We start from the raw sequence: 72,089 nt of genomic DNA, 5'->3' as shown, positions 1-72,089 counted from the left end.
TTAAATCAGTAATGTTTTTTTTAGTTTACATGTTACTAAATCCAGCTTTAAAGTGAGGGGGATGAAACACTAAAATTGCACACTTAATGTGGTTGGAGATTGTCTCTTAACTCTATTAAAAAGTTAGGTATGTTGCGTCCAACGTCACCGTCAACAGTGAAAATACCACCTTACTGCATTGAATGTATTTTCAGTATTGTTAGTCAGTACGTGTCTTTTTTTACGTTTATATTGTTACCAATAAGACTCCACAATATTTGCTTTGTTTTACAAATTGTATAAAGTTATTGAGTGATTATTGCCTAAATACGTACATGAGATGACTTTTTTGCACAGTGTCAGCTAGGGTTGGGCAATATATGGATTTTACACTGATATCATGATACAAGGCTAGACATCATCTTGGATTTTGGACACTGTAACATTGTAAATGTTGTCCTTCTCTGGATTTAAAGGCAGCTTTAAGTGATGTAAATTTCTAAATTAACCAGACTGTTCTAGCTGTTTTATCGTTTGTCATTACCCACTTAGTCGTTATATTTACATCACTAATGGTTATTTATCAAAAATATCATATGTGAAAGCGTCAGCAGTTAACCGTACAATATCACTGCAATATTGATATTGAGGTATTTGGTCAAAAATATTGTGATATTTGATTTTCTCCACATGACCCAGTTCTAATATCAGCAAGGGGTGGGGAAAAAATCAATACAGCATAGTTTTGTGATATTTTTTTGTGTGGAAATATCATATCGTCACATAGTGCCAGGTATCGATTTTTTAATTATATAAATTATTAATATTACAAATACAAATTAAACTTCAGGTAGCCTACTAGAATGATATTATCACTTGCTTTTTCAGTCCACTAGATACATTTTACTGCAAAAAATGGCTGAAGTGAGATGAACTGACTAAAAAAAACTTTATCTTATTAAATTAAACAGCTATTGACAAAGATTTCCTTTGTGGACATAATTTACAGTTGAAAAAAAGGCAATAAATTGCAATATATTTTATCACAATACTCAGCATATTATAACATTTAAAATCCCAATAATATTTTATCATGCCTTAAGTATTGTGATAATATCGTATCATGGATCTTCTGGTGATTCCCACCCCTAATGTCAGCTATGCTGCAGGATTTTATTAACCACATAGAAGAGTTCACCTCTGTGCCTGGTTGAATAGTCATTTGCTTGTTATCTCTACAGCTTTCTTTGAATACAAAGAAGATGGAGGACGATTTCCAAATCCTCCATCCTACAGCGTTGCCACCACTCTGCCCTCCTATGATGAAGCAGAGAGGAGCAAAGAAGAGGCAGCCATCCCCCTGGTCACTGGAAGAGTCATGGTACACTGATTTAATTTTCAAACAGCATGTAGAAATATTCCTCGTCATGCCGTAGTATTAAACAAAACAACAAAGCAAATTGGAGGTAAGCACAAGTAATTGTAATGTATTTGCATATGTCTTGCTGTTGGCGCAGGAGGACGACTTTGTAGCCAGGGATGACTTTGAAGATGCTGACCAGCTGCGAATAGGAAACGACGGCATCTTCATGCTCACTTTCTTCAGTAAGAACTCATTTCAACGGTCGACATGTTTACTGTGGTTCTTTCTAAAAGAGTAAACTGTCCTTCACTTCAAAGCTGGCTTGTAATCAGACCATTATTCATTATTTATGTATCTGTAGAACTCTGGACAGTGATCATGCACTCTCTTTTAACATTTGTCGTGCAGTAAGTCTTAAATTAGGGCTCTGCCAACGATTTTCTGAATTGAATTTGGCATATTCACAAGGGCTGTTAGATAACGTACTGGGTGCAAATGCCAGCACACTCACTGCACAAGTTTGCTTTCCAGCAAAAGATGGAGGAGGAGAGTGTGTGGCAGCCAGTTTCATGACTTCAAAAACACCTCACATTAAAAATCTTCTACTGCCTATTGGTCATGTTTTAAAAGTGACATATATGTTTGTTTGTTTTTCGTCACCAGTGGCATTCCTCTTCAACTGGATCGGCTTCTTCTTGTCGTTTTGTTTGACCACATCAGCCGCCGGTCGATATGGGGCCATCTCTGGTTTCGGCCTGTCCCTCATCAAATGGGTCCTCATTGTCAGGGTAAGAACTGTTCACTGTATATTCATTAAAACCAGTTTGTATATCAGTATTTCATATCAGTATTTATTGGTATTACTGTAAAGAAAGACTTAAACTACAGCTCTTAACAGATACTACTTTTTTTATTGCTTCCAGTTTTCTACCTACTTCCCCGGTTACTTTGATGGACAGTACTGGTTGTGGTGGGTGTTCCTGGCCCTGGGTAAGTGAGAGATATTATTTTATAAACAAACAGCATTTCCTGCTATTACCCATGATTACATTAAGGTAAATCTCCGATGTTGCATTATTTATCTTTTCTTTGCCCTGCAGGCTTCATGCTGTTCATCAGAGGCTTTGTTAACTACTCCAGAGTGCGTAAACTGGCAGATCCCACCTACGCCACTCTTCCCCGAACAAGGGTACTCTTCATCTATTAGAGGTGAGGTGTTATTAGTGTGGTCACACTCATCGTGGTTTGTCATTGGAGACATGTACATGCACACAGGACTCCAGTCACAGTGAGGGATGAGATTAAGGCAATGATTAAAAAACAAACCAAACCAGAAATATCTGGCATTACTCATCACCCTGCAAGTGTCAAATGCCATTCAAATCTTAAGTAAATAAAGAAGTCAGGGCATAACTCACCTAAATACCTGTTGGAACCGTAGGGAGTTGCGCTGTGGGTAATAGAAGCACCGTGGTTTTTGATGGAAGAAGAATGAATGGAAGCAAAAAGACGATGGTTTGCTTTGCACAGTTTTAGTGAGACCATAGTAGATAACAGCCACGGCAAAACCACATATTGATGCCTACTGGAATGTTTTTCAGTGCAGCTTGTGTTGTCGTAAGTTGTATGTATCCTTTATTCACCAGGTAAAAGTCTCACTGAGATTTAGGGTGCTTTCAGACCTCGAGGTGCTTGCTTTGGTCTGAATCAGGGACTTATTTTGTTACAAATTTTCATTATTGCCTAGAGTTGGTTTGTGTTCTCATGGCAGCATTTACAAGTGGACCAAGTAAAATGTCTTGCGTGAGAAAGCTGCTCTTGATTGGTCAGAATTTCTTTGCTGGAAAAATCCAGGAAGTAAACAAAACATTGAAGAAGAGTACACTTGCAAGATAAATGTGACACTTTCTAATGTCACAATGGAGGGACAACTACGCAGGCTGATTTTAGCGCTGGTCATCGTGGACTATATTGCTGTCATTGTTCATTTTAGGCAAACCATACAGTTTGAAAACGAGGTGCGGCTCCAACTAGAAAACAATGTTTTGATGCATTGGATGTGCTGAATGTGCATATTAAGGCAGTACAGGAGGAGGTGCACATTAATAATCCTCCAGGACTGTAACATGCTCATGTTTAACCCAAACAATGTGTCATGTGACTGCAGTTGGTTCGGATCGAGGTCGGAACACGTTCTCACCACAAACGAACCACACTTGGGGGGGCGAACAAACTTGAGTTTGATTGAACCGAATCAAACGAGGCAGGTTTGAAAGCACCCTTAAAATCTCATTTTTCAAAAGCAACCTGGCGGAGAGGTAGCATAAACATCATTACAAGAATTAACACAAACAGATGAGTACAACTGTCACACATCACACATGAGCAGGCATAAAAGTTAAAATGCAACACAGTTAAATACATAAACATGTACAATTTTCTAAAAACTAACCTAAAGATATGTATTGCTAAAAAGCCAACGTTAGATGTTACCAGTCTAAAAGTTGCAAGTTCAGCATCAATCCTCATCTTTTTACTGTCCGAGAGCCGCCTCCAGCAGTGAAAAGCCACGCCAGTGTTAACTCTTGTTTTGCTTCATTTTAAATCACTTCTTTTCTTTGCCGCCGAACGCAGTTTCTTGCCAGGAGCAAGATGTGGGGTAGTATTAGATGCCACTCAGCTCAGTTTCGGCCATCTTTTGCTTTATGTTGTTGATGTAGCTTTTGTGTTTACTGTCCTACTTCAGGCAGCTGTACTTGTCTCATGTTGGACTGAGTGCAGACTGGGTGCTATAGTAGCCCTTTTACACTGCCTGTTCCAGGCGGGAATGTTGCGCCGTTATTCCGCTTTGCTCTTTTGTATAAAAAGTACGATCGCGGAATGTTGGGGAAAGATTTGACTCACCTTTTAAAGGGGAATACCACCTAAATTAATACTTCCGATATGTTATTTATATGGCCTTGGAAAGTTCATTCAATATTTGTGAACATGAGCTAGTCTGTTAAATCCAGAAACCAGAGAAGTAAACATGTGATTTCATCAAGTATAAAGTGTGGAGCTGCTCCATAGACAATGAATGGGAGTGGACCCACAGACTGTTTGTTTTCTTAACAGGTCTGACCGGCCCCGTTTGGTCATGTATCGTGATGTAGCTTCGAGCAATCAGAGGCTTGAGTTGAACTATTTATAGGCAGCTGACAGACAGAGCCATGATCTGTTTAGAGACCAGTAACAAGGAAAATGAATGGACACATTTAGATAAAAAATGTCGGGCAACATCAGGTAATGTGTGTTTTTAATCTGCTGGAAGGATTTTTCAGTCAAAGGTGAAACAACAAGGTTATGGTGTGATTTGCTGTGCCTCACTCATTAACTTAAACAGAACTGGCATCAAAGCAAAATTCAATCACTGTCAGTGACATCACGACTTTGCTTCTTTTATATTTTCCTCAGATAAATGCGGGGTATTAAAAATGACTTAAGTTAAAATGTTGCCTTAATCTTGTCAGCCGGAGTTATTGATGTGCATGGAAACAGCCACTGACAAACCACAGACATCACCATCACAGCACACGTACATGAATATTAATTATTTGTACATCTTCCTTCAACCTAAACCCAGGACGTTGGATTTGGCAGAAGCGGACATGACCAACACGAACAGTAACTCTGCGAGGAGTTTCAAATTTCGAAGTGAAGACACTTAACCCCAAATCGGCCAGACGAGTTATAGATGAAGACGACTCTCAATAAAATATTCAGGAATTATATCACTTTGTTTTATTTTGTTTTGAGACTTTATTAATGGAAAATGGTTAACAGTAATAGTCCCTCGATGTACTCATTAGTGGCGAATGTTAAGTGCTATTTACATCTGTCTGTAATGTATAAGTAATGCCTTATATCATTTGATGGTAGCGTACGAGCATGCATCTGCCCTTAAGGTCAATAAATAGGGAGTGTCTCATGTTGGTGACACTTGAAGCCAACAGGTATTAATGAATACAACACTCGTTAGACTTGCCACAGCATGCGACACACTTTGTAATCTGCACTAATCATGGTTTTATTGTGACTGTTAGAGGCTGTTTGTTTTTTTAGACCACACATACACTTAGAAAGCAAAGCTGTCATTAGGCTGTAAATGCTGATATAACACATACTTCACTCACCTGTTGGCTTTAAGTAGTGTTGCCCTTTTGTTTAGCCAGGAGGGGGCAGTGTTGTCTGCTGCTTTAGAAACTGTTCATTCACGGCATTGTCATGATGGAACATACATGCTTGCGATTCAAACGCAGTGTCAGCAGAGCACATTAAAATGACATCCATGTATCAGAAGTTATGATTTTGCCTGTTAGATATTTTGTTGTACGTTAAATCAGGTGAATCTATCCACCTGGAAATAGAATTTAGGTTATGGTTTTAATTTAGACAATCCAGTTTGAGCCAGAAACTAGACGGCCACAAATGTCAAGGCGACAAACCCCAGAGCAACTCGGGGATGACAGTGAAGAGATTTTGTGACAGCAACCAAGATTTTTTGTTATGGGCGTTTGAGCACATTTTCTGGTTCACATCCTTAAAAATCTCATGGAGATGTCACAGCCTGACCTTTCCGTGACTCCTCAGTGAGTCAGCAGAGTCAGCATCTCCTTCATTGTGAGTGGAAAAGCTCTGTGATTACAGAAAAGAGTCTGGGCTGTTAATGATCTCGCTCAGACGTTTGGATCGAATTATCTAAGAGCATAAAAATTCCATTTTCAGGTGGGTTTTTGCCTTAAGATTTAATTGACATATGGGGAAGGGAAATCTGTTTTTCTTACTCTTCTTTTATTTGTTTTTTCTTTGAAACTGAGGTGTAAGATGTTAGTTATCTTGTAGGTATAAAGACTATATCAACGAATGTTGTATGCAGGTGCACTTTTAGAAACACAACCAGTAAAACCCAGAGGATGTTCCCATCGTTATTTTAAGTCCCAGACATATAAAAACAAGGAATGACTGACGCTGTGGTTTCTGTTTTATATATTGGTGGGAACGGCATGTTCATGATCTCACCACTGTTGTCATTGGAAGGAGTTCATATGGATTTGAGTCTGATCCAGCAAACTGAAACTGTTTGCCTCATCGGTTAACTTCATATTTCTGCCATTGCTTTGATACAGACCCATTATGCTTATTTCTATGTGATTTAGAGCTGCAACCTTGGGGTTTTGTTGTTATGAAACTGTACAGAAAACGTTTAGTGTTAAATAAATGTCACTTTTAATGCGTCATTTCTGAGTTGTCTGGATTGTGTTACATCAAAGATTGTTACTTACAGGCTGGCATTATGAAACTGAGTTACTGGTGGAAAGTGCATGAAAATAAAAATGTGGCTCAAGCCTGGGGCAGCTTTTATGTGTGTGGAAGGGTGCACTAGGTAATTTTACACATTGGCGACACCAAGTGGCAGTGACGTGTAACTGCTGGAGATATGAAATAACAGTTTTTCAGCTTGACACATTGTTAATTACAGAGAAGTTTAGTGGCTCAGTGGCCCATCTCAAGCTGTTAATTGACACTCTTCTAATCTGCTGAGGCGTTACCCCTCGAGAGCAAAGCGTCAGATGCAGAAAATTCGAACAAGAAAGAACTGGAAGCACATGTCCCCAAGCCAACATTTTCAATCAGTAGGTTACAATGTTGTAAGTGTAGTAGTTTATGACAAATACGAGTTAGTTGCTGCATCTGGTCTAACTGTCCACCAAATTTCACTGACATCTGGAGACAGTTTTTAAGATAATTAAAGGGACAGTTCACCCCCAAATCAAATGTAAATTTGTAATGTAATGTATTTCCTTCTTACTTGTACTGCTTTTTTATTCATCTAGATTGTTTTGGTGTGAGATACTGAGTGTTGGAGATATTGGCTGGATGGCACTCTGCTTGTGGTGCTGAGAGCACCAAAGAAAATACATTTGAAAAACTCAACAGCAGTGGCTCTTCACAGAAACCATGACCCCGTTACTCAAGATAATCCAGAGACTACACGTAGGAACTATGTTCTTTCTGCTAAACTACACCCACCAACCGTATCACCGCACAGAAGGAAGCGTGCATCTACTGCTGGCTCACGTAGCACCACTGAACTAGCTAACATTACAGCTCAGCTTAGGAGGACGCCTTTTTTTTTTTTTTTTACATCTTGCACTGCCACGAGCACGAGCCTCTCGTCCATGAGTAGATGCACACTTCCTTCTGTGCACTGATATGGTTTGTAAGTGTAGTTTAGCAGAAAGGGTTCCTACATGAAACTGCTCACAACAAGGTCTGTGGATTATCTTGAGTAAACATGTCATGATTTCTGGAAAGAGACATTGCTGTTGAGTTTTTACAAATATATTTTTTGGCACTTTGAGCACCTCAAGCCGAGTGCCATCTCGTTCCATTATATTGGAGAGAAGGCAGACATCTCTACAGCTGATATCTCCAACACTCTGCAGCTCACAGCAACACAATCTAGACTGACAAACAGCACTACGGGTAAGAAGAAAATGTTTGAATTTGGGGTGAACTGTCCCTTTAAAAGTTTAGGTAACTAAAAATAATCATACTCCTGGTACTATACAACTTTTTAGTAATAATAGAATGTGTTTTATGGATTATACTGTTTTCTTGTTTGTTCTTTTCATCTGTGCAGTCAGGACATCTGCTACCAACTAAAACAGGATGTTGTTAGTGGACACAAAGATGCTGACACACAGTCTTTTCTCTGGTGCAAAGCTGGCCCTCCAATAATTACGCCTCAGATTAACATTAAAAAGACTTAGCCTCCTTTTGATCTTGACCGATTTGTTTTTGCAAGCCACTGTGTCATCACCTATTTTCGCACCACTTCTTCAAGTCTTGTTCTGGCCCAGTTCATGAGCTAAAACGGTAAAGTAGGTGTATCTGAACAAAACTTCCTCCTGGTGCATTCTGTCTGAGGTATCTCTGTGTTCTTCACTCATCAGACTCACTCAGCTGTCGGGGCAGAAAGAAGACGGCCTTCTGTCCGATGTGAGTCCTTGGACCCAGTTTAGGTTTCCCGTTCTTTTTCAGGCCTACGTACCAGTTCCTCTCCTGATATTTCTGAGGCATATATGTGTTGTAGTGGTTCTCCTCCAGCTTTTCCAGGAAGTAACACTCATCAGTCACTGTGGGCTGAGATGTAAACACAAACAAGAACCAACAGCTGACAGAACTTTAATTTGTTTGGTTTGAGATTGAAAGCGAAAAAATCCAGTCACCACAGAGCGATTAATCATTTACAGCAGATATCACGGAATATTTATCTATATACGTCTGCATCGCTAAGTTTAATTTACTGATTTACTATCACATATCATCATGAGGTCTGTTGTAGATACTCACTGAACTGTACAGTCGCCCCTCGTCGCTCATGGCCAAATATCGCCCGGCTTCTGTTCCACGGATCACCACTACGCCTCTGTCCACAGCTTTGAGCTTTAAAACAACTGCAAGGAGAACACGTGTAATATAACATGAAAATAAATACCATAGCAACAAATGAAACCTGTAAACACGTCTCCTCAAAGATGGGTCGCTTTCTTTTCTGGTAAGAGAAAAATGGCTCTGAGATTCCTCGTCCAAACTTTCAGGCTGTTTGCTCTCAGCTTTAGTCAGCGCACAGATGAATGGGACAGGGGATGTTAAACAATTTTAACTCGTTTAAGTCTACACTGTCAGTCAGTCTCTTCTGCATTTCAACTGGATGTACTCAAGTATAAAACACAGAGCCTTTCGCAACAGAAACAAAATTAATAGATGGCAAATGTGCATTTTATTCGTCTAGTTTCATTAGTTGTATTTACGATGACAGTGCTCACTGATCAACAGAAAGAACTGTAAATGAGATAACCTGACCAGATGTTCTAAATTATAAACATAAATGACACGTCTTATAGGATTTATATACAAATTAATACTTTGCACAAAATATCACAGTACATATGGCAGTTTATAATATTTTCATTATGTCTCTGTAGCCTATTTATCATTTACAAAAAGGCCATACCTCTGAAAACACCATATGTGTCCTGGTCATGTGTGTGTTATACCATTTCACATTTTATTTACATTGATGGTTCAGCTTTCAGTCCCAACGTCTCTGCTGTTTAGTGTTATTTTGCATTTTAGTCCTCATTCAGTTAAGTTCATTAAATGCATTTAAAATTAACTTTAAAGTCAAACAGGGGAGACCTGGGGTAGTTAACACTAGTTTCAACTTATTGAATATTTCTTATTTCCAGTCCCTTTTACTAGCCCGGTGTGGCTGCACATTTTGACAAATACATGTGTCAATTGGCTGTCTGGAAAGAAGCCTAGAAGGACCATTGTTGAACAGAGGAGGTGGCCTTCGACACCACTTATCACCCATCTACAATGCAGTCTTGGGATGACTTCACACCCATTCACACCTGGTCCCATCTAACCCTAACGACACACATGATGGCCAGGTGGGTCAACGACTCACGCGTGACCTTAACAACTCAGAAACTAAGGGCCCACATGTGACCCCAACATCTTTGTAAGGGTTCACACCCACACAGGGTTTAAAGCCTGTGACTCCGCACGGACCCCTTAGAACTGCAGAGGCCTCTGGGATGAGAGGTGAAATGTCTTCAAGAAACGCAAGCAAGTCCAGTTGCCTACGATACAGCAAATGTTTACCATGACCAGGATGACTAAGAATCTTCACCGACGAGACGCCTGGTCTGGTTGACAAGTCTGTTTTTTGTTTTTTGTTTTTTTACAGAAGGTCTTCGGATGTATAAAACCGGGTTGGTGGCTTCTTCAAATTATGTGTCCATTCCTCCTTTACTCTGTAAGTCTTCAGATTTGAAAGGATCAGAAGGGTTTTAATCCAATTTTTGAGTATTGTTTTTACAGGATAAAGTGGTGTTGTGTCGGTGGGCATATTCATACTGGTTTCATTAAACAATTTGATTATGTTTCCCATTGTTGCTGAGCAACAGTTTTGTGTGAGTGGAATTAAAGGCCTGTCCCAAATATAGGCCTGTTTATTTCAGGGATTGAACCAAATATTAGCCTGTGCTATTAATTGAAGTTGTACGGTAATTTATGTTAGACAATGCACACAAATGTTTTCTTTTTAATTAGTTGTGATTAGTCATTATGTGCATTTATGCCAGTGGCTTACATTATGGGGCTGATTGGCACAGTGTTAAAATGCTATAGTTGCAAAAAAAAAAAAGAAACAATTTGAGCATTTAATTCAGACAAGAAACCAAAAACAATAGTATAATAGAATAATAGAATATCTGGCCCATTTTAAAAACCAAACAACTTTTTTGAGCGATTTATCAATAGGTATGTCTAATTACTTTTGCCATTAACCATCTAAAGTAATAATAATAAAAAATAAACAATATAAACAGTGTGTTTAATCTCACAGGATAGTTTTAAACTCTACAAATACAGTTGCTAATTTTACAATTAGCTGCCAGAGTCAGTGGGTCGACCAACCCCGCTTACATTTGACCCAACTTCGTGAAATGATGTTAACCAGCTACCATCACTCATCGCAGACTTTCAGATCTTATATGAACACATAGCTGATTCCTTTGTCTATTAACCAGAAGTAATACATTTATAATACATCTACTCCACAGACCACTTTTTTTTACTTAAGATACTATAAAACTGAAATGTTACCCTCATCAATGAAGTTAGTGACTTTCATATGTTTAAACCTGGTAGAAGAGTACAGGTGAAGAAAGCATTTTGACCTTCAAATGACCAGAAATTAGCTGTGTGCCAACCATCCCCAGTCTCCCCTTCACCTGTGCAACGCACACCTACTTGGGATGCTCTACAGGCAGCTTCCTAATCCCCTTTTAAATGTCAGGAAATGGCTTCCACGTTTTCACCTAAAAGGAGTTTCTTGAGTGCACATTTTTTCCCCTGCTCTTTGAACCTGACACACCTGCAGCAAAGGAAGTGAACGCATCATGTTGTAGGCATGACCTGGATGTAAAGTGCGCTGTGTCGTGCTGCGGTCTCTTACTGTGAGCGTCCCCGTCATCCCTCTGGCCCTGCACCGTCCCATCGGGGAGGATCTGGAGGTGATGTCCGCCATTCATGCAGTACAGCCGAGTCAGCCGCCTGGAGTCCCGCAGCGGGCCGCTCTCCACCGTCTGCTCCTCCGACACTAGCACCTCCTCATCCGTCATCCCGCTCGGAGGACACACAGATGTGTCACCAGCAGGGAGCTTTGTGGGGGAGCTTGGTTTTTGTGAGAAGGAAATCAGCGGAATCAGTCCCCTGCAGTGGTCAGGTGTTTACATGCTCGTGAACGCGCGCAGAGATCAGAGACAGCTGGGCGCGCGTGCCCGACTCCTGGCCTCAGCCTCCAACGGGGATAATGAAGTGTGATCAGTGACCTCAGCCCTGACTACTGCACCTGTGGGAGATAGTGTGGCAATAATAGTGTAGTAATGATAATAAATAAGTTCAGTAATGTTGTATTTTTGTTTATTTTGTTTACCAGCTATCAAACAATTAGGTAATTCATCACCATTCAACACCAGGTCTATATGATGAATATATGAATTATAATTGTTAGCAGTGGTAAAAGACGTGCTCCTTTGCTTCAGTAAAGGTAGCAATACCACAGGGACAAAGATTTTGTTACAAGTTAAAGTCCTGCTTTAAAATAGTCCAATACCTGAATAATAATACACAGAAATTACCAGCAAATTGTACTTGAAATAAAATAAGTACAAGAACTCATTGTGCAAAATGGCTCCATTCAAAGTATTTCATTTATTATCTTATCTTACTATATAATGATGAAAACTGTCTGTTCCACGTTTTTCTCCTCACTGACTTGGTCAATCCATGTGAAATTTGGCACAGTGGTAGAGGGTCATGAGATGATGCGAATGAAGCAATATTACATCAGTTGGCCAAAGGGGGGCGCTATAGCAACCGATTGAAATCGCAAACTTTGAACCCATAACTTCCGGTTCTATAGATTTTCCACCTTTGAACCCATAACTTCCGGTTCTATAGATTTTCCACCATTTTGGATTTTTTAAAAAACACTTCAAATCGATCTCTTCCTAGGAAGTTTGACCGATCTGCATGAAACTCCGTGAACATAATCTAGGGACCAATATCTAAAGTTCCCTCTTGGCAAAAGTTGGAAAACTTACTAAAACTGAGCTTCTATAAGGCAATGAATATTGCGGAGGGCGTGGCTCATCACATAAAGGTGTATAACATCTCAAGGGTTTCACCGATCACCACGCAACTTTGTAGGCATATGACCACACATAATCTGAGGGGACCCCTCCATTATTGACCCCATCAAACAAAATGGGGGCGCTAGAGAGCTCATTTCTTATCTAGGCCTAACCGCCATATGGATTTTTACTAAACTTGGTAGATATGTAGAACAGGACGCCTCAAGGTGACTGGAGAAATTTAACTCTAATTGGCAACTGGGTGGCGCTATAACAACAGAAAAATGCTTCAAAATGGCTAAAATGCGACCGATCGCTGTGGCTCCCCCTGTGGACCAATGTTGGTGTTTTCTAATGTTTGGTATGACTAAGTCATGGTATGGTATGCTGTACATAATCACGGAAACTGTCAGTGTGTCATTCTGTCAGTCAGTCATTCTGTCTGTCCCACGTTTTTCTACTCACTGACGTGGTCAATGTATGTGAAACTGCACATAGGCATTGAGGATTGGCATAGGTAGAAGGTGACAAAGCTACCAATGGGTATGGACTAGTTTAGTTTATTATTGTAATTTTATCCCTGGTTTATTATAGCACTGATGATAGCCAAGGACTGAAACTTACGGATGTCCTAAATAATTTTCTTTTTGCATTGATCTCAGCCTGTGAACCTTTTCGTGGCTTTCCAGCCCAGTTGCATTGGTGTGCAGGTATCTCCTCTGCCGTCCTTTCTTGGTTGTCCATTGTACTGACGCACCCAAGATAAACCTTTTTATTATTGCCCTAAGTAGGTGCAGTTTCACAGCAGCCCTAAGACTTTGCTATTCCTGATTTATTGCCCTCTAAGCAGCATCTGGATGGTGTCAGTGTAGAGCTGTTAGGTAGTTTCATCTATAACAATGCAGATTTTTATGAACTGAAATGGTTTCACAAATAAAATCTTGATTTGAAAAGTAACTTAAGCTACAGGGGAGTAGAAAGTACAATATTTACCTCTGAAATACGGTGGGGTCGTAGTGAAGAGTAGCACAAAATGAAAATGCTCAGATAAAGTACAGGTGCCCCCAATTATATACTTAAAGGGACAGTTCACCCCACATAGAAAGTACATATTTTTCCTCTGCCGTATGGGATGATGGAAAGGCGGCATTTGGCTTGATAAGATTTTAACATTTCCTTATGCAGCTCCTTTTATGTGGAATCCTCTGCAGAAGAACTCAAAGTTGCACTCTTTGGTTCCTCTCGGCCGTTTCAAAGCACTCTTGTGCTGTCATAGTCAATGTCATAGTGTGTCTTAGCTGGCCATTGTAACCATGTGTAGTTGCCCGTTTTTGCGTTTGTATGGTTCACTTCGGGTATACATTAACATACTCTTTGGTTTTTCTTTGTAGTGATCTTATTTGTGTTTTATATTGCTTGTTTTAGAGCTGTACATTTTTATTCTGTGTTCTTGAAAAAGAGATTTTGTATCTCGAGGTTTTTATGGTTACATAAAGGTTAAATACATAAAAAAACAACTCAACAGCAATGTCTCTTTCCAGAAATCATGTCTCAGTTATACTCAAGATAATCCACAGGTCTTGTTATGAGCAGTTTCATGTAGGAACTATTTTCTTTCTACCGAACTACACCTGCCAACCGTATCACTGCTCAGAAGGAAGAATGCATCTACTGCTAGCCCACCTAGCACCACTGAGCTAGCTAACGTTACAGCTTAGTTGATGAGGATGCCTTTAATGTTTAAATCTACAAGCCTCTGGTCCATGAGTAGATGTACACTTCCTTCTGTGCATTGATGCGGTTGGAGAGTGTAGTTTGGTAGAAAGAAAATAGTTCCTACATTAAACCGCTCACAACAAGGTCTGTGGATATCTGGGTCATGACTTCTGCACAGAGACACTGCTGTGGAGTTTTTCGAATATATTTTTTGGCACTTTGAGCAACACAAGCTGAGTGCCATGTTCCATTATATTGGCGTGAAAGCAGACATCTCTACGGCCGATCTCTCCAACACTCAACAACTGATTTTAGGGTGAACTGTTCCTCAAGTACAATACTTAAGTAAATGTACATAGTTACAATCACCAACTGAATCTTAGTAGTTGATTTTAATTCACTGGATGACGACTAAAATGTGGTTAAGACAGTTTAGATAAGAGAAAGGTCTTGATCGTGGTTAAATAAGGAAAAAGTCAGCACTGACTTCTGAAGTAGTGCTGGGACTGGAGGCTGGATCCAACCCCGGGATACAGGTGTCGACGCCAGTTGTTTGTCCTTCAACAAAACCAGAATTCCAGTAAACTCCAACAGCCTTCATCAACAGTCAATAAACCAGGTGTCAGAATGGAGAAGCGTATTTATTTGATGAACAAGTGCTTGCTGTGATAATGAGAGGTGTCTTACAATGAGCTTACCGTTTCCATAGTTCAGTATCATCGAGTTAATATCATGGCAAACATCAGCATACAGTTCCTTGTTTTGGGAAGTACCACACAAAGACATACAGTTCGACCTTTAATCAATGGAGGAAAAGATCAACAGGAGTCACACTACAGAGGAGAAATAATACAGCAGGGGTAGGTATAGAAAAACTATTATTTGGAGACAAATACACCACATTTTCTTTACAATGGATTATATGTACATATTCAAATTTGTAAGCAAAACAAATGTTTTTTTTTCTTCGTTTTTTAGAGAAAGCATATACCAGTGAAACATGATCTGCCCTTGATAATTCTGAAAAGTTAATGTCTGCATATGTTTTATACAAAATAGATTTTCAAACAATATTTGGGTAGTGCAAATCTTTTTTTGTTTTGTTTTTTTTTAGATTCAAGCTGGTTGATTACTTTCACAAACAGTTTGTGTGTGAAATAGACTGACTCCTATCCTATTCACAGTATTACACAATTTGACCAAAGCTGTCATGTTAGAGTAAAAAAAGAAAGAAAGAAAGAAAGAAAATGTGTTTAATACATAAAACAAAGAACTGTACATTTGTCCTCTAGGAGCTACGTAGTTGACACGGACACGTGTTGAATTTGTCTGTGCTTGCTTTGGTCACCTTGTAGTCAAACATCAAATAGGCTTATTGTGTGCAGTCTGTTGACTGTGTACTGAAGAAGTGTATCTTTTCCTGAAAATCTGGCCTGCAGAGATAATGTTAACTGTGAATCTCCTGTATGCAAATAGCTTATACTGGAAAAAAGACTAAATTAAAACAAAAAAAGAAAAGGAAGCAACATCCTGTTATGTGATGTTGACAGTTAATGTCATTTCTATTGCATATTTAGTTGTCCTCCTCAAAAATGCACAAGAAAGTAAGCAAGGATACATTTTTGAGTGAGAAGAGGCAAGTGTGCGATTTATAATGAAGAGCAGCAGCAGCAGAGATATGGATACACTGAATGTGAAAGTAACCCATGAGTAACCCCTATGCAATTAATGAAGATGTTTTTGACTATTTTGAATAAACATCAGAAAGAAAAAAATAGTAAATATGTCTTCTGAGTCGGGGTGTGAAAGACAACAGTGGCAGCACATTCCTACAACTTTCCTAATCCTGACATTGAAAAGGAGAAACACCATAAATCACAGAGGCAGACACATTTTGGGAAACTGACTGTTTTTGGTTCTGAAAGTCCAGACATAAAGCGACTAAACATGGACAACCACATACTGTGTGAATTTCAACAACCTGAGCGCGGGAGCAAAATTCCTAACGAGTGCTTTTAAATTTGTTGGGATAGCAAAACAATTTTCCGTATTTAAATTGTGATTTGTGATATTGGGCTTTAAAAATAAAATTGATTGATTGATTGATTGAAATGAGCACTTTGTAGTCGCTCACTTGACATATTTATCCAATTATTTCAAATTGGCAGGGCGTCACTTAAATAAATTCCTCTTTAAGGTTAACATTCATTTCAAAACCTGGATTATTTTGTGCTTTGAACACAAACAACAAGACAAACTGAGCTGACAACTGGTGAAAATGTCACAGCACATTTCAAATTTACTCACACAACACGCAGATACTGACAGACCTACGTTACTCTGTGTGATCACAGCTGTAAGTGCCTTGTGTTACGAATACAGCTCGGTTATCGCTCATTAATAATGACCTCAATATGGCGGACAGAAGCTCAGATAACTCAGGAAAATCGATTTCCTCCTTCTGATAAAAAACACTGACCAACTCTGAGCATCACTGAAAACAGACAAAACTGGAGTTTGGCACTGAAATAGTTCCCAGAGAATTAAAAAGGATCCATTTTGCCCGCCTCCCCAGTCAGTGACGCTACGCTTTCACTACGACATGACTCAGTGAGGTGACTGATGCTAAGTGCTTTCGAACACTGGGGCTCGACTAACTAACGGACAGACAAATAAACGTGTAAATGTACTAAACACACAGACATAAAGACAAGCTGCCTACGGGGCATTAAAGGAGCAGAAGGCTTCAACAGGAGGGGTCGTAGGTTATCAGCAGCTGTGGGAGGTTTACAGGGTAATGAATCTGCCTGATCCAAAAAGCTGTATACACAAGCTGTCTATTATACAAACCGTTCATTTTAAAAAGGAAGAGTTCAACACTTTGGGACATGCACTCATTCACTCACTTGTCAAGAGTTATGAAAAGACTGATAGTACTCTCATGCCTGTATAGAGACTATGAAGCCACGGCCAGGAGCCAGTTAGCTCATACAGACTGGAAGCAGGCGGGGAAACAGCTTGCCTGGCTCTGTCGAAAGGCAACAGAATATACTTGCTAGCTCTGCAGCTCAGCAATACATGTTTCATCTCATTTGTTTAATCACTACCAAAACTGAAGAACACTTAAAGAAAAATCTGTTTTACTGGGAATTATGTGCCGGACTATTTCATCTAGTGGAGACTCCAGGAAGTAACTAGTCCTGGCAAAGACACAGGCTGCTTTTCATTATGCTAACATATGCTTCCTCATGTCCTTTCTCCTCATCATCTTCCCATACCTTAAATGGACTTCACAGGGGTGGAGAGAGGAGGCTTTTGGAGAAACTTAAAGCAAGGAAACATGAGTGTATCCTAAGCAACGTAAGTGACGTGATGTATAAATGCTGCACCTCTACATTTGGCACAGCAACTGACGCAGCCTTAGACTGACACTATGGAACCAAGCATTTCTCATTTGGCAGCTTTGGATCCACCGCCCTCGCGTCTTTTACTCGCATCTCTCTCTCTCATCCTTGCTGGGAGGAGCTAAGACGCGAGCAAGAGACGCCAGTTAGGGAAACGAGGTGACATATAAGCGTAATGTAACGCACAAATAGTTCAGCACATAACCCCAGAAAAACTGCAAATTGTTGTTTGTATTCTTTGTTTTATGTGGGGCTGTACCAAATATCTTTTTTTTTGTTCCGTTTCAAACATTCAAATGTTCTCCTTATGTTTTCACATATTTGGTTTACATGCATTTTAAACAATCCTATGCAGCCTCCACTGAAATCTAATTCTACAAATTGTATAAAACTATTAATGAAGCCTATCTGCTTATACACAACTGGGCAGGATGAATAGAAATGCAAGGAAAAAAAAGCCATTACTCGTACAGATTAAACAAATGACATATAGCATGAGTATAACCGAGCTTTAGAGGTGCTGGTAGGCAGATTTTGTTCCCTTCTGACAGAGCGAGGTCAGCCATTTTCCTCATTTCCCGTGTTAATGCTACACTAAAGCTAACAAGCTGTTGGCTCCAGCTACATATTTACCCTACAAACATACACGTGGTGTTAGTCTTCTCATCTATCTCAGCATGAAAGCAAATAAATGCATCTCCCGGGACATTAAACTATTCCTTTAACAAATATAGCAACGCGACAATGCAAAGGCTTTCAGTAAGTTACTATCCAAAGTACTCCAACACACTGTCAGAGAAGGATCATGACTCCATGTTTGTCAGTTTTACAAAACAGACCGTAAAAAGAATTAAAAAATGAAGGACGGTTATTTTCCAACCAGTTTGACCATGTTAGAACCACAGAAATCTGTTTTCCTGATGAAACAAAAAAGACATAATCTTGCAAACACAATAAAATATGCCCTCTCTTCTCTGATTGGTAGACGCAGGTATCTAACACATTCCATTATTAGACTATCGGGACAGGATCGGGGGCTAAAATAAACATCAAAGTCGACTACGTCCTATAGAAAAGTTTTTCAAACTTCCATCTAAAGTCATATAGCAAAGACTGGTACAGCATAACAGTCTTTCTTCACAGTCTTTTAAAGCCTTTATCAGGGTACAAAGTGCTTGAATCGCACTTAAGGAGTTGAGTGTGCGGGAGATTGCGTGAAAGGAAGCAGGCTTCGAATATTCTGTCTTATAGGTGAGGATCGTTTTCTACACGCAGAGGATGGGCCGAGCTGCCACTTCTAAAGATAAACACAGCCATTGCGAAAAAACAGGAAAACTTGCGACTGCATGTAACATAAAGAGTACAATCAAGATACGATGAAGGTAGACCATGGTGGGTTAAAGAGACCACACCTTTAACAGGAAGGAAGAGATGGCTAAGATGATATTTGAAGCAAAAAAGGCACATATTTTTTTCCCTTTTATAATAGACGTGTGTAAACCTGGAAGAGGTCGGCTCTTGGGAGAAATCATCCTTTTAACGATGGACGTCGAGTAACAATCCAACAGAATTTTTTTCTTATGTCCAATCAAAGCAATGAAATACGCTTTTTAAATGACTGGAAAACAGAGTTTTCTCCCCATATGACTGATAAACATTTTTTTTTACAACCTATAAAAACTAAAAGAGGAACATACAGTCTAAAAGCCTACATAAGAGCATGTTATTAATTAAGCTTTGTTACCTTTCCAGGTAACAATGACCTGGAAAATTGTATAAACTGTTACCATTTGAAAACGTAGAAAATACTATCAGAACCTGTACATAGATATTTGTTTTATCTACCTTAGATATCGTTCTGTATTTGAAGGTAAGAAACCTGAGACAACGTGGATGTTAGCCTATATCTCTTTGTGATTATCTTTTATCTTACAAACATTTCCTACTTGTTATACACAACATCTTAGACTGCTCGACAAAACAAACCTCTGTGCTCGCTGTCTGGTTTCTACACAAACGTCTCCAGTCTCTCTCCCTCCAGACTTGTAAGCCACTACACAAAGTTGCATACTCGCTCCCAGGAACATTGCTCGCTCCTCGCCTTGGATCCTCGTTTCTTTTATCATCGCTCTTTGGGGGGTGGGTTGGGAGTGGGGGTGGGGGTGGGGGAGAAATTGGTGAGGTGATGTGGTGGGATTTTAAGGCATTGTGTCTGTTATGGGGCACAGTCATCTCTGGTGGAAGAGGAGAGGTTTGACGCTTCCTGCCTTGAATTTTGGTAACTGGTTGCTGATGATCTCGGCGAGCATCTCCGGGAACTCCACACTCAGGGATTTATTCACAAAGGTGTAGAAGCAGAAGCTGAGCAGTCCACCGACCAGCTGCAGACACACAGAGAGAATGTATTAGTGGGTAATTGACACAAAAGCACACAGTGAGTGTTTGGTGATGTGAGAAAAACAGGTATCTTGATACTGGCGTACATTATATCTGACGTTGATCTGATGGTACATACATTTCAACTGCAGTCATCATTTAGAGACATTAATTGGTCATTATCATCACATACGCAAATACCAGGGAGAGACACATTTCTCTGTTAGAGCATTCTGTATTAATGAAGGCCTGGTTCCACAAAATAAGCACAAGGAAGAGAAGTTACATCCCATTTGTTATAACCGTATCAAATACTACAAATCAAGGTAACTTTGCATTATAGGAAAAACTTTTCTCTGAACTGCTCAAATGTTTTAAACTAACAACATCAGCTTGATCACAGATCAGAATCATCTCTTAAGGATAAAAGGGAAAGCTAGATTCTTTGAAGTGGGGTTGTATGAGGTACTTCTCCATAGTCAGTATAGTACCTACAACAGATGGCAGTCAGTACGGCCCCAGTTTAGAGAAGCACGCAGGAGTACCACCACAGAAGCTAAGCTATAATGCTATGGACAGCAGCCGCAGCAAAACACATTTTATCCAAACCTTCGAGGCTGAAAAATGAAGCCAATGTGGAAGTGCCAAAAACTGCAATTTATCGAATGGCTACTTGAGGGTGGTTCCAAAACAGTAAATTCCCATAGACCCTCATGTTAAGATGCCAAACTTTACAGCAGAAATAAACATGTTTACAGCCTGGTACAAAAATCGGTTTAGGTCTCTTTGGCTTATTTCAACATTCATGACAACTGTAAGGGGCAGAATTTTTCTATAACTAATACGTTTACATTTTACTATGGCCCAAAGTTGCGCATATTTAAGAGTGGGGCCACTAGAGTGACTGAGTGAGAGACTGAGCTAGAGTGAGCTGTCCTGATAGGGTGACTTATGGCTCCAAAAAACCAAGATGGCCACAGCCGAAATGCCAAATTCAAGGCTTCAAAATAGCTGCCCACAAACCAATGGGTAGTGTCTATTATTTATTCAGTCTAAGATTTTATCCACCTAAAACAAAATCAGTATCAGTTAAGGTGTGCACCATATTTAGAATATTTATCTGCTCCACCTTTCCGTCAGACAGCCCTTTCCGCCAGGGAACTGAACTGAAACTTTACTATGTTCTCTACAACGCCACCAGACTCCTTTGAGGAAAACTGTAAATTTACCTCACAGAACACGCAAGTTGCTTGTCTACCATTGCCTCAATCAGTTAGTTTGTGTTATTGTGTGACTTTGGTAAATCCATACGAACCCTTTAAAACACCAGAGTCACACAATAACACTAACTAACTGATTGAGGCAGCGGCAGACCAGCACCTCCTGTGTTTTGTAAGGTAAAATTACTCTTTTTGTTAAAGGAGTCTAGTGCTTTGAAGAGAGCAGAGATAACAGCTTCAGGTGCCTGTTGGAAGGAGCTGTCAGCAAGGTAAAGCAGTGAAAATGATCTAAATATAGCGCACACGTCAACTGATATCAAATTTCTTTAGGTGGCTAAAATATGGCTTCCATCGTGGTAATCCTACCTGCTTGTCCAAACTGGGTCACCTGCCAAATGACATCCACTGTACACTATAGATAAGTATCTCATACAACCCCACTTCATAAGATCCAAACTATCCCTTCAAGAAAACTACTGAATGCAGCTGGTCAATGACCGCCTGCTGATATCATGTACTGCTGATGTCGGAGGATGTGTTTTGTCTTTGTGTGCTGGATCTCTGTACCTCATGCATGGAGTCCAGCAGCTTGGTGAGCTGATAGAAACGCTGCCAGTTCTGGCTGGAGTTCTCCTCGCGCTTCACGATGGCTTTCCCCAGCTCCTTAATGTACGTCATCCGAATATCATCGAACACCGCCTGGCTCTTCAGACCGTCCTTTGGCACTGCAGCAGAGGAGAAACAAGAAGTCAACATCTGGGACAGAGATAAGGATAATGTACTGTCAACTGCAAAGGAGGGGGGACGTTCTTTACATTTTAAATGATCATGTCCAGGCAGTGAAGGGCGTAAAAAGGGCGACTGATTAATATACATCAGGGTTTTTTTTTTTCAGGGTGCACATCCAGTAATATTTAGTAGCACAGAGTACTTCCAGGAGCCAGAACAAAAGCAGCACACCCCCAGGAGCTGTGTTAAAGCTACCTGCAATTATCGTTTCAAATAGGATTTTAATCTGTTTAATTATTGAGTCTTTGTTTATGTCTTTAATTCTCCTGCACTAGATTACCTTAGAGATACGATATGAAGATTTAGTTCTTATTTGTGATAACTGCATGTCAGTTAATGAGTTGGTAAAGTGCTGTGATGTGATGTTTTGTCCTGTGCATATATCAACATTATCATTCAGCCACTACAGACGGTATTGGATTGGAGTTAATAGCTTTTGTAATGATTGCATTAACACAGCACCACGTTGGACATGAGATAATGAAAGACGGTGGTTCAACTGCTCTAGGGTAAAAAGTCTGACCTGTGCTGAGCAGCAGCAGGACCTTCATGCACAGATACTCATCGTGGGAAACCTGCAGCCGGACAAACTCGCTGGAAATCTTCAGCATCTGCTCACACTGGTCGGCCATGTAGGGCAGCTTCATCCTCTCCCTGGTGGAATCAGACAAAAAACGGTTTAACAGCACAGCTCTTTAAGTCATAGTTGACTGATAGGGCCGCTTGTGCAATCAGGGAGATGAAGCAGCTCCCTGTAATATCTCTGTAGATTAAATGTTCAAGGTCTTGCTGCAAACAATTTGTGGATCCTATTTTAAATCATTCTTCCAGGAGGCTGAGAATGCATATTTCAGATGACTAAGTGTCATCTCGGTGATGAAGTAATATTGTGGGTGAAAGTGGGGACAAACTCCTGCAAAAAGTCTTGGAATTTATGGTAAGGGGTTGATTTTTCATTTCTTAAAGCAGCAGTGAAAAGAACCCTTTTCTATCACAAAGTAAGCTGACGACCCCCAACTAAGCGACATATCTTATGGATGTTTCAAATTATATTTATTGTATAATAATAGCGGTACAGACCAACTGATGAACTGTACAGGAAATTTGAGTTAAACGAGCGATTTGAATGAATTTTAAGCTGATTATGTCCCCTGAATATTGCATGATCACGTTTTACACGACTCTCGGTCTGTATAATTATTATTATCTTTAATTTTTAACAATCATACATACAAAATAGGCTTCACTTTTCAAAAATTCGAAGTCTTCTTCTCCCTAATGATTGGCCATTGTTCTACTGGCTTTTTGATTGTTTTAACTGCGTACTTTTCTAATGCAGGAGACTGTTGAGCGGAGAAAGATCCTTTGTGATTATATCTTATGTTCAGGTCTTTACTGTGCCCTTATCCGGTGAGATTTAAGTTCATATATAAACTTTAAAATTAACAATTTCACAGTTTTCTTCGAAGAAATGCATGCAATTATGAGGTAAAGGCCTACTGTATATTTTTTTAAAAAGTTTTCTCACAACCCTTAAAGTCAAGAAGGCCTCGCGACCCCCTGTGAAGCTACTCGACCACGAGTAAGGGTTGGGCCACACCACTGTCTTAAAGGGTGGGTGGGTGAAATTCTGGGGTGATACTGATGTTTAAAATAATATTTTGGCCAATGGCTGACAGTCGGTGCTGATGATTTTTGTTGTTTATTTTGTGTTTGATGTTATTTATCCTCCTAAACAGTAAGAAAATGTTTCAAAAGCCTGTTTACCATATATCCCCTCTTTAATATCTATTTTATATTGTTGTGAAACATCTACAAACTTCTCATTCAAAGACTGTATTTATTCAAGTTTCTCATCAAAACTGCATTTTACAAGATTGCATCTGAATGCATCTTGAGAACATTATAGATTACATTTGCCCAATACACATTTTTACTAAACAGAAGAATAAATCAAAACTCAACCTTTTAGTTATCATTATTAACAACATCCCAAAACACCAGGGCCACATATTTAGCGATAATTTGTAAAACATCCTTGAAAACAAAATTGCAAAAAGCTTTTACCAAACTGAGATTGTCTGAAGGCTGTTAAAATCAAAGGCAAAGGCCTCGGTTGAGTTTTGTTTGGAGGCTGACTGACAAATAGAGAGCATCATCAGATATTAATTATGATCATATTAACTTGCAGCTTGTGATTATGAAAAAAAAGAGGAAACAAATCAAAAGGCCTATTACAGCCCTAAGCATGGTCGCTTTGCTGACTGCTCACCACACTCAGAGCGCTGTTTACAAACGGAGTCATCAAGTCTATACGAGGGATGAAACGCTGATTACTGATGACAGCTGACAGACATGGTTTGATTCTCGGGAGATACGACACATTTAGCACAGAGCAGAGAGCTGCACTGATATATGTAAACAAACAGATGTATGTGTTGGCTGACTGATGGAAAAAGAAAAATATCATAGGCTAGAAAATATCACTTCAGCGCTAGATTTATATGAGGTGCAAAGACTCCATTAACCAGGCCGTGGTATGTTCTAACTTTCACTATTAATCATCACAAAATACTGGCAACACTGACACACATAATCTGGAGGATTTCAAACACATTACTGTGGTACTACTTTCTGTATCACATTACACAACATGGATTAGACGTAGACTGAAAATGGTTTGATACATACTCGTTGATGACGAGGTCTGGTGCAAAGCAAAGCATGTTGCCGTTGCACTGCTGGTAAGATCTCCAGCCCAGACCGAAAGACATGAGGAAGAGCCAGGAGCACTGTAGCAGAGTCATCTGGTCGTCCAGATGCAGGTTCCTGAAACCTGAGTGAAGGACATGGAAGTATCTCAAATGACTCCTGATGCGGAGAGTGTGGTGGTGACAGTGACAACGAAAATCAACCAAATATAAATACAGTATAACATTTTGATGTGCACTAAAATATGATCTTTATCAGTTGCATCATAATGTTGACTGTTTGGTGTGAGGTGGTCATAAAACTCTGTCTGCATTGTCTTAAAGGTCCAGTGTGTAGGATTTAGTGGCATCTAGAATTAAGGTTGCAGACCTGAAATTTCTCCTGTGTGTCAAGCTATAGGAGAACTACAGTGGCTACAAGACAATGTGAAAATGCTAATGACCCTGTCTAGAGCCAGTGTTTGATTTGTCTGTTCTTGGCTACTGTAGAAGAACATGATGACCTCAATGTACCTGCTCTGTATGTAGATAACAACGGCTCATTCTGAGGTTACAAAAAACACAATTCTTATTTTTTGGTGATTATAAACTAATGAAAACATTCGTTATGAATATTTACAAAATTTCTGCCAACAGTTGCCCCTAAATCCTAAACACAGGATCTTTAAGTCTGTCTTTTTCTTGTCTTGAATTCTGATAAAATCAGACATGTTCAATATTATTATAAGTTTTTAGTCTTGGCTCATGCAAATAGTGAAGTTCAATGACCTGCACACTATCAACAACCAATAGCTGCACTCTCTCTAGCACCAAATGGGGAGCGGAACATCACATAGACAGAAAACATGTGTCTCAGTTCTCTTGCTCCCCTTCCCCACTGCACAAAAAACCCACTTACACCCACTATTACTTTTGATGTAAAGGGAAAGGTTACAATTGGCATTCAAACCAAGGGCAAATGACTATGCAGTGGTCACTGATATTTATTCCCTCTGGCTGTGATCGGCACCAATGGAAACACAACATCCGGGTGAACGCGCTAATTTTAGCACCTTTACCAGTGAGATGCAATAATGTGCCACCACAAAATACCACCCTCTCCACCCAAGCAGCACTCAAACATCAATCCAAGTCAGCCTGCACTGAGTTTGAAAGAAAGACTGAATGAGTGAGAGGTAAATAAAAAGAAGTAACCACAGTGAAGTTTTCACAGGGCTCCATGCAGCTTTCTAGCCTGTCCATGACACCAAACGTGACACACCAAAGAAAACCCAACACACACAGAAAGAGATACTCTTTCAGCGCTCTTGTGTACTGGCAATGGGAAAGGGAGTCCATAGCCTATTTTTAGTGGGTTTACCCATGTTTAAAAAACCTGCCTACATGTGCTAATTTTGATGGAAAGGGGGGTGTGGACTGGAAAAGAGGGAGAAACTGGTGGAGTTGTGGAGTGGACAAGAGTTTGTGTTTAATTTGGTGTGTATCTAATCCAACTAACAGCAGTTACTTAAGTGAGAAACCTTAATTTTTGAAATGGTTCACCTCTCACTCACGGTCTCCCCACTAAAGTAGCGCGGCTAACAGACAGAGGCTGTTAGCCAGCTGAGGTGACAAAATCCAAAATGTAAATTTTGTATGCAAATTCTCTTTATGGAATTATTCCACATTGACAAGAATACTGTCAATATATGATACCTTTTATCTTGAGTTTCTAGAGTTATTTGTTTTTGAGGACATGTAAGGAATGGTTAATTTGTCACATCTGTTTTAGGGAGTCTGGCGAAATATTTTCCACCAGAAGCAGGATCGGAAATAATTTCGAAAGGAATCTAGCTGTAGTCTTGCAAATAGTGACCCTGCAGGATCCCCAGTGTTTGCAAAATCTTACAGTGTCTCACAAAAAAACTCACATTGTCTTCAGATGTGAGAGGGCGTCAAACTTTATTCTTTTAAAAGTATGTCAGAGGTCTTTCAGTGTATGGTAGTCATTAATCAGACTTCACTCTGTTTAGCAAATGTGCCTACGTGTCAAGCTAGCCCCAGATGAAGCAGATCCAGATGTAGTGCCAGTGTTTGTTTACACAGAGCAGACACCTGTTTGCGCTGCACCAATACATGACAACATCTCCTGCTTTTTCTAACACTTGTAAAATACTCATGCTTGCAATTTTCTGTGCGTAGTTAAAATAAAATGTGTTTGCACATACTGGCTATATTTTGAGTTGTGTGTGTGGTGTCACACAACGCCAGATACCAAACACTGAAGACAGCACTCATCATTAACTTGTCTTTGTGCAGGTTTGACTTTTTTTCTGGGATATCAAGTGCAACAATTAAATACTGGAGTTTACATAAACACAGATGTCACTGCAGACAGAGGAGCAATGGCAGTATCGCACATCTATGTTCAATGTTACGACAAAGAAATGTTAAGTTTTCTTTTGAAACCTGTTGCACCTGCAGATCAACCTCAATATGTCACATCCTTCTCCTTGCAAACTCACCAATATAAACCATCTTAATCTAAATATACACAGTCTACACCCACTCCAAAGGACAAGTTTACACTCCTACTGGCAGAGTGCACCACTAACCTGGCAGAGCCTTGGCCCACTTCACAGCAGAGATGACCTGTCGGCCACCCAGCCTGTTGAGGGTGGTCATGAGGCGGGTGGAGGTGTCGGGCAGGGTGCTGTCATAGCCGGCGTAGATGGTGTCCGGCTCGATGGCCTTCAGCAGGGACAGCATCGTGGGAACAAGTTGAGGCATGCACTTGGGTAAAAGGGACCTTGCCTCAATTGGCGGAGAAGGAATGAGCTCGGGCGGGTTGCTCGGCTGGGTGCCCTTTAAGCGGTTCAACTTCTTGGTTTTGCGCGCTGCAGAGGAGAATACAAGGATGAACGTTCAGGGAAGTGAAATAAAGAGGAAAGGTGAGGATGAAGAGGTTAATGTGTACCTTCCAGGTTCATGCCTGCCATCAGACACTTGCGGAAGCGGCAAGCCGGGCAGTTCTTCCTCCTGATCTTGTCTATTATGCAGTCGTTCCTCCCAGCACACAGGTAATTATGCTGCCCTGAGGCACACAGAAGAGGAAGATTAATCTGTTATTTACCTTCACTGCTGTGGCAAACACTCCAGGGGGAAAAACTAATTAGCTGTATCACAGTCCTTTACTTTGTAATGATAGCGCCTCCAACTTCAAATCATAATGACTCCCACATTTGGGCAAACTGAAGTGACACAGGTTAGTGATGAATGAGTGTATCACAGGCGATGAATAAATCAGTGAGGAAATAATGATGTCTTATGGCTTTGTACCTTCCACTGCTCTCTTGAAGAAGACCTTGCAGCTGCCACAGGTGAGAACGCCGTAGTGGCAGCCTGAGGCCTCATCAGAGCACACCAGGCAGATTTTATGAGTCCCGCTCTTTCCCTGTGGCGAGGATATAGCCGCACTGACTTCTTGTCTGGAGGCAGAAGAGGAGGGAGAGGGTGGAGACAGAGCAGAGGAATGTAAGGAATATTCAGTCATTCCTCTAGTAGCGCTATGGAGCTGTTTTTCTATGAGTGGGTTCCCATGTGCATAAGAACACACATGAGCATGCACGTGTGGGTGGTGACGAGTACAAATTCCTGATCTACTGGTGGCTGTAATGCCAAGATATGCAGTAATGTGCAGTAAACGCAGGAAAGAAGAAAACTGCTCCTTCTAAACGCGGCTGTGTAAGATGCCAGTTTCACAATTTGAGAGAAAAACGGCTTTCCAAGTGAGGAATGTGCACAATTAGCTAGTCAACTCAATGAAAATGTAGTTGTAATATATGCTGTAATAATCCAGCATGTTTCCTAAAGATTTATTTTTCTAGAGAGCGAGTTGTTGTCATGTTTTGTAGGATAATGTGCACTGTTTATACAAGAAGTGCTGCTCATTTCAGCAGCATTTAAAACACAGTTTGGTTACTGAAAAATGTAATTATCAATTTCAAATTGTTCCTATATGCAGTACTTTGTCAGACAATGTTTAAGCTTACACAATAAATTGCCCTCAATTGTGAATGTTTTCTGAGTGTTGTCTAACTTTTGGACGAGTCTACCAGTCTAAGTTTAAACTTCCGTTTCAGCATCATGGGAATTAATTGTTAGGAACATCCGTATTGTAAGTGTTTTATTAGGAGGGAAATGTTTTCATATTTGTTGGACTGCATGGATACACACAAATGCACTTTGGTAACACTGAATCTAAACACAACTTTTGTTTGTTTGCAGGAAAACTCCAAACTTCAACTATAAAAACATAAGTACATTTTACCCACAGAGACAAAACACTGAATTGACTTCTACTGTCAATGAGGAAGTGCATTAAATGATCTTAGGTATCACATAGGGCTGCGATAGTGAGTGTGATGTGAGTCATGATTTTAGCAGGAATGGTAATTTTTGCATTTCATTTTCACTGAAAAAAAAGAAAGAAAAAAAGATGTGATTTTTGCAGGGGTCTGCACCAAATTAACTGTGCAGCCCTCATATTACAAAATAGCTGCACATACATATCAGTCAAATTCATGTCAGACATATACTGTATGTCTACAGTATGCCATTTATACAGCCTGTCCCGGCTCCTGAAAGCATCCTGTGTTTTGAGAGTTCAGCTGCAGTTCATATTTGCAACTGTGCGCCAAAACCTGAAATAAACTGCACAGATACACTACACAGATACACTACACACACTCCCATAATACTCAATGTGCTCCTTGTGCTTGCTTTACCTCAACTTTACCTTGGTTCTCCACATCATGAGTGAAGGAAAGTGAGACCCACTGTGCCTGTTTGGGCCTTTAAAGCCTAAATTATCGGACTATCTGTGGTCACATCCTAAATCCAGTGGTTGTCATAAAACTGCCCTTCTTCCTTTGATTGAACCACAAATGTTTCCAGACCCAGTCAACAGTGGTAGGTGATGCACGTCTTCAAAACGACCACTAGAGGGTGTCAGGCTTTGCATCATCCATGCACCAGAGGTCCACACCCCCCTTCTAACCCAGTGGCCACAGCAACAACAACGCCCACACTGAGAGGATATTGAGCCTGAGACATGCAACAACTGTGTCTGTCTATCCATGTGTCCAACAGTCTGCCTCTGCAATGACAACAAACTGTTTTATCTGATAGGCACTGCCCCGAACCGTCACTGCACGCTAACACTCTTATGCAGATTTGAACCAGGGAGCCAAGTTCACTCTTAAGTTACACAACACAAGGGTATGAGCATGAAAGCAGGCCAAGCCCCAGCAGTCAGTGGGTGTAGCAGGATGGGAAAACCTGAGTGAAACATCAAAGCATCAAGTCCAAAAGCATTCAGCAGCCAGATTGAAAAAAACAAAAACTATCAGAGAAAGACCTCAGAGGAGGCTGTCTAGCCATGACAGGGCTGAGAGCTTTCTGAGCACCACTGAGAACACACTGTGGTCAATAAGTCTGTCCATTTACCTTTTATGACTCGTCTTCAGTGCAACTGTGTGCTGACAGTTCATGAGCTCTTATTTCCTGAGTGTCTTTGACTGCTCTCTGCATTGTTCTGTACAGCTGAAATTCAAACCCCTGAATCTTTGAGTTGGTTTAGAGGTGATCACACCACTAAGTGGGGGGCTCACTGAACAGCTCCCTCCTGGCCCAGCTGTGAGAGGTGAAACACGGGGCAGATTTAATTGAGAACACAGTCACTAAATCCTTGGAAATCCAGAAAAACCACCATTTTCAAACACACCCGACTACCTGCTTTTTAAATCGCATTCTGCAACGAGACTTTGCCAGACTTTGAGGAACAAAAGGTTTTAACTTCAGTTTGGTAGTTACAGCCAAGCACTAAACAAATCACACTCCATATTGTGTGTGCACAGTTTATCATTGTTTGAAGTGGACAACCTGAGCAGAAGGAACATTATTTTAACTATTTATAGCGACAGTAAAAAATCAAAGAGCTGTGTTTTTAGACTTGGAAATTGGAGTCATCATTCTAACTCACAAAAAGCCCAACCTATGCAGGCACAGAAAGAAACTGCATTAATCTTTCATCTGTAAAAGTGGAAAAAGTTAAAAATTGTGTACAAAAGGCACAGGACAGCACTCCAATTATAGTGTTTATTGCCACACGAACGTTTCGGGTGAAACCTTTCCTCAGTGTGCACGCTGAGGAAGGGTTTCACCTTTTGTACACAATTTTTTACATTTTTTTGAGGATTCAGCACCCATTCATACTTCTGAGAGTTGAGCGTGTTTGTTTGGACTTCAAAGTGGAAAAAGTTAACATAAACTCTATCAAAAATCCAAATCCAATACACTACAGGTGAACTGACGATCATCCTTCTGTTAAGTTGCGCTGTCTTTACCAGAATATATCACTGTTTACCTGCATAGCATCATCTTTGATCCCACACAGGAAAACAACTCCATATTTTTAGATTTTTCAAGAAGGGAACGAGGTGTAACACGTTAAGCCATAGTGGTCACTTTTTAATAATGGTTAAAACTGCCAGTTAATTTACTTTTAATTTGGCAACTGTTGAGATTTGTTCATTAGATTTGTGGTGCATTTTATTTTGTTGTACTACCACATTTTATACAGAATCTGTATCTCACTCTGAATTACTGCTTGTTTAGTTTTTACTTAATATTAAACTCACACATTTATGTTGACATGTGAAATTATAACATGACGCCTACATGACGTAATGTGACAAAGGCTGCCAATAGTGATAATCCAACAGTATTATCACCCAACTCTGCAATTTCCCTCAAAGCCTCTTTCACCGCATTGTTTTGGTATAACAGCCCATAACTTTATAATTTGGTTCCATCCCAAAAATCTCATCAGCATCATCTGCAGCAGTAGCCAGCAGCTGTTTTTTTTTGCAGAAAGCTCTAAAAACCCACTGTTCGCTCCCGCCCAATGCCAAATGCCAGACAGAAAGCGGACTGTAACTGAAATAGAAAAAACACAGAGGACTTGTTTCTCTTTGCAGTCCTCGTGCTGAATGCAGCAATGTCGACAACAGTTCTCTTTCAACTTGGGATGTTAAAATGAATCTCTCGCTAGATTGAAGTGGGTGGAGTCCATTAATCATACATCTCTCATGATTGTAGGTGAAAAAAAAAAAAAGAGAAGAATTTTTGTAAAAACTGCCAACTCCGAGTCGACTTGGAAAATCAGAGTTGCCAATTAAGCTAACCTACATGTCTTTGGACTGTGGCAGGAAAAGGGGAGAACATGCAAACTCCAAAAAGCCCCTGGCCAGAAACTTAACTCCAAATAAACGTTGTGCCTGCTGAATGAGTAAATAGGCAACACTTTGCTACAAGTTTGCCATAACAACTTTATAAGGTGATAATAATGTCAATATTGTGTTTACAGCTCAATCCACTGTCCTTAAGTTGCCAACAAAGGCAATCAATGCAATTAGAGACTAAATATAGAAACACAGCTTAAAAGAATGCTTCATTGCAGCCATTTCAGGATAGGCAATAATTCAAAATGTGTTTTCTATGTATTCTCTTTGCAGATAATTGTGCTGTGACAAACCTCACGAGTCACCGTGGTTTACAATTTGCATTTGTTTCCTACAAGCTATTTTTGCTTTCAACCAGCCTGTCTGAGTACCTGCTGTTTGGATCTAGGTCAACAGCAGTGGCTTGGGTGATGAAGGGTCATACAATATATACAATTCATACAAAAGCTGTGCCGCTGTGATGATGTAACATGCATGCCATCTGTCGCACACACAGATTTATGTGGGGTTTCCTTAACGTACTGCTACGAGAGTGCACACATACAGTATATTATGCACACACACAAACAAAAGCCCTTCAAGCTCCAAAGGAGGCCGTTGTAACCAAAGGGGTGGGTGGAGGAGGCTAATGAGTCCAGAGTGATGATGACGATGATGTCAGAGGGTGTGGAGGGTAACCAGTTTGTCCTTCACTGGCCCACTGGGATGGTGTCAGCAGGACAGCTTTACTAGGTGGCTGTAGGCTACTAGTTCAAATCCAATTACTGCAGCCGCTACATGTTTCCAACAACAACGTAGGCCTGAAGCGATGTCACTGCTTTTCAGTGCTGTCTCTAAACTCAATTTGAAATCAGTGGATGACATTCAACTAAGCCATGAAACAAGTTACAAATCTGTTTTTGGGATTGCCAGACGCAAACCAATCAAAGCTGCACGGGAGTGCGGGCAGACCGAATTTCCTCTTTCTGAAACCATCTGTTGAAGTGAGCGCTTGCCATCGACAGGAAGTTCTCGCATTCCCTCAGAGTTTACTATCGGTCAGAGCACAGCCACAGCACAAAGGCAGAGACACCCTGAGATGGGCCTCGACTTCAACAAGAGAGCAGTGCAGAGAAAGTTAATCGCTGACATCGGTAGGAGTGTGATCAATCAGCCCGGGTTTTAATGAGACAAGCCACTTCACGCACTTACGATAATACCGGTGGCCCAGTGCCCTGCTTAACAATTCATAATCCCCTTTTAGCCGAGAGTGTCACGAGTAGCTTGGCAGGCCCCTGCTCTATATACCCCAGCCTCTCTGTCAGTTCAGACAAGAAGCCGTTCGAGCTATATCATTGCAATGCCCAGCTATTTCATTTTAGGTGAGGTAAATCATTTTGTGCATTTACAGTATTCCACATTATAAGCCTACGTCATCCTTATTGATCTACTTCAGGCCCAGCAATTTGTAATGAGTCATCCCAGAGAAAAATATGGACAATCATTTTGTTCAACTGGTTGTCTCTGTCTCACACGTCAGATGAGGTCACGCTCCTGAAATAAAACTGGAAATAATAGAATGAGGATCTTGACAAGCATGTGTTTGGGTGGCTGCATGCTTAAAACCTTTTTCTGCTGTACTGTAAAGATTATCACAGCGACTGATATGAATCAGCATTGCACGAACATCTCCAAATCTTCATAAAGACTCTGTGAGCGTGAGGAGAGCAGAAGGAAGTGCTCCTTCCCCGAGGTAAGGGCCACCAAAATAGAAAGGGGAACTGGTCTGCACGCTCTGAATCATTCTTGCATGCAAAACAACAACGAAGCTTCTATGAGGGAGTGGAGAGACTGGGCTTGTTTGGCCAAAGACTGGGCTGGACTTCTCTAAAATATCTCCCTCATGTGCCTTCCAATAAAAACAGACAGTATGTCTTTATAAGTACTTGACATTAGTGCAACGTATTCACTAAACATAAGCCACGCTGCCACAGGAAATTAATACAATGGAGATATAGTACCCTTTGGAGCTGTTTAACATTGACATCAAGTGCTTTTATGGTCATTGTTTTGATTCATGAAACAAGCCATTAGTGAAGTACTCTTACATGTGACAGTCTGGATGATCCTTCAGTGTCAGTGCCTGCAAGGAGCCATTGTCTCCTCCTACATGCTGTATTGACAAACCTGCTTCAATAACGGCCACATTTCGTAGCCAAATGCAGCAGCTACTGTTTGGCTTCAAACATCAGAGGAAAAGACTTAACCTAACCCATGGCTGCGCACAAGAAAAATAACCCCAAAGGATTTAGGTTTCCATATTAGTTTCCATAATAGGAGCTGTTAGTAAGTGTATGTAGGTGGGAGGTGGCTTCCTGGCCTGTAAAATGAATTGGAGGCTGCTACTGTGTGCATAACCATAATACCTTCAGCTGGATGTGGGAGGAACCCACTCCCAAAGTTTGGCTTTGCTGACTCGACAACTGCACACAAAAGCAAGAAGAAGGGCGCAAACAACTCACAGACTTAGCTACATCCTCTTAACCTCAATATGGGGAATTTCTATAAGCCTATTCAGTATCAAAACACAACAAAAACTAAATACAGAAAAACTGTGGTTACAGGAGAATGCGGTAATAACGTGAAAGGGACTGGAATGGTTGGCATTTGATCTGGTGCGTTAACTCGGCGCCAGCTGTGGGCAGGCGGGAGGGAAAGTAGGTCAGGAGAGTGAGAGCTTCACGGCAGCCCTCTGTGGTTAGCCTGCCTGCCTGCCATAGCACTCATGACAGACCCACACGTGCACACCTACACACTCATGCATAATACACAAAGCTAACAGACATGCACGACACGTACACACAGAAGCAAAATCATAAAAAGGTGATTTACAGCAGCTGAAAGCTTCTGCTGACAGTTAAGGTCTCTGCCCTTGGTTGCAGGAAGCAAAAACAGGGGACGAAGAGAGAGTGAGAGAAAGAGAGTGAAAGAGGACGGGCATGTGAGGCAGAGAGGTGTGCCAGATCAACACTGTGCACCGAATAGCGACTCTGACCAAAGATTACTCTCAAAACACAGAGCCAAGGCTGAGAGCTGAGACTAGTAGGCTTTATATAAATACATATAGCTATATATAAAGACCATAAACTACTCATGTATCAAACCAGGCACCAAACCACAACTGATACACCCGACAGCTGTTTACTTCTTCACTGGTTGAATCTATGCTCTGACTTTAGCCTAATCAAAGCCCATCACCCTGGTCACTGCAATGGCTTCATAAGGCTCTATATTCTAACCTGACAGACTAATTACCCAGGGCTCAACAATAACGACTGCCCAATTGCCCGGAGCAAGTAAAGCACCATGTCGAGCTGGTAAATCTAGTTACTCACTTGTATGATCTGGCAAGTGATAAAAAATAATTAAACACATTGTTTTTTCTGGCTCTAAGGATGGAATTAGTTCAGAGTGAGTCATATTGCTTTCTTTTCGTCTCTGCTGAGAGCTGCACATGCACAGTGCCGATTGGGCGCTTGCGAGAAAATGGCGGCGCGTAAAGACAAAGTTTATGAGCTGAAGCGCTAGTGAGCATTTCAATTATCCTGGAAACAGGAGTTTAGTTGGGTGGTGTTAGAGAATGTGGGCCAAACTCAGCCAAAAACCAACTATGTATTGCACAGTTTAGCACAAGTCTGAGTGCAAGGCGGATAAAAAAAGGGGCCGTTCTTCACGACAATTTACTTGAGTCTTTGTTGTCATTTGATAGCAGCTAATAAATAAAGCAATTTGTGTAGGGACAAATAAAAGCTGACTTTGGGCAAGAAATACTGAAGTTGAACCCAGTAACCTCATAAATACCGAGCTCTACTACTGAGCTCACTCTGTCATGAAAAAACACTCATTCAACAGGTTGTTACAAAGTCCTGCAGGCACCGCAGCTGTCAAACACAGCCCCGAGGGAAGGATTCATACCTACATTTCATCAATGTAAGGCACTACAAAGAGTATTGCTTCATATGTTTACATAGACTGAGTTTTACATCTTAAGCATGTGAGTTGTTTATTTTATGCAAAAACCAACATGGGGAGATAGTGTTTGCTGTGACAAAGAAGAAGAAGTCAGAAAACGGCTTTAACACAAGTCTATTTTCAAGCCGTTTTCTTCCTGAGCTTTATTCAGCGGTGAGTCATAGTCATTTTCCAAAGTTGACTCAATATTCCCACATGTGAAATGCTCTGGAGTTTAACCACCTTAGCGAAGACACAACCGGATTTGCTCTTCAACTTGCCCGGGCACTGCTTCATTCAGCCCAGACTGAGTCACCGCTAAACTCAACATATTCATTATTATCAGTCAGTTAATAGAAGTGCCGCAACTAACGAGTAGCTTCCTTATCAATTTATCTGCCCATTATTTAAAAACAATATATATATTTTTTTGCCCCTTAAAATGTCAGAAAACAGAAACTGAAAAATGTCCATCACAGCTTCTTAGAGCTCTATGTCACATCTCAAAATTGCTTGTTTTGACCCATTAACAGTCAAACAAAGACAAAGAAAAGCAGCAAATCCTCACATTTACAAAGCTAAAACCTCGGTAAAGTTTAACCTTTTTGCCCGAAGAATGATTTAAACTGTTAAACGCATATTATTCCTACATAACAATTTATAGACAAAAGTAATGCCTCTCTTGAATTATCACCTATGACCCACTTGAGTGTATGGTGGTGTATTAATATGCAGAAACCCTTCTCTCTGCCTGTATATTCTTATTTTTCTTCTTATTTTGCTGTGGTTGGGACGTTCATGTGCTGCAACCTTGGGGCAGTGGTGTGTAGCCCCCAGCCAACAGCGTGCAAATGAGAAGGGAACTTCAGAAAAAGGTAGCAACCAAGTGCCGAAAACTGCACACAGTGCCGAAAGGATCGCATATAGAGCGAGGTGAACCGCCAAGCAGACAAAGCGTGAATCTGGGGCTGCTTTTCACTTTAGCTCATGAGCACTGAAGGAGACAATGGGGATGAAGAGCAACACAGAGTTCACCTGTTTTCTGTTGGACCGGTAGATGACGACAGGTAGCTTAAGGCGTTTTCTGACCGAACAGTTCTGGAGACTCCCTGAGAGGAACTGCCCACTGGGAGCTCCATGAAGAAATACATACTTTCAGGGGCTTGTTTTTCTGCTTGTATTTGTACCGCCAAAAGAAACGCATTCTAGGCCGGCCAGCAATTGGTGTAGTACTGTTATTTTCACTTTGACAAGTCTAAATCGTGTTGTATTTCCACCTTGGAAATATGCCCAGTTAAGCCTGGACTTTACTGTGGGTCCATTTGTCCATGTTTTCTTCCGTGTTTTTTCTTTTACAAGCTGTTGATTGTGTTGTCTCGTGCTTACACGGCTAATAGGCTTTTGAAAGTGGCAGTTGCCTGTGCTGTATTGGCTGTGTTCAACCAATCACTGTGTATCTGTGTCACTCACAGGTCCTGTAGTGCTGGGGGAGTATCTACTTTAAAACTGAGCTAAGAAAATCTTCCTAAACAGCGTTGATTGTTCCTAGTTCTTACAGTGTGAATACAATAAAATGGGAGTCCTTAGATCTATGTGCCTGAACAAATGCCTTTTGCTGGTTTGCTAAAGTATCAGCTTTTCCATTACAACCAGTATAACCTTCCCATAATAGTACAGTTGTTTTCAGTGTCCATACAAGCAGTGCAGGGGGGAGGGGCAAGTCTGAGTGTTGTCTTTACAAACAATACCCAACAATTCCTGCGCAGTGTACCTCTAATGCTTAAAAGTAGCTGCTGATTCATTTTCCATCAAGATTAATCAACCCATTGTTTCAGCTCTAGTTAATATTCAGCAGACAGAGAATGGTTACATCTGATTAATGAATAGAAAAACTGAACTTAAGTTATGAATCCATCTCTATGAATGACTTCAGTGAAAGCCTGAATGAATGACCTTTTATTTGTGTGAAAACCTGAACCATACATTACTCAAACATGCACATAAGAGAGAACACTACATGCTGAAGCTACACAACACTGCTTTGTCTCCATGTGAGAATTGTGAGAACAGCTCTATTCAGTTAGCCAGTTTTATTACTCCTGCAAACAACGTTCCACCATTACGAGCTATCGAGTCAAAAGCCTCCAAGAAATTCCAGTAAACTAGAGTGCGCATTATAAATAACATTTTTATAGAGCATAAAAACATTTCTTATTTTAACTAAACTAAGAAACGTGGGGAGCAGGCTAAAGTGTGGAACAGGATATATGGCGAAGTCATTATATCTGACCTACAAATTGAAGCCCCCTATATGGGCTGGGCTAATCACAGGCGCAGGAGGAAATGCCAAGCTAAAAACAAAAGTCACACAACACAAGGCAACTAATTGGGCTGTGTGATTATCTGTCAGAGGAATTTTGTTTCTGCATTTATTCTCCATTCAATCAAGGTATTTCCTTTGAGAGCAACTCAGTGTTAATCATTCATGCCACATCAAAACCAGTTATCATAGGAGGGTGTGTATATCCTAAAATAGGGAGCATTAGTCAAGGTGACGCATTCTTCATTGTGTGAGAGCCGGCTGTTTGTGAGTCAGACTGAAAAAACTGAGTCAGACCGTAAAACGGTGATGCCTAAAATTAACGGCCAAGGTACAGAATAGCATTGATAATGCGGGGGACAAGTGGTTATGTTACGAGCCCAAGCTAGTTGGGCTCATATAAGAAGACCTGCACAGAGCAAAGCAGCAAACTGTGGAGCTACGGCAAGACAGGTACTCAGTGTCATGCATGTTCCTGAGCCTCTGCAAGAAGCAGCAGCACCATTGCGTGAGAAGCTGAAGAGATGGTGACCTGATGCCAACCGCCTGACAACCACAGAGACACCGCAGCCCAGCGCTCAGCTAATTTCAAGCCGCTAAATGTCACACAGGTTGAGGCGAATAGGCACCGCACAAAAACAAACTCCCCCTCACTAGGCACGCACGCACACGGAAATGCTAAGCTTACACACACATGCACACAGATGAGCCAATACACAAACAGCCACACACCCACACAATATTATCTGGGTTCACATGCACAGACATAATCCTATGCTTAAACACATGCACAAACACTGACACACACCCCTCTACAGAACACAAAGACAAGGCAATTAAAGCCACATGTGAAATGAAGATGAGGTGTATCTCGTGTCTCTCCCCATCTGTTCCCGGTCACCGGGCATAGGGACCACTGTCAGACAGTCGTGAAGATGTTACCAAGCATCGTTTGCACAAACAATAAAAACATGACCACATCTGCCGCCTTGTTGACGTGACACACATTTGCGTGCCAGTCTTTTGAGCTGATCACTCCCTGTCAGATACTGTGAATCAGACAGGCATGAATGTTGAAGAGAGACAAACAAAAAAGCCTTTAAGACTCGTGACTCTGCCACACCACTGTTGGTGAAGAATTTCTATTCAGCCGCTCCACGACTGGATCCCAAAGCCACGTTCACAGCTGAACCCATAAAACTTTACAGGGGAGCAGAGTAACTGTACAAAAGACACTTTGTGGGGCCGAGTGGAGTCCAAATACTGCGACTGTGTACTCCACATTCATCTCAGTGGGAACGCACTGGAAGGAAATCACAGCAGAAATTAAGATTATGCAAAATCACACAATAATACGCAGCCTGTTTTTTTTTTTTTTTTTTTTTTTAATTTCCTCTGCTACAGAATTTCCTTCTTACTGTGCAGGCCTCTGTAAAGGCCACAATTCATTCATCCCTATTGTTGAATGCACTGCTCCTTGGGGACAGATATGCTGCAAGTGAAGACACTGCTCATCTCAGGTTTATTTTTGGCATAAGACAACTGGAGGATCGAAGAGATCTGCCCAGAACAACTTCATGAACCCCCATTGAGTGGAAAAATTTGTGAGAGGCTGAGCAAAGTCTGTTGTTAAACTGTAAAGTAAAAGAGTAAAAAACATAATACAAAGCTATCTGGTAGAGAAGGGGAAATCTTGATCCCACATTAGAACTGAGACGTGCCATAAACATACATACTGATGTGCGCAGTCTGAGAGAGAAAATAAGATGAAACGTCTGACTTGGATAAAAGTGGAATTCCCCTGGCTTTTTAACAGGCACATCCTTTCTCTTGCTGCAGCCACGTCCTGTCGAGTCCGTGAGCTCACGAAGCAGGATTGGTGGGTTAAATCACTAACTAGGGGGTTAACCCAACCCGACGTATTTTTGTCCCACAACGATGGCTTGATTTTAAATCGAGCTCCATTGCTATGGCAACCAACACCGCAAACCAAACCTGCAATGAGCAGTTTTTGTTCAGGCTTATCAAAACGTATAAAATGTCCACCTCCTCATCCCTCAACTGTGAGGGGAAAAATGGAGTCACCGTTCCTACAGAGTCATAAAAAAGGGACAGAAATTTCACATTCATGTTATAGTTATAAATACTGACGGACACGGAAAGATTTTTCTTTCCATTATATCAGATTTTATGCATTTTTTTTCTATTACTAGAAGCCAAGGTGTTGTGTGATTTGTGTCAGGTTGTATTGGATAAGTTTAATAAAAACACTCATATACACACAATATTCAGTCTTTGCCATTATTATGGAAAAAAAAAACAGTATTTCACATTGCTAATGTGAATTAATATATACCACTAATTTATATTTACATGCAGCTGTGCATACTCTGATTAAGAAAGAGATACTGCTACTTTTTTTGCATCAAAATTAGATTTTTTCAAAGTTTCCCACTGGTGGTGGACTTGTTTGTTCGTGCAAACAAAGCATCCCTCACTCATTCCTTTGATCACCTTCTAGAAAAGGTCAGTTTTGTAATATTTGCGCAGATACAAAACCCTGGAGATATCCAAAGCGTAGTCTTTAAAATTAGGTGCATTCAAGTTATTTTCGGGGTGGGGCGGTCCATGCATCTCTACTCCAGTCTTGCAAACTACTGTTGGCCAGTTGATTTGTGTACAACACGCAGAGCAGGCCATAAACAGTACGGCCGTAACGGTACGTGTATTTGTGTCGAACCGTTCGGTACGCGACTTTCGGTTTGGCACGACCCTGTACCGAATTATTGGGCGCAGGACATTATTTTATTTTATTTTGTTTTATTTTAATTCTGTTTTTGCGAGCCGAACCATTTAAAATATCTAGTTCCCCGACGGACATAATTGAGTGACGGACCGAGTCCGACCATAAATTTCTGTCTTCACTTTGTGCAGCGCATTCTCGCATTTTGACAACATGGCAAGTGAGCCTGAAGAACCTGAAGACCCCCCTGCAAACCTTAAGTCCTCCGTTTGGGAACACTTTGGTTTCAGGGTAAAACACGAAGATGGAAATAAACAAGTGGACAAGACAAAAGCAGTGTGCCGACACTGCAGAATAGCGGTCGGGTATGTACTTGGAAACACGTCTAACATGCTAACGCATCTAAAGCAACACCACCCGAGTTTGAACGTTAACCAGCACGACTAGAAAGAGTAATCTGGTGCAAACTACGATATCATCGTCGTTTAAAAAGAAAGAGCATTTCCCTGACCATTCTGATCGCGCTAAATAACGAACGCCATTGGAGTGTTGTTTAAGCTGCATTTTAGATATTGAAGCATGTTTTGTTCACTGCACTTTAACAAAGTGGGAAAGCTAAGTAAGTTCCTAGTAAAACTGAATCTGAGCAGGCTTTAAAGCTGACCAGCTGCACTATACTTTTTATTTTATTTGAGTAAAATTGTTTAAGCAGAAATTTATATTTATATTTTTCATTAAAAAAATCTGTTAAAAAAACAGCAGGATTTTATTTTTCACTTTTATATTTCTATTTTCATTCAAACAATGTGAAAAAGCAGGATTTTATATATATTTGTTTCATTCATAAATTGCGTATAAAGAGTTAACTGCTGTGGTACGTTTTAATAAGGTTACCAATAAGTAAAAGATATTTAATAGTTGTCTTTTTTTTTCATTACTGTACCGAAAAAAAAAAAAGAAAAAAAAGAACCGTGACTTGTGTACCGAGGTACGTACCGAACCGTGATTTTTGTGTACCGTTACAGTACCGAGGTACGTACCGAACCGTGATTTTTGTGTACCGTTACACCCCTAATAAACAGGCAAGAGACGGTGCATCACAGATTGTGGCAAACCCCAACTGACCCTTCCCGAAGTCCTGTCCTTTGAACGTAGACTCGCCAATCAATCGGCCAGCTCCCGCAAGGGTCCAACACCTACATGGCTGTGCTCCAAGGACTCTCAGGCAATCGTTTCAGATTCTGTCATTTTCATGGTGGTTTTGTGGATTACGAGCTAAACGTTGTACATCTATTAATGACACTCGTTGTCTGGAGAGGTTGGAAGGAGATCTACGTTTCTTTCTTGTTACAAAACCAAAATCAAAGCCTGAAAAGTGCAGGGTTTGCTCATCTAAACAATGCTCCTACAACCCAAATAATACTGGCATGTCCCACGTCTCAATCAGATGATGCGACATTTAAAGTAAGGCCTAATTCAGAATATCCAGATGCAATATGTTGTTTACATGACCCATATCAAATACAGTATGCTGTTACATTTCAAATGATAGTGGAGTACTAGCCTGCATGTAAACATAGTCACTGTGGCTATAAACGGGATTAAAGAGCACCTATAACTATTCCCATCTGTAATACATTTATTTTGCTGCTACTGTTTGATAATAATTGTGTTGAAACTACTGTATAACTGACACTGGAGCTCAGGTGCACAAGATGCCCCTTGATGAAATCTATAACTGAGATGACACTATGCACTAAATAGGACATTTTCCCACTGTGCTCTAACAAAGTGCACCAATCTGCCTTTTTAATTTAATTAACGAAGTGAATCTTCACACTTGCAATGAGCTAATTTATGTGCACTGCAATGCAGTCATGCATAAGCCTTATTTTATTTATGTCCCTATATTTTGGCATGTCTACTACCTATACTCTGCTCAAAACACAATCCAGGCACCTTAGGATCAGAAAAATGCAGAGCCCTGAAAAAATAACACAAACTTAAAGATCCAGTGTTTCTGGCATTTAATGACTGTATTATTTTCTACTATTTCCATCATCTTTGTTCTATTCTAGTCGTTATAAAGGACATCTTTCACTTTGTTTACTCTTTGACTGCAATGACCTGATTTTCCTGCAGGAATCAATATTTTCAACATGTGTTAAACACCCTGTGTGTTATCTGCTGATGCTGCATGTGACTGGCTGTTTGTCACAAACTCCAACTCCTTCATGTGTATAAACTCATAAACTGGAAAATCCTGTACCAACAACACTAGCTGATAACCACCTTTGTGAAAGCTGTAATCCAGAATCACCAATGCTTTATTTGTGAAACCAGATAACAGACGCTGCCTAAGTTGAACTATAAACAACACAAGTACGGCCGAAAAACTAACAATCGTGTCCAGCACTGATTAATAATTTTGTCAGTGGCGTGTCAAAAATAATTATGATGCTAATCACAAGCTACAAAAGCACAAGTAATGTCTTTATATTAGAGGCTGACAGGGACGTTTTAAATAGATTATTAGGGGTTTATAAACTCCCATCTATTTCTGATCCTTTATTTACTGCACTAAGGTGACATGAGCTGTCAAAGACAACTCGATAACAATACTGAAACCATTTCCTGACACTCAAGGTTATAAACAGGTGAAACATAAAGTGGCATAAACAAATAATCAGCAGCCAGCTGTTTTAATTAAAAGATATTCACCCAGTCAGCAAGCATCAGTGAGTGAAAAATCTATTTGGGTTGACATTTCCCACTGACATTTCTCAGGTGAGCTCTGCCTCTAACGGCAGGTAGCTCAAAAACAGCAATTAAATGTCACTGCTGTGTTCATGCTGAGGATAGAGAAAGGATGTCCAAATTGTGCTCAACGTGCTCACAGTACAGTGGCACACTGACACTGCACTATCCAAGAATACTGCACAAGACAATATGAAACACTATGAGAGGAGAGGACTATAAGAGAGGACACAATTCAAAACACATAAATAAGTTACTTAAGGAAATCTGTGATGAAGGATTCATTTTAATATATTTTGTTCATCTATCATACATAAATGAAATCAGATAGGCTTTATTGATTGTGATATAAGCCTTCTTCAGGCAAAATATGCACTGTGTAGGTGTATTACTGGGGAAAATAAACATTTCAGAAAATATCAGTATAGACCAATATTCAAAATTAAAAGGGCTTAATGATTAAAAGGACCGAAAGTATGCAATGACATAAATAGTCATCAGATAATCACATGTGCACAGTTAGTCAATTTTACATTGCTATCCCCACTAGTCAGCACCAGAAATACTAGTTGGTTATTTATGATTAAAATTATTATTATTTTATGCAATTTTGTTCAATCAATAAAAATGTCGAAACCAGACAGACATTTCTTAAAGATGTATTTTCCTACAGAATATTGTTTTCAATAAATGTTATTTGCTAACTTGTATTTATTGAGTTGTTGTGATGTTTTGCAGGATAATGAGGAAAGTTCATGCTGCACGGTGCAAAGTAAAAACGTTTTTTTAAAGAGGGGTTAACAATTTAAAATGGCTGTTAAATGCAATTTTTCGGACAATATGAAATTGTGCTGTTTTCGATTCAACTAAGTATAAACTTCCCTTCACACGTCAGGAAAATTAGTCATTATGAACATCCCTGATTTGAGAAGCTATAACTGGCAAATATTTATTTTAACCTGACAAAAAGTTCAGTTTAACAATCTGTTATGTATGACTGAACATTTCAGGGTAAGTATTTGAGAGGTTGCGAGCAAGAGGCTCATCACCGGGCTTATTTCAGGCTTCTGGAGGCCACAGCTCTGAGGCAAAGTTGGGGACAAATGTAACACCTCTGGTCTTTGAGCAAAGAATGTAAGATGTCTGGTGATGCAAGGGGGGATAAAATAAGACTAAACACGGATTGCCACATACCCACATTTGCTCAAGTTATTAAGACTGAAACGAAAGGTCAGGTCAGACCACACATCAGAGTACTGCCTACATTTCTTACCTGGCAAAGCTGGTGGGGTAAGAGGGAGAGCTTGAGAAAGGCTCGCTGGCCCTGAGCATTGCAGAGTTGTCCCCAATACCCTGGACTCTGCTCCAGGCCCCACCAATGGTTGTCACTGGGAGGTACTGGCTGGACAACGGCTTCTGAGTCTTCTGCTGCTGAGCTTCATTGCTGATAGAGTTGACTCCAAAGCAGTAGCTCTGTCCTCCTGAAGTGCTGACCCCGCAGATGGAGATGGGGTTAGGGCTGGGCATGTCTGTGGAGGATGTGCCGCTTATTTGGCAATAACTCTGACCTGTGGATGTCTTCTCCTGTTTGATCACACCTGGGGTGCAGAGCTGGATGAAGCCAGCATCTTTTTCTTTCTTCACCAATGCAGCCAAAGTGGTTGTAGGTGTTAAGGAGGCAGTTGTGGATACACTAGAGCTGGACTGATCTGGACATGTGATCGTGTTGCCATTGAGAGCAACAGAGATTGCCCCACTGCCATTAACGCTCTCAACCACGGTGGGTTTTATGTCCCTCTCTGAGCTAACGTCCCCAAGCAGAGAATCGTCTGCCAGAGTGGATAGGAAGGCGTCATCCCCGACATAAAAATCTGAGGGGGACCCAGTGAGCTCGAAGTCTTGGAGCAGGTCCAGAGTGTTGTCACTGAAAAATTTCTGGTTCACGTCCACATCTTTCCCAATGTGATCAAAGGCATGATCAAGGTCAATGGGATCCTGGTCTCCTTTATCCATGGAGAAATCCTCTGTTTTCATGTGGAAGAAATTGGGATCTGATCCCCCAATAAGTGAATCCATGCAGGACTGGCTAACGTCTGCTATACTGGCCTCCAACTGGGGCAGATTTTCCCTCAAGGTTTGACGCCCAAATATAGTGAAAGTCTGAGTCTGCTGCTGAAGAAGCTTCTGATCTTTGGTCAGCACCCTGGGCTCTGGGTCTTCCAACAAGGGGCCTACGGTGGCTGTGATAGAGGCGGAGGTGAGCTCCTCTGGAAGGGGGCTGTTGCTGAGGCCGTTAGGCACCTGTCCTGGCTGCATCAACGGGCTGGATGGAAGAACGACTGAGGTGGCAGAGGCGATGGACACAGCACTGTGAGGAGCCACTTTTAACAGACCTCCCTCCTCAGGGCTTTCAGTGTAGACCAATTTGCTTAAATGGTCATCTCTTCTATATGATTTCTTCTTCACTTCACTGTTATCCATCTTTTTATTATAGGGGAGGGGGAGACAGAGAGAGAGCGTTAGCACACGGGGCTTAGAGGAGTGCATAGCAACCACATTAAAACTACTAAAAAGGGATTATCAGACGCGCACTATACTGCTACTGTACACATTTAATGTTAAATAAACTGGTTTCAGTTTGTTCACATGCAAAGAGCAAGTAACAGACAATGAGTCCATATAACACTGGGGAAAGTTGCAAAGCATGCCCCCCCCCGCGCGCCCTTGATAGCTAACGAAGCTAAAGATAGCTAATTGCGTTAGCTTCTCTCATTAGCAAAAAATGTGCACATGAGCGCATAAACAGCAGTGTCCACCTTATACAGACTGTCCTTAAAGGTAAACACACATAGCATGGCTACCACCACAAAGCACACAGAGATAGTCGTAAAGTTTACCCAAGTCAAAGCTATGCTAGCGTTAGCCACGTTGCTAACTGTTGGCATGCAAGCTAGCAATGTGGCTAACCGTTAAAGTGGCTACGAACCTACATTTCGCTCGAATGTCGTTGACAGTAACGTTAGCCTGCTAGCCAACATAGCCGCTATAATCGCGTATTTAGCCTTAAATGTGCCACATTACTGCATTTGCCCACGGCTAACACATATATCAACTCGAATCTGAATAAACGGTCATACTTACCCTTGAAATGACTGATTGTTGGTATGTGTCCACAGGTCGTCTGTCAACATTGTTTTGGTTGAAAGTGGCAGTGCACAACACGCAACACTGACTCAATGTTTGTTACTCCTCAGGCGTCGTATCCTCGCTACATGGCTCGACAAAACGACAAAAACCCGCCGAGCTGAATGTGGCTGGAGAGATTTAAGTCTTCCAGGTCGATTTAGCTGTAAAATGTCATGCAAACTGCGTAAAACTGGCTGAGCAGTGGAGAGTCGCAGCTAGCCATTAGGAAAGTAGGCGCTAACCTCCAGGAAAAACATACAAAATGGAGAACAGAGCAAGCCAGCCCCATGGCAGACCTGTTTACAACACACAGCGCCGCCTGCTGGTTAAGCAGGGCGACTGCAGCTTGTTATGTGCTGGAGTTCAACCTCAAACTCTCACTACAGTGCAATAAATACTGTACAATACATATTCACATATCCGTGGAAAAACAATTGCTTTTTAATCACGCACTCTTAGTGCATACAATGCAGTATGGGTATGAAGCACAGTCCAGGCCACGTGTGCATTAGCAGTGAACAAGTGGTGCAAAACGTCACCATTTGTCTCCTCTTACATGATTGCTCATACAGCTGCCCACTGTTGGGGCTCCACTGTCTTGCAGCTGTTTATGGAGCCTTGGCAGACAGACAGACAGACATGGAGCCTTGGCAGACAGACAGACAGACAGACAGCAAGACAGACGTCTAAGCTGGGCAGTCCTGTGGAAGTGAAGGAGGTGGTTTTTATTTCTGCTTTTAAAAAACACCAAGAAGTAGCCTATAGCTACAGATCTGCCAAGCCAAACAGAGTTTTTATTGCTCTATATGTCCCCAAACAAAGATACCCTGAGCACGGCTCAGTGCACGGCTGGGTATCATACCACAGACAGCACATCAGATTATTAGAATTTCTAAATCGCAGGATTATTGTTCACATCAGATGCAAATTATGATGATATTACATGGCTATCTAGACTGCAGTGCAATGTTTAAAAGTTCCCTTGACTTAACTTATTATGTTTGCAACTGAATAGTATCACAAGACTTCAGTTTCCCTGTTGGTGTACTTATTGTAGGCCTACTGCCTCCGGGGGCTCATGAGGACACTCAATGTCACTGAAATGGCTGCATCAGTAAACAATAAACCACTACTGGATAATTATTAATCAGTTAGCTGTATGTGTGACCTTTTCACCTTACTGGTAGGGAAACAATCTATATGTGCATGTTCAAAGATACCAAGAAGCAAATAATGTCTTTATTCAAACAGAGGGGAGCTCAGAGTGGTTTCTAACTTGTATCTTTAATCGTGATTTTGTCAGAAAACAACTAACATGCATGATGTTTCTCAAGGCACCCCAGTTCACACTTCTACTTCTTTCATGTGGAAATGAGTGGTTGAAAGGAGCCTGGGAGAGAAATGAAATAGGGTAAGGCAGGCTATTACTGTGTGCATAAGGATAATAACTCTGCAGAGAGGTTTGGGCCTGTATTAGTCGCTGCTTTCAAGGCTGCGCCACAGTGCATTATAAGATTTGCACATTCACCGGCTTGTTTGTAAAATCACAATCCACACAAAAAATGTTGAGGTGTAAATTTATCAATGAACATTTTGCTATTAAGAGATTGAGTAATTCAATTCTAAACCATTTCTTATTTGACATATGTATTTTATGCACGCCAACACAGCCTGACCTGCCTCTAAATGTGTTCATTTCTTTGTATTTCAGCCCAGGCCACACCGCAGATTATAAAGCAAAAGCTTGCAAAATTCACACTTGTCCATGTAATGTTTCAGCACATACAGATTTTCTTACTTCACGCTCAGATGGGACCCATATTGTCTTACATTATTCATGCTGAAGTTGCATGAAATTCAACCCCTTCCAAAAGATAGAATCTAACCTGGGAGTAGCACACGAACAGGAAATAAAGTGAAGACAGGAGGCTGGGAAATTGGCTCTAATGGGAGGATGAGTGAGATGAATAAGAAGCAGGGTTTACAGCACATATGGGAAGAGACTCATCCCCAAGCAAGGGACCGGGAGTGAACTACAAGTCCTTTGTTACACAGCACCAGAGGTACACTCACATCTATAGATATGAATTTATTAAGCAAATGAAGAAAACATAGAATAATCTATATTGTCACCACCTATTGATATTTAACTGCTTTTCCTATCTGCACGCCACTGTTAAGGTCACGTAATCCACAAAACATTACAACATTATGTATAATGTAAGCAGAGAAACCTCACATCATAGAAAAAGAGATCAGTGGTAGCTCACTGTAGCTCTAAATCCCCACTGTTTGAATCCCACTCAGTCCCCTGTGGCTGCTTAGCAACCCCTCTCCAGCACAATATACTCTGAATTAACAGGGTAAAGCGTGACCGCTGCCTCCTCAAAACCACGAGTCAAGGGTGCGCTCCCATCATCAACGCCTTCTCTCAGCACTGCAGCAATAAAAGTCTCTGATTTATTACAACATGGCTCCAAAACACACACAAAATAAACAAGCCAAAAAGCAAACTTGAGGCAAAAAAACAGTCTGAATCACAGATCAGTGTTAGTGCTGCTGGTGATGTACTGGACATGAGGGACCTTATACTTCATATATAAAACAAACAGGCATAAGTCTCAGATTCAGGTGACACCTCTGAATGCAGGTGAACGCTCACATGTATCCTTTGATGCATACCTTACATACAACACTAGCTTGTGACCTACATATATCTGCATATATAGATGATGACATGCATTGTCAAGCCTTGAATTCTGCCTTGCATCTCACGTCTTCCAAACTGGATTTTCCGCCCTACAGTACTTGGCTTCACTGTGAGTTGATGGCTCTATGACAAATTCACTGAGCAGGCCCTGAGCAATAATACACAAGTCACAAACCCCTGTCCTCCTGCTACTATAATCCAGAAAAAAATGACTCAGTAATGAGGATTCATATTTCTGATCCCCCCCCTCTCAAACATTGCAAGGGAAACTGTGAGGCACATGCACCTCATAGTGATGCATTATGTTCATTTAGCATTAAAACATATACTTATGCAAAATTGATATATATTAATCAATGCATTTTTACTCTAATATGAGTTAAATTTCAGAGATGGAGCATGAAGCAGCTGAGGCTTGGAGATTGCTGAGATCTGTCCGTGGTCCTGAAATAGGAATTCATTCGCTCAAATCGATGAGGAAGGGATCAATTTTCATATTCAGTCACAGCGTTCAGGCTGTAAGAAGTGATACTGCTGTCTGCAGGTTCAGGCTGATGCAGAAGAGTGCAACTGTCATTCTGATTTTTTTTTAGTTGATTTCATTTCATGTGTGAGCCTTTGTTGGCAGCTGGCTAAAAAAGAGTTTAAGAGTAGTATCCTGCAGACCACCAGCTCTTTTCACATGTAGCTGTCACTGCCGATGAGTCTCTGAGCAAGACACTGCATGGGACCTAACCCCTCACCCGTCTCCCGGGATAAGCGCGTCAGCTAAAAGCGTTAAATGTAAATGCGAAAGCCTCTGTGAAGACTCAGAAGAAGGGATTAAAATCCGCAACGCTGGATGTTAAAACTGCATTAGACCTGAATCCTCTCCGCCAGCTGCACGCCGCCCGTGGCTAGATCAGAAATTCATGAAAAACTGCACAGATGCACCCACATCAGACCGTTTATATGTCGATCGTCTGCAAATGTCATTTTCCTTTAAGATGATGTAAGACATTACTTCATGGGACGATTTTTCCCCCCTCTCTCTCTTGCACAGCTTGGAGCAACATTATCTTAAAGCTTCTGTCGGACCAAACGTTTCCGCACTCAGCAGTTTGGAGAGATGGGTGCGCACAGGAGTCCCACTTCCATCCTCCTCTCTGTGAGCAACCTCGGAGCATGTTTCAGCATCCCAGTTGTCAGGAGCGACGCTCAGTAGCAGAATGATGGGATGCACGCACATTCTTCAATTTATTTTGGACTGACTGAACCAGAAGCAAGCCGGCGCGCCTCTCCATTGAAAACTTAAACAAGAATAAAAGGTTTTTACTTTTTCTTTCTGATGGTGGGAAATTTCAGAATGAAGTGAGGATTGTATTTCTTTGAAGAAGTCACAGTGATGACCCATCGCAGTGGATGTGTGTAACATGATGCGCTCACTGGTTATGATAATCGATTCCGTTCAAAAAGGGTGCACCGTGGGCAGGCACATTTACGCATGGGGTTAAAGGATATACTGTAGGCACACCTTGGGATTGTTTGTCATGAGACTCTGGATGCACGGACTGCAGCTTGAATCAAGACTATGCTTTGGGTCTGAGGGCATCAGCACCATGCAGCTACACCCCACACCCTGAACTTCTGGGACGTTTGCGCTCCGTGATCGAGACTCAGATTTCGTGCAAGATCTGGAAATAAAAAATGGCACTGAGCGAAAATTGCAAAACGCAACCTGCAAAAGAGCAAGGTTCGGTGCAAAACCCTCCATCGGATGTTATTGAGCTGAACGTGGGTGGACAGGTGTATTACACTCGCCTTGCCACCTTGACAAGCTTTCCAAATTCCTTACTTGGGAAGCTGTTCTCTAACAAGAAGGGGTCTTCAAATGACTTGTCCCGGGACCTCAGAGGGCGTTATTTTATCGATAGAGATGGCTTTCTGTTTCGGTATGTATTGGATTACCTTAGAGATAAGCAAGTTGTCCTCCCTGACCACTTCCCCGAGAGAGGAAGGTTGAAAAGAGAGGCGGAATACTTCCAGCTGCCAGATTTGGTCAAACTTTTGTCTTCCGAGGATTCAAAACTATTTCCGGATGACTTGTACTACAGTGATTTCGATGATGCGTCGCAGGGCAGCGACCAGAGGTTTTACCCCTCTTACTCCCTGGACAGGAGGTATGGCTACATCACGGTCGCTTTCAGAGGGGCTTGCGCCGGGGGAGGCAGAGAAAGTCAAATTGATGTCAAGGCCAAAAAGTTACCGAGGATCTTCATCAGCAGTAGGATTGGCTTGGCGAAAGAGGTGTTTGGTGACGCCCTGAATGAGAACAGGGACTCGGACAGACCACCGGACCGTTACACCTGCAGGTTTTACCTCAAGTTCAGGCACCTGGAGAGGGCTTTTGACATGCTGTCAGAGAGCGGCTTTCACATTGTGGCCTGCAATTCGTCCCTGACTGCGTCCTCCATCGGTCATTACGCGGATGACAGGGTCTGGTCCAATTACGCACAGTACATCTTCTACCGTGAGTGAAGATTTATTCCTACTCTATGCCTTCAGAAGTGCGGTGAGATAAACTTGTGACTTTGACCTCCAGAAATAATTAGAATACAAACAGCAGCAAAGTTAACAAAGACAACACCCAGCTGTGCCCCTCCCTCCTCCTATATAACCACATCCAGACTGTGGGCGCATCAGTGTGGTATTACATGGTGTCCATCAGAGAGGGCGTTATCCTCATTAAATGCTGTGAAAAGTTTATCCACACAGCCCTCTATAAGAAAATGCATCTAATTTGTTGCTAATGCTTCTGATTGATTGTAATAATAACAAACTCTGTTTAAATAGCACATTTTTAACAAGGTTGCAAACATAAAAACCAATAACAACAATAAAATGAAATACAAACAACATGGGGATCACAAAAAACATAAAAACACAAAGGGATGAGAGAGATTTAAAGGTGCTCTGCAGAAACCGGTGTGTGTTTTCACACCACCAGGAGGCATGGTCGTGTTACAGCACATCCCTCTTGAATCTTTGCATCCCTCACAGTGACTGACTTTAAACTTCAGTTTTGGGGACGGGATAAGATGCAAACTTGCCCAAGGGCCCAGGGGGAGTTGAGTCACGGTGCTGCTACACTTCAAGTACACATGCGTCATGCATAAACACGCGTTATAGCTCAGATTCTGATGGGTTATGAATAATATAGCACCAGTGGGCAGCAAAAGAAAATCACATGGATTCTGCTGCATTCTCGTGAATCCGCCTTGCTTTTCAGTTGGACACAAAGTTTGTTCATCAGCAATGCTTTAATTAGCTGCAAATATGGTTCATTCCACTCTCTGCAGAGAGAGGAGTTGGACCATATGGCCAGTTAAAAAGCACTTTGTTCATTATTCTAAATGGCTCCCCCTGGAAGAGCTGAAGAAAACCCAGTTGGTGGGTCAAGGTTGGGGGTGCATCAGGGTGGGCTGAGGAAGACATGACATATGGTTTGCTAATGATTTACCAATAGTGCAGTTAATACAGGCTAATTACATCAGAGAGGTCTGCCTCGACCTGCACGAACATCCAGCCAGGTAGCATTTTCCTGAGTCATTCAACTTTCTGGAGCACAGCATCTGGTGTAGGTGTTCGCCCCCATCCCCATTAACAGAGAGCCCCAGGACAAAGACACAGGACAGTGAGAGGAGGATGAGAAGGCGTGAAGAAGCAGGGGAGAAACTGCGATGAGTGTAGCATGGAGGAAAAGAACATGCAGAGTAAGAAAAGCACAGAAAGCAAGGGAGGGAATTTAAGGAAGCGAGCTGAGGGGATGTGAAGAAGAGGGAGGTGAGCAGATGGAGGGGAGAGCGGCTGAGCGGGAGGGATGAGGGAGTAAAAGTTGCATGAGACCTGGCCATGGGGAGAAAGAACTGAGGCAGAAAGAAGAGAGAGGGAGCGGGGAGCAAAAATAGATTAAAGTAAGTATCAGACAGGAAAGTTCATCGGGTCTGAGGGAGAGGAGAGGAAGAAAAAAAAGTTGGGTGGGAAGACACGGAAGAAAAGGGACAGACTGGGTTTTCATTAAAAGAGAGAAGGTGAAAGGAAACACACACACATATATAGTGAGCACTGGAAGACAGAGGCCAAGTCAGGATGATGGATAGACACATCAGAGGCAGACATGCGTGAGAGCCTTTCCTTCACAGGCAGCACAGCGGCCCGCATCCACTTTCAAAACTAATACTGTAACCTGATTCTGAATGTGGGGCACTGGCTGGCCTAGGGCAGGTAGTCCTAAACTAAGAATGCATGTAGACAAGTGCACCTTTGGGGTTGGCACGAAACAGATGTGCTTTATTATTGTTTGTTGTTTTCAGCAGAGCATTTCACTGCTTTCTTTTTACCCCCCCTCCTCCCATCCAATCACAGCCTCATATGGAGTGAAACAGGGAGGTTTGTTTGGAGTGTAAAAAGAGCAATCCGGCGCAGTAAATAAATTGAGAGACTTTCTTCCAGCCTGTCAGTTCCTGAGCATCATCCATGTTGCTCTTCTTGTTAAATGCGTCAGTTGTTTTCTACAGGCTCCACTGACTCTCAGTAATAGTGTGGTCTCCAAAATGCCAACAGTAGATATTCATCATTTCACTGCGTGGTATCATCTGTATTAACAGTCAGGGGACTCGTTCCCTCATAAAGTTAAGGCACTCTGCTCTCAATTATTGTCATCCAGTCCTGCTCAGTAGGATATATGCTGTTGGTTTCACCACAGACTAAAACAAATGATTCTCTCAGGGAAAGGGCACTCTCCCCGGGAGGCCACAGTGTCCAAGCATTCATCACAAGCAAGAGTTTTTGCTCCTGATGGTCGTGATGAATAATTCACATTTGACCGGATATGACTTGTTCACCCTTTGAATAAACAACGAAGCCAGAGAGAAATATATCAGAACTGATAACCGGCACACGTTCAGCTGAATGGGACAGAGAATAGAAGCTGGTTTGGTCAATCAGCAGCATCTTGCAGCGTATTGTATGGTGGCCCTGAGAGCTCAATGTACTGCAGATAGACACAACACAAGCAAATGAAAAAAACAGCTTCACCAACTTGACACATGCGTGGCATTTAGAAAACATTGTCCAACTTGACGACACAAGAAAACATCAACTTGACGGTGCACAAAAACATGAATTTAACAAGATGTGTAGCATGAAGAAAACATCCGCTGGCTTGACAGCACGCAAAAACATCACCTTGACTAAACGTGTGCAGCATTTAGAAAACATTCACCAACTTGATGACACACAAATACATCAGTTTGATGCTGCAAGAGGCTCACAGCACAACAGAGACTGTTTCCAGGGGAAATTATGAAGCGATGCACATGGCTGGGACACACTCTGCACACTTGTTTTTGCCATGCTTTGTGGTTTATGAAATGACTGAAGTCAGTTCAATCAGGAGAGACAGAAGAATGAAGTAAAGATAATATTTAATACAGAATATGAGTGTACAGATTAACAGATGATTTGTGCTGATTTAGATTTAACAGAAGTCTCTGATACTCGGACACCAGTGAGCAAGAGACATGTGAGCAGCAGCAGGATAAATCTTCCCATGGAGTCCAGACACTGGTGGTGGTGGTGGCTGCTGACTCTGAGGCTACTGACTGCTGAGGCAGATGAGGCTGATGAATCTGTAAAGACTTATGGTGGTGATGGGGAGGTGGAGGGCGCACACGACGACAGCAAGAAAGAACTACGGCAGAGAAAGAGCCATATTTAAAATGAGGAGGAGTAAGATGATAGGCTGACAGGGAATTGATTGCAAATCAGCTGACGACTCAATTGACCTACCCAGACAACTGACACCTAGAGATAGTGAGTGAGCAGACGAGCAAAGAGTGAATGGCAGGGTGAGAAAGAAACTTTCAGACTGAGCATGAAAAGTATTGTCTTTCTCACTGAGCTTTCTCTAGAGCTTCATTTATCAGACAGTGGTGTTGGAAAATCACCTAAAATGCATGTTTTTTTGGCCTTATTTTAACATTGTAATCCAATGATTCAGATATTATTACAGATTACAGAACCTAGCGTTAGTCTGTTGCTTATCATCAGCCTGTCAACTCAAATAATCTGATGAAATGGATGAAAATAATTATAAGACAGTTCGACATTATGTTAGCTGTCTATAATGTTAGTAGTTGCTTTCAGAACCCATGACAGGGGCCAAGCAAGTTAAACTAGCCGTAGGTTTTACTGACATGACTCATAAATAAAATCACTTTGCTTAATTTCTAAAATTAAGTTATCAGTTGGGTAGCTACGGCTGTCACACAGGCGCTTCTCATGCACTGTTCGTATGTATACCTGTGAAAAGTAATGCATCAGAAATTGTATGTAACCCACGTAGTCACAAGCCACTGAGTGTGTTTACATGGACATTAATAACCTGCCAATGATCGGGTTTTTGGAGTATCCTGTTTATGTGTTTAAACATGTAAGCACTACATTCTGCTTATGACAAACCCCAATATGCTAGCTGCAGTACTCTAAAAGAAACCAGTCAAACAAGATTACCCCGATTTCTCTGTGCTCATGTAAACACCATATCCTGAATATGATTATAACCAGGATAAGACTAATAAACGGGTTATTAATGTACATGTAATCACACTCATTAATAAGTATACCACCCAAATAATGGTGAGGGCTGCGATCAGGTGGCAAAATCAATAACAAGAGGAAAAAAGACAGTGGTTGATTTAAAAGAGTGAAAGCCTGCATAAGGGGGCAGGTTAGGATGGTGGGTAGGTCAAAGAAACACATGATTTTCCCCGAGGAGACCGGTGTTTGTGAAACCAAATAAACCTTTAGTTATTTCAAGGTGTGTCATCACATTACCTTAACGTTAAGTAAGTAACCTGACAATGCCCAGCCATGTTTCTTTTCCTAAACCTAACCTACATAACTTTACTTTCCTAAACCTAACAGGTAGGGGTGCTAATTCATTAAATATCATATGAACCTTTGTATGATGATATGTTTAATTACCTAATCTCCACCTGGAGGACACAAACACTAGTCAGATAACTTTGCCTATGGTATTATAAATTAGTTTGAGTTGGCAGCCTAATAATAAGCACAAGACTAATGCTAGGTTAACAACAGATCTATAATCTGTATAATATCTGAACCATGATCACAATGTTAAAATAAACCAAAAAAACTCTGTACATTTTAGGAGATTTTTCCAACACCACTGATGGTTAGGTGACTTAAATAACTAAGCTAAGCTAAAAACCATGGCGATAACAAGCATGTCCCAGCTTTGTGCATCACTTTTTACTGTCCCCTGCACAGTTTCCATCGTGTCGTGAGCTTCATATAGTTCTTTTTCTAAATGCTGAGGATGTGTGGTGAAGTCGACGTTTCTGTGTGATGTCAGATTGATGTTTTTGCATAGCATCATGTCAGTTAATATTTTCTAAATGCAGCGCATGTGTTGTCAAAATGGTGACGACATTTCTTCATTTTCTTGTCTTTTTGCATTGCATTGAGCTCTCAGGGCCACCGTAATATTGCATTCACTGGGGGACAGATATGTTACCCCAAACGTAGATGAAAAGTTAGTCATGGTGAAAAAAAATATATGTCAAGTTAAATTTTGGACTTATTAGCTAAAAATTATGAAATAAAATAGTCAAAATTATGATGTTAAACATTTGAAAATTGTGATATTATTGGTAGATATAAAGATGAAAAGTGAAATACATGCAATAGCTTGAAATTATGAGATTAAATAGTCAAAATTCTGATGGGTTAAATAAAAAAATGAGGATTTACTATGTCAACATTTTTGCTTATCATGAGAATTTTTTACATCATGACAAACCTTTAATCTTTTTTTCTTTTACTCCCAGAAATGAGCCTCCATAGCTAATGATCCTGTCAGTTATTTGTCAAGCAAACTTGTAGGTCAATTAGCATGATAAGGACGTTTAGTTCTTTCGATTGGCAGTAACAACATCATTGCTGTAGTGATTAACAACTCTAACCTCCCAGTCGGCGTTTGGGACCAGTCTCCTTATTGCTTATCATCTCTGGGGAAAGAGCAGAGTGTTGGCTAATTAAAAAGCAATCTGTGATCCCAAAATATTTCCACTGTCTCCAGTCATGCAAGATGGAGATGCAATTTAGCGAGATAAATGTAACCTATTTTAAAGGCAATTTTAAATGTAAGTCATACTTCAAAATAGGACTCAATTTACAGATGAAAATTAGCCGTCGTCATGGACACAATAACATCATAACCTGCTTTGACATTATTGCTTCAGTGCTTCCACATCACAGAGGCAGAGCAAATCATCATTGAACAGTGGGACTGGTAACATCACAGACAGTTTCATCTTTCCACATCTGAAGGGGGCTGTGCAGAAGTGCCTTGTCAAAATGGGAGACACGTACAGTAAAGATGGAGAATGATTATACTTGCCAGGTGTGCTGTTCATATAACTGTGAAGTCTTCATTTGGGCTGTGAATGAGATGATGTGTGGCCATAATGGCCCCCGAACAATGGACACAAGGCGACTGGGAGAGAGTAATGAATTGCTTGGGTGTAATGGAGGCAAAGATTGGGCCGTCCCCGAGCTCCCCGAGAGCCAGGTTGGAGCCTGGATGGATTGGCAGTGCCTACAAGAGATGGATGGTGCTCCCATGAATAACTCATATACGTCTTAAAGAGCACCTGGGCAGAAAGATGGTCGGGAGTAAGGTGCGGGTGTGTGCTAGTGCCATTATTTCTCACAATGGTTGCAGCACCTGCCGCACTACATCAGTTCAAGTAGACAATCTGGCTCACCCTGGGAGTAAATCTGAGTTTATTGAAAAGCTGCAGATGCAAAAGGAAAATATATTTTTTGAACTCAATCATTCTTTGAAGCAGCATGCGCTGAAATTTGAAGGACCATGCTGATAATCCTTCATGCTTTAGGTCAATGACTGCAAATAGTAGCCTATTTTTCACATCACTGCTGTAGGTTTTATAAATCGAAACACGCTGTTATGTTGATTTCTATGCAGCTGCTAGTTTTATGTCATTTCACTAAAGTATCTTGTAGAGACATAGAACATACTTAAAGGGCCAGTTCACCCTAAAATCACAAATACATATTTTTCCTCTTACCTGTAGTGCTGTATATCAGTCTGGATTGTTTTGGTGTGAATTGCAGAGTATTAGAGATATCGGCCGTAGAGATGTCTGCCCTCTCTTAAATATAATAGAACTAGATGGCACTCGGCTTGTGGTGCTCAAAGCGCCAAAATAATACATTTGAAAAACTCAACGGCAATGTCTCTTTACAGAAATCATGACCTGGTTACTCAAGAAACAAATGTTGTTGCGAGCAGTTTCATGTAGAAACTATCATCTTACTGAACTGCAACCAACAACCACATCACTGCAGAAAGGGAAGCGTCCATCTGCTGCTAGCTCACCTAGCACCACTGAGCTAGCTAACGTTGTAGCTCATCCCAACTCATCAGACGTCGTAATTTTGTCAGTAGACTTTAACATCTACATATGAAGCACTAGGTATCCCCTTGCATCTGTTGTTGATGTTTCTGGCTGTAAATTTTTGCTTCGTGTCTTTTCAAAACAACAAACACTTCCATTTTCACAGGACATGTACAATTTTGGCTCAATAGAGGCATACAGTCTTTTCCAAATACACAAACAACATAGGTAAAATACCTTGTATCTACATTTATTTCCTTGTGCAACAAAAGCATTTGGTTAGGTTTTGAAACAAACATCATAGTTTGGCTCAACATTCACACAGAAAGCCAACAGTGGGTTTCCAGGGTGGAAGTCCAGGGTTTGTTGGACCCATCCACCGCCCCTCCTGCCTGCCCAGTCATGTTTTTCTTGCTCCTGATATTACGTTGCCACCAGCGGCATTTCAAACTGATGATGTCCAGTGGTGTGAAAGGTGCCTTTTTGTGTCAGTGTCTGATGCCAGAATCTCTGACAAAGCAGCAGTATATGATGACTTGGGAATGAGAATGGGCTGGCTCAGCTGAGGAGGACGCCATTAATGTTAACATCTCCTGCTGCCACAAGCACGAGCCTCTCACCCAAGATTGGATGCATGCTAATTTCTGCACTGTTTCTGAAAAGAGACAATACTGTTGAGTTTGTCATATGTGTTTATTTATTTATTTTTCTTCATTTTGTTGGCGCTTTAAGCACCACAAGCCAAATGCCTTATAGTTCCCCTATTTTCGAGAGAAGGCAGGTATCTCTATCGCCAATATCTCTAACACTCAGCAGCTCACACTAAAACAATCTTGATTGCTACAAAAAACTACAGTGTTCTTTAATCTGGTGCGAACAGGCCCTTTCAAAAAGGTAAAAAGAATACTTCATTATCTTTTATTTTTTTATTTTCTGTCAAAGTTTCTGAGTTGCGAGCACACAAACCCTCTCACACTGTTATTGATTGTCTTCTGAGTTGGATTTTCCAACAATGTACTGTTATGCCTGCTGACTCACAGACCACAGATGTTGGGAGTGCCCTTGAATGCACCAACAAGGAGAGTTTTCAAAAATAGTCCCTGCTAGTAACTTCATTACCAGGCGATGATAATGTAATTCTGACAAATAAAAAGACTAAATATAGACTTTGATGGATTACTCATATTACGCAATTTACAGTGCCCATATTGAAAAGAGTGGAAGCGATGGCTGCATTAAAGGTAAACCATCAATCTAAACATAAACCACTTAAAACCTCCGGTATGTTCCTTTGAAAGAACAGATAAACTTAAGACTGGGTTAATGGCGTTTTTTTCAGACATCATTCGAATATTGTAATTTTTTTATTCTGGGTTCGGCCACTTCTGCTCATTGTAGCTGTTGGAGAACAGGTATAACAGCTCTTACCATCTGACATCTAACACCTTAATGATCCCTCCAGAGACACTTAATGGCTACTTGGATGGTGGAGCTCACATTGTGGGCAGGGCTGAGAGTTTTCTGAAGACAGGGGATCCTGTGTGCAGGAGGAAAGGTAGCAGGGGTTTGATTTACAGAGGGGGGACAGGGGACATGTCCCCTGCATATTTTCATATGGCAGTATTGGTACCCTCTACCTTTTACAGTGGTAAAGCTAACGTTATATTTACAAAAACAAAATAAGGAACAGGAGAAACTGCACACACAATGTCATTAAGAAAGGAAATATATTTATATATATAAAAAATATATTTGTTACGACCATCCATCTCATGACAATCCAGTCGCCAGAAAAAATGTCGGCATTGTATGTTTCTGCAAACCACAGGTTGGTTAAACATTTGCATGTTATTATGCATTGTAGCAGATACATTGAAAATTCAGCTTTCAACAATGCTGTGGTTAACGTGTGGTTATGTCTGGGGATAAAAACCACTTGGTTATGGTAGAGAAAGATCACATTTTGGCCTAAAAACATGGTTTTAAGGCCACAATCCTGGCAGGAAACGCAGCAATGTCTTGGTGAAAAACCACAATCCCAGACAGGTTGCTACAAAACACCCATGACTGAAGCCTACATAGCTGATGGAAACACAGCAATAACTCGCCACAGGACAACCAGTTTTGTTGTTTGTTGGTCTTGAACAGTTATCTGCAGCTTGGCAGCAATCTGAGCCCGGTCTCATTCCTAAGTTGTCGAAATCTGGCGCTTGGGCAGTTACTTGTGGCATCACAAACCAACGAAAAAAGGCGCCCTTTAACGTCGGCATGATAAGCGGTTGGTTGCCGTTATAATGGCGCCCAGCGGCGTCAGGGGAAAACACGGCGGAACAAGGACAAAAGTCCAACTGGAGCGGGTGGCAGGGGTGGTGAATGGGTCTAACAAACACCAACTTTTAACCGAGAGAGCCGTGTACGCTTCCCATAAGATTCTAAAGCCAAACCCTGTTCTTTTTTTCCTAAACCCAACCATGTGTGTTTGTTGTTGAAGGGGAAAAAATGTTAATTTGCAGTGTTGTACCGACATAGTGCGTTTATTTTGAAAGAGACTGTATGTAAACATTACATTTCCTGTGAAAACAGAAGTTTATTTTGAAAGAAAACAGTGCATGTAACAGGCAGAACTTGACACGGTGTCCCAGAACGTCAACAACCACTGCACCCAGGGTACCTGGCACGTCGCATGTGGACATGGGAAGTCCATGACTAAACGTCAATATGTGACGAGGTCGGTGCCAATGTAACATATTTGTGGTTTGCAGAAACATATGATGCCTATTATTTTCATCTGGTGACTGGGCTGTTCATGAAGGGGACATATCAAAATTATGAAAAATCATGGCCGTGTTTTAAAACAAACACTGAAAAAACTAAAACAAAAAATGAACAAACACTAAAGCCCTTTTGAATACTGTGTCTGTACTCACTGTTTCCCCACCTTTGAAAATTCCTCCCATGTAAGGTAGGCTGTGTAAAGTACAACTGAAAGCATGTTTGGAGGGGTCCACTGTACATAATGTGATGCATTTTTAAGTTAGGGAGTCAGAAATTAAAAGAGGATCTGATGCTTGAGCTTAGAGCTTAGAGTTCGCCCCTCGTCTTTCCCCCAGCCTCTTGAGACTTCATTTAGGTGATGACAAGAGCTTGGTGAATACTCAAGACACCTTCCTCGCCTTCTCCCCGCCTCGTCTTGCTTCATCAGTGCTTGTGCAGTGGAGGGGTGTGGCTCTGGGTTAGGGGACAGGCCCATAGGGATAGACTGATATAGACATTTCAATCTGTCTGAGTTGCTTGTTCATCTCCCTGTCAGAGAGACACTCAGCGGGGCAGCCACCCTCTGACTCTGGGAGAGGACAGCACCCCCTTGTCATTAACAATCAGCCAATGAAGCTGTCACTCTCCTCATGGAAAGCAGATAATTTGGGCCAGGGCAGTAATGGGTCTATGAGAGAGTAAGAGTGTCCTTGAATTATCATCATGTAAAGCATGTTGGGTCACCCGGACTACTCCTCTCCAGCTCTATCTCATCACTGCTGCTGATGAGGGTTGTTTTAGCAGAGGAAGAGCCGGCTGGGTGGAGGTAATTAATATTGACAAATTCAATTGTATGCAGATATTACAGACATTATTACAGAGGGTGGCTGTAGCCATCAGTTAGGCCGGACACAAACTGCTGAAGTGATACTTTTGCAGAAAATAGGACTATCTTGGTGAAATGGATTTCCCTCACCCTATAAGGACGGTCACTGGCTTTGCAAGACAAGCCTTTTTTCTGCTGCAAGGACACGCTGGCCTAATTTGTGAGCTAACAAGCATGTAAACTACACTCTTCCTGAGGCAGTGGCAGAGTAAAAAATATTTGTGTGACTGGATATGCGAGCTGGAGAATATAGGAGTGTGTCTGAGATCAGAGCTTCTCCCGACTGGCTGCATGAATATGCATACTTAACCTGCCAGAGAATATTACTGCTAATACATATAGCTTTTTGTCTCCTCTACTAAACTAATTAAGGCTGTTTTTTTCTCCTTATTTTGTTTGTTTCACGCCCAAAGTCTGGGCCAGAGAATATTATTGCACAAAACCAAGCAGCAACTGAAGCATTTGAAGATGATTCACACCACTCAGCCTCGCAGGGTTTTGTTGTGCCCGGGCAAAGAAAGAAAGTATGCTTATTCCAGAAAATCAGAAGTTGAGAGTTTATTTATTTATTTTCTTGGTCTGACTACGACAGCTTGGATATAAAGAGCTGCTTTGTGTTCAAAACTTATTTTCATTTATTTAGATTGAGGGCACAGTTCACATCACTGCCGAGATTCGAATTTGAAAAGCAGACAGCTTCGGGTCACTCAAGTGCAAATCTGAAATAAATTGCATTATGGCCTCCTGGTTATGTGCAATAACAACATGAAATTGCTGAGTGATGAGTCTTTCTTGTTCTTCCTTATTTATCTTTTGCCTCTCAGATTACACAACTGAAGCACTGGGCTGCTTTGCCGTTAAAGAAATAATCATCACACACCCTTGATGAGTCAGTTTAGAGGCACAGATAAAAACAAACACACTAATGTCTGGCAAGAAAGCCACTGACATTTGAATTTGAGTTTGTCAGAGCACTGCGCCTTCAGCCCCCACCATGTCCTACTTTTCTGCCATTTAAAACCTCTTAATGGGTAGAAACGTGTAATTTTAATCCAATATCCAGGCAGTTGAATTTCCATAAAACTCTGACCTCTCTCAGGCACGAGGACAAACATCCCTGCTTTCATTAGAGAAGAGTTTGAGGATACCCCGTGTGACACGCCAGCATGCCTCTGTGCCGAACTCGACTCCCTCTCTCTGTGTTATTTATGAGAAGTGCAGACACAGCCTGAGTCTGGTCTGAGGACCAGCCCCACTCTTTTAATGTGGTCGGAATATGATCCCTTAGACAGGCTATATAGATCTGAGGAAAACACAGTGCAATCAATGGCTTCCCTGAAAAGATACCAAAGGGTAATACACACACCCACTTGTTTAAATGTACCCGAGAATTACTGTGTTTCCTGACAAAACTCTTAGTCGTTTCCTGTCTTGGCTCTGGAGGGGACATCAAAGCTTGACACTACGCCACTTTATCCACACAGTTTGTGGTTGTGCTCAGATTTGTTTCTGCAATACAGGCTTGTCCGTGTCCGCATTTCATTTCCACAAATTATTGTATGGAAAATGCACGCCCAGGTGCTTCTCAAGTCTGTCAGTGGCTTGGATACAATTCATTGTCTTGCATCGCTTGAAAATTTTATGATGCTATTATTGGGTGTTGGCTAGTTTCCTAAACGGGTTGCCCCTCTGGACGACAGCATCCACCCATTTAGAAACAATGCTCAGCCTCCCTCCTCTTGATTCTCCTCACTAAAGCGCCTGCATCCATTTGCCTGGTGCTGCTCGTCTGCTGGATTCAGCTAGATTCATTTTCTGCGGGGGGAAATTGGTGCGCTGATTGGCCTCTTTACTCATGGATTAGCCATTAAAAAGCTGTTAGTGACTCTCTCACTATCAGCTCAATGCAATCATCGCACTAGAGATAAGGTCATTATTACAGTGCGAGCAGAGAGGTTAAAATCCCCCTTGAACTCTGTTCAGTATAAATTGGTGCATGCACTGGGAGGAGGTAATGGACAAATTATTGCTCCCTCTGAGATATCATTGCTGTTGAGTCTGTATCATCACGTTGGAAAAAGCCATTAAGAGGTTTTTATAGTCTGTGTGCATGAGTTTATTTCTCATGCTCTGTTGTTTATATTACAACGAGCACTGCCGCTTTCTACCTGTTAGTACATCTGAATGAGACCATAGTTCAGGGATATTTTGGTAAAAATAAAAGAGCTACAGTGTTTACTGTTTTTACTTGGACACTTCATGAGCCAGCGGGCAGTGCAGTACAGTACAGTATTTCTGGTTCATAATTAGCAGTGTGGGAGGATGTGAGACGATACAAGAAGTAGGTAGGCTACAGGAGGAAGAAAGAAGATTACTAAAATCCTCTGTTACTACCTGGCAGTAGTGCCCCCAGAAATTTTTCATAGGGGTGGTCAGATGGGGCCACTGAAAATCTTGGGGTGGCACACCAAAACCAAAAGATATAACAGGAACTCACTTATTCTGTTGAAGTATATAAGATAGTTGAAAACGAAGTCAATATTTAAAGTTGAATAAGCCAATTAATTGTTCTTTAAATAGTCTGGCTTTTAAGGAAAAAAAAGACAAGTATATGGCTTTAATTTGAAGGAGAACGTTGATTGTATGGAAGAAAACAATTACTGGCCCTCATAAATTTTATTGGAGACTTGCAGGTACCAAGAGAACCCATTTTCATTCAGATATCTTGAGGTGAGAGTTCAAGAGACCCCTTTGAAAATAGCCTCGCCAAAATTTAGCCTAACCTTGGAGCAATATTTCTCCCCCTTTCCGACAAACTACGTCGACATGGTTGGTACCAATGGATGTCTTGGATTGTCTAGTTTCAAAAGATACCACTACCTTAGCACCAGCTTAAAATATCAGTGTGACACAGCCTCTAAAACTGAGTATTGCAGCTTCCAAATAAGTTCAAAATGGCCGCCTACATACACCATAACAGGAGTTATGATAAACTCACTGTCTTTGGTTTAATTTAACTCACTGTTTGATGATCCAGGGTGCTTCGGTTGATTTAAGAGTTGACTGATTTGCAGGATGTATGGAGAGTTGCAGATTGACGCTATGAACTGACTGTCGCCAAACAACCATTCCCCAAATAAACAGGCCTTTACAAAAACAAAGTGGGGTATTAAATGACTTTATCAAACAATAAAAACTAAGATCACCAAACAAGCAACCGTTTAAAGACTGTAACCCTGTGGTGTCTTCCATGCTCCACTCTCTCTTCAGCACATCCCTAGATGCCAGGTCAGGTGGTGCATTAAAGTGACTCAAAAAATAATAGGAAACTAGGACTCGCAAGAAATGGCTCTAACAATTATTTTCCTTCGGGGGGTGGGGGGCAGCATTTGTATCAGGAGGCCCATGGGCCCCTCCTGGCCTCCCCTTGGGGGCACCACTGTTGCCTGGTTTACTGCTCATCCAAACCTTGTTTCACCTGCACGCACTGTACATCTATTCACTCCACTCTTCACTGACCCAGTTCTGTTACGGCCCAAGATAAATTATACTTTGTTTTTTGCTACCGTGTTGCCTCCCTACAGGTAGAGAGCACCTTGTCGACTTATTTAACTGAATGATCTAAAAACACAAAAATAATACAGCACCTTCTTAATACAAGGCAGCCAGGTTACACTTCTAATAAGAAACTGCGACGGCAAAGCAGATTGTTTTGGCTCTGAGACAAGCTTTGCCTTGGGAAATGGAAAAGGTCTTTTAGGGAGCTGTACTGCACCGCGCTGAGCTCTGGGGCCACTCCTTATCAGAGGAAGCAATATGCACAGCCCACAAGCTCTTTGAAATTCAGCAATTAAATGCCAAAGCCAATAACGTGCATGTTCTTACATCTGTAGCCCCCCTAAATACCCACACACTCATCTGATATTCGTTTAAAGATATTTGTATGACATTGAAACTGCTGTGTAGGCATTTGTCAGCATTTGCTTGATCGGTGCAACTGTTTCTTTTGATTACAGTTTGAATCTGTCACCATACAGACAGCGGGTATATTAGTTTACAGTGTGTTTCTGTATGAAAAAGGGGCTTGCCGCAACAAAAGATTTACTGCGTGTGGTCCAAACAAGTGACAAATGTGTTTGTGTGTTTTCCAGGTGGGCCCTCAAGGTGGCTGTCTTCCCACTGTGACTGCTGCTGCAAGAGCCACAAGAGCGATCGCGAGGGAGAGAGCGGCACGTCCTTCAACGAGCTCTCCACTTCCTGTTCTGAGACCCAGTCGGAGGCCAGTTCCCCTCAAGGCACCGTGATCTGTGGCCCCGTGAGCCGGCACTCCAACATCCAGACGCTGGACCGTCCCATGCCCAAAGGGCCGGTTCACATGCTGCAGCAGGCAGAGATGCGCCGCAAAACTGACATGCTCCGTGTGAGAACCTTCGGGGTCCGAGAACGAGAGGCCGCAAAGAGGAAAGCCAACAAGGAGAAGATGACTCCAGAGCAGGAGCTGGAGAAATGCATCCAGGACTTCCGGCGCATCAGGATTCCAGATCACTTTCCGGAGAGGAAGTACATGTGGCAATCAGAGCTCCTGAGAAAGTACCGTCTCTAAATATAAGTGAGAAGAGCAGGAAAGAGAGATGGTAGTATCATGTCACCATCAATGAAGAGTATTAACTGCATAGGCAATAGACTGCACCCTCTAAGGCACATACTGTATTAGAAAAAAAACAAAACAAAAAACTATGGCCACTTTCCCGCCAGCATGACTAGCTGAGCACACAAAGTACAAGGCAGTGTGAGTCATTGATTTGTGAAGTACGCACAGTGTTGTGTATGATATGCACATGTGTAAATCAGGTTACTCCTGTTGGGGCTTACATCATTAACCCTGTTCTCACTTCAGAGAGCCGGGAGTGTACCAACGACTAATATATCACTAGTTGAAGCAACAAAGCAACCTCAGGGGCAACATCATTTCAACTCATCAACCTATCACACACTGTATCATGTGCAATTGCCCACAATAGCTGATTTTTAAAAATGGATGTACCCATATGGTGCTGTGAGTTAGCAATGGAATATCACTATACTCCACTGATAACACATATACTTACTTATAGTAGGCTTTGATATCGGCACTGCATGTCATTTCACCCTTAGCATAATTATGCAATATCAAACAAACTTTAAATTCACTGTTTTGTGTGATGGGTAAAAATGGTGTGTTACGACTGGGGCTAACGTAAATGAGGAAAGCACTGCCTAGATCTGTTTGCCATTGTAAAACTTTTTGTCCAATGTTGTCATTATGTGTTGGATAGATGATGTTGTGTAGGTAGAGTATATAATGCCAATGGATATTTGACTAATCCTTGATTGTAAGTGTGCAAAAAAGCTAATAAATGAGTTCGAATTGTATTTATTCTTAGTGGGCCTTCTTGTGATCTTCAGCACAATTAGATACATTTCAATATTTTATTTTCAACTTGGTAGTTATTCTCACAGTCAACTGATCATTAAACGTCTCTCTTGTCCAGTCACAGCTTAATAACCGTAATGAAAAGGCCTGACAAGCTTTACTTTAAAATTTACCTAACCTACATGGTGAAGCAAGACATTCTCACTCTGACCTTTTCACACATTGACGTTTGGTCATGGACCTTCCATGTCCAGATACGACATGAAAGGTACCCTGGGTGTGTTTGTTGTTACGCTCTAGGACGTCATGTCAAGTTCTGCCTGTTACAGGCATTCTTCTTTCATAATACACATCCATTTTCACAGGAAATTTACTGTTTACACAGTCGCTACATCAGCACAGCAACGCAAATTGACGTTTTTTTCCCCCAACAACTAATGCATGGGGTTGTGTTTAGGCAACAAGAGCAGGTGGTTAGATTTAGGGTAAAAGAACAGGATTTGGTGTTACAATCGCACGGGACGCAAACACCATGAAAGTTGGTGTTTGTTGGACCGCGTTTCTCCCTGACGGCGCTGAGCACCGTTAAACTATAACAGCGACCCGCCACATATCATGCTGATATTTAAGGACAGCTTTTTCCTTAGTCTGCCCAACAGGCGGATTTTGACATCTTCGGAGTGAGACTGAGTTGGTTTAAGTGGTGTGCACAAGGCTATAGTAAGACCAATAGAAGACCAATAAAGCGGCAGCTCACTGTCAACTTTATACTTCTTTACTGTAGGGCTGTATCTTGACACAGTATAACGACTCAGGGGTTACAATTCAATATATTGGGATATATTGCAATAGACCTACTTCAAGCAAGGCAATATATTGTGGTATTTTTAAATCTAATTTTTAAAAAAATTCTATAAAGAACACTCCACCATATGCATAAAATTTGAGTAGATAAAGTTAACTCTTTTAATGCAGCTGGAACAGCAGAATCTGAATTTATCACAGCCCCTGTAACAAGCTAGTAATGTTGCTACAAGTCATATGACTGACGACAGATTACAACGCTGCTATTAAGCAGTCGGGGGTTTGAACGCAGCACATGTAAACTATGAATTAAACAATTGATACTGTATTGATTAAAAAAAAACACCATCACAAAACATAAAATTGTGATACTCAAGTGTCTGCTACCTAGCAGGAAATGTCTGCGGTTAGCTAACGTTCGTTAGCTTGTTTATCGTCTTTTTATGAAAATACATTAGTTCCACCTGTATAGTTCCAACTTGGTGCATGTCTACAAACTGTATGACAGTCCTGCCATTGTGAGGTGAACAGAAAAATGCAAAGTGATCTTGCTTTGTTAATCAATAATGTGTTGGGCCACATATAGTAAGTTTTAACCATCGAGCTGCGGGCTGTTTAACATCAGTCTGCGGGCCATAATTGGTCTCACACTTTGGACATGGCTTCTCTAAAGAGTTTGGCTCCGAAACCAAAGATAAAACGTAAGGCATGGATTAGTGCTTATCTGTTCAAACATAGATCTACTGTATATCAAGATGGATGACATGACACAGCTCCCTTTAAACTGAAGCCCAAACATCTCGACTGATTCTTATTATACTGATATTTTGGTTTGGTTTTAGTTGTTTAGTTTAAAAATGAGGTTTGACGTAGTGATTGACAGCTGTGTGTGCCAATCGAGTGTGCGTGATCAATGGCTTTGCTTTCAATTGGCTGAATCATGGGGATTTGATCCAGTGGAGATTGTTACTATGCAGTATTGTATTGTATTGTATCTTGGATGTTTTAGCTTCATGTTTGTATGATGGGAGGACATAGAGATATGATGTCTATCTTTATTTACATTGTTATTGGCTCAAGTTGCCACATTAGCATGTCTGGCTAGCTTACTGTGTAACCTAATGCAGCCATAGACGCCAAGAAGGTTTTAAGGGATTACGCTTGTTTGAAAAGATTTAAAAGGCTTGCCCGCATGTATGTTCTTTTGCTTGAGTTGCATCCTTCGAATCTCTGCAACAGAGGTGCAAAGTTAACATGATCAAAAATGGCCACAACTATACGACCAAGACCCAGTTTGGAAAATACCTGAATTTTTCTTTAAGTGACAGCAGTATTTTCGCTGTTTCTCTGGTCAACGGTGACAGGTTGTTGCATGTTAGCATAATGATTTGTTTTCAGATTTTTATTTTCCAGATACAGACACTGAGCTGCACTGAAAACAAAAGTGTCTTTCTTTGTGTTGCACCCACCATCACCACCGTGAGCCAACCAACCAACCAACCCCACACCAATCTGGCTGCATTGAGGAAGTGAAACAGATCCCTCCTTGTTGACATTTCAATGTTTGCCTCATCCTCTTGGGAGGATCACAGTGAAACAGGAAGAGAACCATAGCTGTGCATCACAAGCACCATTTATAGAGAGCCCTATTTTTAGTTAGCAGATTTTGCCACGTTGCATCCATAAGGAGCGAGGCTTGGGGACCGAATCGCTGCAACCCCAAAAACAGCCTGTGTGTGATGATAGATGAAGAACTGCTTCCCTCTTGGGACAGCGAATGTCCTCCAACACAAGTTCAAAGGAAAAAGCTTTGTTAAGGCTCTGATACATTTTGCTCCATGTGCAGAAATACATGTGACAATAACCAGATTATAAGAAATATACCCCCAAAGCCTTTCTACCTTTGTCAGCTGAGGCATAAATGCAAACTGAAACCTATAATCCTGGTCAACAAAGACAGCAGTCTGCACCCATATGTTACAAAAATTAAAGTTTAAAAAAAACTATTTTTAAAGTCTATTTAGCTGCTATTTAACTAAGAAGAGATATGGGTGAGGATGTGAATGGACTACCAGAAACTCATAAAAAAGGGGGGTATTAGATTCTTAATACTCCAGCAGAGAATAAAATAGCAAAAACCTGGAAGGGGACTGTAACATAATGAATTTGTCAGGGATATAGTGGCCTCTCCTCCACTCTGCACCCGGACGCATATCTCTTCCTCTCAGCCTCCATTCAATAGGAACACAGCATGAAATCTCTCAGTTTGAAATCCAATGCCCCTTTCCCCGTCTTTGAAAACCAGATCCGCTTTGGATGGCGTTTCGCCTCGCACTTAGCACAATCTGAATCCTAATACCCCAATGAAAAAATCAATGAATCTTTTTTTGCATATCAAATATACACAACGTCACGGCAGTGCATGGCCTGGCCTGGCCCAGGTGACCTTGCTGGCCTATCCCACAGAACCACCTGAACGCAGCTGTTGCCGCTCTGCTTTCCTGACCGATCAATAGCCTCAGATCCTGGCCTTGGCCTTACAGTCTTTAAAGACGGTCGATAACCAACATCCTCCTCTAGGATGCAAAGTAACATTAAATCTTCAATCAAAAAACATCACTGCCACTGCTAACGGCCCTCAATTATCCGGCAGGGTTGCCTGCAGGCCTTGCATTTCCCACAACAGCTTTCTTTAGCATGAGACAGGTCTGACAGCATGATTACAGCCCTTGTATTAGAAAATTATTGCAAAGCCTTAGAGTGGGAGAATAACCCTGCTTATCAGATATTAGGCAACCAGAAAAGACTGTTATTCGCACATGGAATAATAGAGGCATGATGTAAAACCAAGAAAACAGGATTTCATTTTTCATACAATGAACATAAGGATTAATCCTCACATCCATTGTATGAGAAATGAAATAAGACTGTATTGTACAAGGCTT

General features: G+C 41.3%; 4 protein-coding genes across 4 annotated transcripts in view; 2 read left to right on the top strand and 2 right to left on the bottom strand.

Annotated features, from left to right (window-relative positions):
* The window catches only part of LOC126388743 (NEDD4 family-interacting protein 1-like), a 9,356-nt gene extending 2,738 nt beyond the window's left edge, over positions 1-6,618 (top strand). The window contains exons 3-8 of the mRNA XM_050042010.1: positions 1,221-1,360; positions 1,497-1,584; positions 2,006-2,130; positions 2,266-2,332; positions 2,443-2,551; positions 4,965-6,618. Of these exons, the coding sequence (XP_049897967.1) occupies positions 1,221-1,360; positions 1,497-1,584; positions 2,006-2,130; positions 2,266-2,332; positions 2,443-2,549 (527 nt within the window). The 3' untranslated portion in view covers positions 2,550-2,551; positions 4,965-6,618. The remainder of the gene's footprint in view (positions 1-1,220; positions 1,361-1,496; positions 1,585-2,005; positions 2,131-2,265; positions 2,333-2,442; positions 2,552-4,964) is intronic.
* On the bottom strand, positions 5,431-12,049 carry fgf1a (fibroblast growth factor 1a). The gene is made up of 3 exons (XM_050042011.1): positions 11,415-12,049; positions 8,738-8,841; positions 5,431-8,527 (listed from the first exon to the last, which is right to left on the bottom strand). Exons 1-3 carry the CDS (start codon positions 11,578-11,580, stop codon positions 8,327-8,329), a joined length of 471 nt encoding a protein of 156 aa, XP_049897968.1. The 5' UTR covers positions 11,581-12,049; the 3' UTR covers positions 5,431-8,326.
* Positions 12,050-15,095: 3,046 nt separating this feature from the next.
* On the bottom strand, positions 15,096-47,329 carry nr3c1 (nuclear receptor subfamily 3, group C, member 1 (glucocorticoid receptor)). Its single transcript, XM_050042349.1, has 9 exons — positions 47,045-47,329; positions 45,177-46,384; positions 28,129-28,277; positions 27,767-27,883; positions 27,405-27,686; positions 24,791-24,935; positions 22,623-22,753; positions 21,878-22,035; positions 15,096-20,095 (listed from the first exon to the last, which is right to left on the bottom strand). Exons 2-9 carry the CDS (start codon positions 46,382-46,384, stop codon positions 19,943-19,945), a joined length of 2,343 nt encoding a protein of 780 aa, XP_049898306.1. The 5' UTR covers positions 47,045-47,329; the 3' UTR covers positions 15,096-19,942.
* Positions 47,330-50,657: 3,328 nt separating this feature from the next.
* On the top strand, positions 50,658-68,329 carry LOC126388949 (BTB/POZ domain-containing protein KCTD16-like). The gene is made up of 2 exons (XM_050042351.1): positions 50,658-52,308; positions 67,079-68,329. The coding sequence occupies exons 1-2, from the start codon at positions 51,486-51,488 to the stop codon at positions 67,528-67,530; spliced, it is 1,275 nt and encodes a 424-aa protein (XP_049898308.1). The 5' UTR covers positions 50,658-51,485; the 3' UTR covers positions 67,531-68,329.
* The last annotated feature ends 3,760 nt before the right edge of the window (positions 68,330-72,089 follow it).

The sequence above is a fragment of the Epinephelus moara genome, chromosome 4 (genome assembly GCF_006386435.1).
Source record: "Epinephelus moara isolate mb chromosome 4, YSFRI_EMoa_1.0, whole genome shotgun sequence".
Classification (NCBI taxonomy): Eukaryota; Metazoa; Chordata; class Actinopteri; order Perciformes; family Serranidae; genus Epinephelus; species Epinephelus moara.
Note: the sequence above shows the minus strand (reverse complement) of the source record. Positions and strands in the feature narration are given on the sequence as shown.

What these genes read in the sequence shown, in the direction of transcription:
- fgf1a (XM_050042011.1), bottom strand. Translation starts at nt 11,580, where the DNA reads ATGACGGATGAGGAGGTGCTAGTGTCGGAGGAGCAGACGGTGGAGAGC. An exon ending in GGATGACGGGGACGCTCACA is followed by an intron (nt 8,842 to 11,414) that starts GTAAGAGACCGC and finishes TTCTCCTTGCAG; the next exon opens with TTGTTTTAAAGCTCAAAGCT. An exon ending in AGGGGCGACTGTACAGTTCA is followed by an intron (nt 8,528 to 8,737) that starts GTGAGTATCTAC and finishes TTTACATCTCAG; the next exon opens with CCCACAGTGACTGATGAGTG.
- nr3c1 (XM_050042349.1), bottom strand. Translation starts at nt 46,384, where the DNA reads ATGGATAACAGTGAAGTGAAGAAGAAATCATATAGAAGAGATGACCAT. An exon ending in CCAGACCTCGTCATCAACGA is followed by an intron (nt 22,754 to 24,790) that starts GTATGTATCAAA and finishes TGATTCCACCAG; the next exon opens with GGAGAGGATGAAGCTGCCCT. An exon ending in TGCTGGACTCCATGCATGAG is followed by an intron (nt 20,096 to 21,877) that starts GTACAGAGATCC and finishes GTGTGTCTGCAG; the next exon opens with CTGGTCGGTGGACTGCTCAG.
- LOC126388949 (XM_050042351.1), top strand. Translation starts at nt 51,486, where the DNA reads ATGGCACTGAGCGAAAATTGCAAAACGCAACCTGCAAAAGAGCAAGGT. An exon ending in CGCACAGTACATCTTCTACC is followed by an intron (nt 52,309 to 67,078) that starts GTGAGTGAAGAT and finishes TGTGTTTTCCAG; the next exon opens with GTGGGCCCTCAAGGTGGCTG.